The following is a 72,089-nucleotide window of genomic DNA, read 5'->3' as shown; positions in this document are numbered from 1 at the left end:
GCACTGTTCTCACATATTATAGCGTCCGACCTCTTGAGTGTGGGGTTCCATTATATCACACCATTTCTTTAAACTTTATGCACACTAATGTGTTGTTTGTAACTACATAGTTAAATACTATCACATGTTTATTTTACTGGTTTAGTTATATATTCGTTGAGTACAGTTACTCAAAAAGTAATCGTTACTTTATTAAAATACTTTCTCACGTTGTGGTGTCAATTTATTATTATATCTTAAGATAAATAAAGAGAAAAGGTGGTTGAGGAAAAATAAATAAATTCTTGTTTACAATCTTGTTATTACAAACTTTTAAATGAACTATAATTATTAATTTCTTTTTACAATTCTTTTATTAACAATTCTCAGGGTTCTTTTGAAAAATATAATGAATGCTCTATTAAAAAACAATTGTTCTGCTCTTATCTAGGGGTAGGTTCTTTCACCTGACAAAAGACAATTTTAAAAGCAAAGACAGCCATATATTAAATTATTTATCATGACAGTTATTGTTTGGAAGATTAAAATATTGAAATAAAGAAATTGATATTAATTGTAAGTAAAAAAAAAATATTATGACAGAAAATTGATATTAAAGTATTTTATGAGCTTTAAAGGAAATTTAGTACAATTTTAAGTTCATTTAATTGGGTTTGGACAATGATCTTTGAAAGAAAGGTTTATATTGGAATATAAATTAAATCTCTGACCAGTTTTTTCTCCTTTATTGAGCGATTGGATAGCTGGGTTGTGATGAAGGGTATCCTTGACGAATGTCTAGAAAACGGGCTCCATCCTGGTGGGGTTAGTTTGGTGAAATGATGAGAGTGAAGATCTGGATGTTCTATGTGCAGAAGTTCTTGAAGTTCTATTTTGAAATACTTCTCTTGATGCTGGATGTCAGTTCTGGCAAATGAAAGCGACGAATATGAGAGTGAAAAAATACCAAGTGGTGTCAATTATGATAAGTTTCAATGTTCTCACTCAACTAATTCCCTTTGTCAAAATATAAGAAGGTATATTCTCGAAGATCAGGTAAGTGTACTGTGTAATTTGATATTTTTACTGGTTAAATTGAAGGTTTTTATGATTAAATTTAAAAAAAAAATGTAAGCAGTCAGTAAACGGAGGTCTGTCTTGTCTCAAGACCTCGAGGAGACTGGTTAAAGATGCTAAACAAGATGGCTTGGGTCAGTGTGAAGCTGTTTAGATCACTGCTGGCCAATCAGAGTGGTCAGTTAAACAATGGCGAACTGAGGAATTTTTCTTATTGATCAGAGTGAGGAAGAAGGGTTTTGGGTTTGAGAATTTGATTTAAATGTTCCTTTATTGCTCTTATAATTAAAAATAATGATTTAGAAATATATCGGATTATATTAAAAGAAACGATCTTTAGGTATTCGGACAAGTTTTTTTTTTTAATATATAAGCATTGTTTGGTAATAGTTAATGGCTTCTCCTGTCGTACAAGTGCTTAAATATACTTATGCTAAGGTTCTAAATTATTATATTGTGTGTGTGGGCATTATGAAATTCGTATTTCTTACAAAAATCTACTATAGAAAAGTATAATTTGTTTTGTTCTTAAATCTAGAGATTATTAAATATATTATATAAGAAGTCTTATTTTAATGCATGGGCAAGTGTTTGATTTGAAAGAACTTATCGATTTTGTCGGTAGGATGTTACTTGAGATAGGTCAGTGGTCACTGTCCAAGATGGCTGCTATTATTACACCAAACCTCCACTGTCGATTGCTCCCTTTTAGGTTATCCCGAGCATTGAAAGAAATTATATTCAACAATCCTTTTGTAGATGATTTTTATGATCCTGGGTGGTAATTATCTATATACTGGGTCCTTTTCGCTATTAAATGTACTATTATTCTGGTATTGACAAATATTGTTAAACTAGGCTCTAAATTATGTTTGTTTATAATTAACTACAGGATAATGGTATTTAATATCTAATAAGTGATTTTTTAACATATTTTGGTGATGTTCAGAGCTATATTACATAATATTATAAGAAACTAAATAGAATCGAATCCTATTTGTCATTTTGTCATGTCCTACCAGGGTTAAAATTAAATTATGGTTAGGCCAATGTTGAAATTGGTAATATGACTAGTTTAATATATATAATTATTTTTTGTAAATCTTCTTTATTTAGGTACATGTTTTTCTTATAAATTAATTATTGATTTTGGAATGTGTTTTGCATGAAATGATGATATTTATGTTGTGTCTTAACTAAAATAGTGGTCTCTTAGGCCTAATATTATGTAACATTGAAAATTCTGAAGTTAAACTTAAAATTAACCTATGAAATATAGAAATAACTGCCGAGAAAAAAATCTTAAAACTAAACAATAATCTTACATTTAACGACTTATGAAATATTAAACTTGGTTAGTCTCTTTCATTTTAAAAAAATCGTAATAACTTTACTTAACATTCTGGAGGCCATGTTATTACACCCCTGAATTCCCAGCACATAAAAACTTAAGTGAGGAACTTTCCCCACAGAATCCAAAAAAAAATTTTTGGATAAAAATGTATGAATAATTGATTGATATGTCACAGCAACATGTTGGTTCTAGACACGTAGGCTAATGTAGGTAGTCAATACAAATCCATGTCAAATGCGCGAACAGGAATATTTCTCATTGCAAATCACGCCTACATCAATTAACATAATTAATTAGATTTAGTAATAATTATTTCCCTTACTGCAGCGTTTGAAATCTGTCGCTTTTTACAGACTCTCGCCACTATTATTATACTATTCTACCATCTGAACTATTTACTTCCATGTAATAACTGAACATTTTCAGTGTGAGCTGGTGTAATGTCGTATAATAATAAAACTTTAAGGTGACTTTTACATGCAAGGGATGGCAAACAAACTATGTGAGAGAATAAAACGACCGTAATGGGAAAATACATATTTATTAAACTAAACGGTGTCTGAAACTTTGTTTAGCCAATCACATTTATATAATATTAATCCAATTTTAATCTTTAAATCCCATCTTAACATCCCTATCTTGTTCAATGTAGATCTATACTCTGAGGTAAATTAACCAACTATAGGTTGCCAACCCTGGACAGTTAATTTAAAAACTACACATTTTGCTAACATAAATATTTCTACCACTCACTTAGCTATCAGTATCCGGACCAGTGCTGACAACCGTAGTTGTGTGTATATATTTATATGGTAACTCAATGAAATATATAGGCTATATATTAATTCTCAATTTATCACTTCTAATGGCCAAAAATATGTCAAACGTGCCGAAGCTTACCGGCAAGAAAACCAAGAGTTGCCTCGCAAATGACTCGAACACCATTTTTTAGCTCTTGATGTGTTCACCATTCACACAAAACTGCAGTACGTAAAACTCATATTTATGACTATCGTTTCAGTTTTCGAGAGATGGAATATTGCGAAAAGCAAAATTTAATATAGACACTCAGTATTATATGATAATTAAATACTATACTGTACAAAAGTACAAAATCAAATTAATAATGTTTTTATAGGACGTAATCACGGCCTATAATACAATTATATTATTACAAATATTGTTAGGCTAGATAGATACATAGATTATACCTATAAATTTGTATACAATATCGTTGACAATGTATATTAGTTCAAACGAGCTGCCAATCAGCATTCAGGTACGAATGACTGATTGCAACTTCCAAATAATTGAAATAATTGACCAGAAAAACGGATATGGATAAATCATAAGGAATTTTAAGGAAATCTAATAATATACTACAGTAAAATCTGCAAACGGGAGTAGTTTAAAATGTGTTCCAATGTAATTGATTTTTTTGTTGTCTATTGTAGTTAACACAAGATATATTTATATGTTGCTAAATATTATTAAATAATTATGTTTAAAACAATACAATATTTACTTACAATTTTAATTTAAGTATCAATAATTATTCAGTTTTAGAGAAAAAACAGAACAACAAGGGCGCCATCCTAGTAAAGTTAGAACTAACCTCGGCCATGAACCTGGTGGAGAAAAACTAAACTAGCATTAGCGTCAGTAGGCCTATCCCGATATAAAACTATGACAAAATCTTTACATCACAAAGAATTATTCGACTATTTTTGTTCAATTATTTAAATACATAAACGCAATAAGTTATTATAAAACAAAAACAGGTTTATTATTATAGTAATCTAACATTTATTAATGAAATTCTGTTGCATTATAGCCATTAATTAGGTAAATAGATTATTATATTGTACAAGTAATAGCACAAATCGCGTATACTTACAATAGGAAGAATATTAATTCACACTATATAACTTATTTCTCAAATCGAAAATCATTACTGAGAACATCAATTTGCCTAAACTACCAAATAATTTTGTATTTTTACATGGACGTGTGCGAGTGTACAATATTTGTTGATGAAGAATCGACTTACGTGTTAAGGATTCCTGATAAATAGTTGAACGTTATCTGTTACAATGATAAGTTTCATTCATTTTATAGGATAATAACACATGCCTGAGACGAATGCAGATGTGATGATAGAACTAATAAGGAGACAACCCTCCAAACATAAAATACTCCTTCCGGCCTCAATCGGAAAAGGTAGATGGACATTGTGACAATTGATTTAATTATTACTCTGTATCTCAAAAACCGTTGGATGTAAAAAAAATATTTCTTTGTTATTTTCGTATATTTTAACGGGTGCCGTAATTGATATCTCAAAGACCACTCGAGATACAAAAGCATGCATTTCTAAATGTTATAAGCATCCCAAAGTACTTTTCGTTTTCCTCTAGCATCACACATAAGGGAGCTATGAATTTTTAAAAGTAAACAGCCACCATGTTAAACGAGCATGTACGAAGTTGGCCTACGAATTTGCAATTGCAATAGAGTGACTTTTATGTTTTTTTAAGCCTTTTTAACGACCCTACAATCAAGTTTTGTTTGTAAATGATTGCATGATTGCACACATAACCCTTAGGATCCAGAAAAATGTTAAATATCTAATATAAAGTTAAATAAAGGTGTTTTAAGACGTCAATTTGTCAGTAAAAAAAAATATACTTCAATGGTAATTCTTTATTGTTTTTAAAAACACAACATTAATCTTACTAGAAAGAGAGCTAACATTTATAAACACATACCAGCCAAATATAATTTTAGAGTTGTTAAATATCTACACATTTTGAACAACATAGTGGACAAAATAAATCCAATATTTTGTTATGCGCATAGTATTTCAAGCATTACAAGTATATACGCAACTCTATTATACACTAAAATAAACTGTAATAAAATAGATCTAATGAAAGATATAGACGTGAAATTTTGTTTCGCTTTAAGGCCAACTACTGAAGTACTTATTTTGTTACATGAAAATTGCATGTTTTTGTTGAAAATGTATGTTTAGACAATTGCTATTAAAACATTTTTATTTTATCCACAAATAAAAACGTACTAAATATACGTCAATGTTACAAATTCATGCCAATTGTAACATTTTGTTACAAGTATTTTTACTCTTTATCTTAATAAGCTGCAATTCGACATTCATGTAAGAACGAATGAATTCAGCCAATTCAGCTTCCAAACATTGTCTAATAACACCACTTGAAAAACGTAAAGCAATTTCATGATGAGGTACCTAAACTTATTTCTTACAATTTAAATTAATTTGGGAAACTAAAGAAAATATAACGTTTTAATTTATCCTGTTTGACCTTGAATTTTTTATACCTCCGATTATTGAAACATATTTTCGATATTAATTACTACATTGTGGGGGGGGGGTGGGGGGGGGGGGGGGTGGGGGGGGGGGGGGGTGGGGGGGGGGGGGGGTGGGGGGGGGGGGGGGTGGGGGGGGGGGGGGGTGGGGGGGGAAATAAATAAATTTAATAAATCATTTTTTATTTTATTTTATAAATTTCATTTTTTTTAAATATTAATGAAACATATTTTGTCATGATTTCCAAATACTTCAACAACAATACATTTTTTTTATACTGTGTCTTTCATTCTAGGTATTTTATTGTGCTTAATTTCTAAAATAGATTGCTAGAGATTATCACAAATCTATTTTCTTCTTATCGACCAATATCTTTCGTTGTTAGTTTTCCAAATACTTGGAAACAAGCACAAATTGTATGTTTTTATTATTTCGTTTATCAATAAAGTTGTTATTTTGAAAGGAGTCTCTACTGAATACAATTGTTGCAGTCTATCCGTTACTCTTTATAACTATTATTCTAATAATTACGAGTAAAAATATTAATTTAAATATAATATAGTTCCTTATGTCATTTTTAAATATACTCTTAGAAAAAAATTTTGACGTGACAACGTTTTAAATTAGGTTGCGGCTCGGAGTCACTCATGAAAAAGTGTAACGCCCGGTAACGTTACGATGCCCGTCCAGTGGGTCCGCCGCACGGGATCCGCACGGGATAAAGCAGATAACTGTGGGTCCGCCGCACGGGATAAAGCAGATAACTATGTTTATTTGTGAAAATTTGGAGTGCTCAGATTCGTCATTTACAACAACTACAACAATAAAGGTAAATAATTGTACACTGATATTTCATTATCGTAAACTATGATTGATTGATTAATTGTTAGATTGACACAAAAGTTGAGAAACTGAGTTTATAGGTTATGTCATACTATTGACAAATGTTGATAGTGTTAAGTAAATTATTAGTTTAAATCACTCTGCAATCAATCGTAATTCAGTCGATTGAGAAGAAACAGCGCGTATTGCTAGTCAAACATTTAAAATAACAAATTATAACCTCTAACCTGTCATAACAGTGCGACCAAACAAACGGACTAAACCGACCAATCACCACGCGCGAAGTTAGAATTTAACTGTGTTTAGCAAGAATTTCAAATTCCAATTTTAGAGTAAATGTTTTTATTTCACTTTACCATTTACAATAACAAATTTTTAATTAATTTCAAATTATGTACACCTGTTTTAGTAAACAAAATATATATCTATAGTTAAAATTTTGTGCAATTCTTATTTTCATTCAATTCCCTTGTTTCTAAATGTGCAATTTTAATAATATTTCATATCAATAAATATTCTAACCGAGAAAAAGACGTTGTCACGTAAAATCTTCGCCCGTAAATCCGACTTTACAGGCAACCATAATTTTTTTTTATTGTTTTATTTTTGTTAATGTATTAGTTAATTACTATTTTAAAGCTGTTTTCTGTAGGGGATGTTCATTAGGAATCAAACGAGTTATTTTTGTATTCTTCAGGATCTTTTTATCGGGAATGTCTGGGCAAGAACATGTTCCTACTCACTCCCAAATATGAGCAAGCAAGTTAGTAAATGTGTCGTCAAAAATCAAGCTTCACCAGATATCCATTATATTATTAATTAGCTGAGCGTTTAAAAAAAGAACCATTCGAGGGCCTGGAAAAAATTGTATTTTTGTCTGTAATGTCTGTCTTTTAGAAAAATTATCTCGAAAAACGGACTGTCTTGTAGATTTGAAATGGTGCACAAAGCTTCATCTCTGTATAGGCAACTCCGAATTCAATTATGGTGAATGTCACTCCATTGGATTTGTAAGCCTTCATGAACCTTTTTACATGTTTCTTGATTGCAACGATGAAATCGCCGCATAAATAAATTTGTAAAACACTGATTCAATCATGATATTTTAACAAGTTAAGTTAGTACCAAATATAGCTTAAACTATTCCTTTGAATCTCCATAAGGAATTTCCTCTGTAAGCCTTAAATTTTGCAAGAAAATTCATTTCTTCATAGGGAAGAATAAATGTCCATTCATGAGATTTGGCTGAACGTAATTGATGCCAAAGTCTATCGCTACGTTACCTTACTCGACATCTCTGTCTGTTAGAGGGATGTAATTTTTCTGTATGATTATCCATCCGTCCGCAATACTCAAGAATTAAATGAACTAATGGAATTACAATTTTGAGTGCATCCGTTAGCGTAGCTAGTAGTGTGGCATACTTTTACCTTGTTTAATGAAATGAGCACAAAAATTACAATTCATAATGTACTATATTAGTTGGAAACCAATGAAAAAATTGTTGAAAACTATTCTGTGACTTACCACTCAACCAACCTGGTCGACATCATAGGGGTAATGTCTCCAAACCCTCCCCCGGACCCGTCCATGGCGTTGCATCGGTATCATGCGTCAGTACGCAATGTTACCCTCTCGCTCCCGTTTCAACCCCAAACCGAACACCGATTTTTCCGATAGATTTGTCGTGCGGCGCGTGGTGTTGCCTGGACGTGGTGGTGATGGATGATCGATCTGTCACCCACATCGCGCTGGATGATGTGCTTCGTCATCCCATCCTGCGCGCAAGTGTTACTTGGCCGATCGATATCCAGAGTACCCCTCTAGGATTTAATCATTGATACTGCCCTAAACAACAAATACTTAAATTAATACTGGCTCATAAAAATATACTTATTTGTGTAAGTCCTATACAGCATTACTTCAAATACCGGGAAAAACAGTTTTATGCACTTTTTTAAACACGTTGTATGAAGAAAGTATAGTCTACTACCCCATCTGATGATATTTTACAAAGAAAGTAAAATGAAAACTCAGGTGATAATTCATTAAACCACTTTAACTTTTTTGGCCTTTCATATTTTTTGCAAGCTTTTGTGTATTGTATTGCCTCTTGCCTACCATTGTCTAGTGTTGGAAAGATGGGAAGTTAAAAACAACGATCTCTGTAGCTGTGATAAACATTCATTACACGTTGTAATATCGATCCCCTATGGTATTTATTTTTATTTTCATTTCCTTGATATAACAGTTAAAGACATAAAAAGCGGTGTAGTTGTTTAATTTTGTCTTTATAACTTAACTTAGTTTTTTATCACCAATAGCTTTTATGAATGCTTTGTAAATCAAATTCTTTACCAAATAGCGTTGTTTTGTCTTAGTACTTTTTGTTATTATATTTTAGTAGTGTATCATTTAACAGCTTACTCAATTGATAGGAGCTGCTAAATAAAATCAGTCAAAATAATAATAATAATAATAATATGTCTGTATCGAAGAAATTTAATCAACGCTTCAATGAGATATAAGAAATGAGGATTCATGAAATTTAGTATTAATTAAAATTATCTACAAGCCGGCCATGAACTCATAAGGTCTCGAACAATACTATATTGTACATAATAGGTGTTAAGGAGCTAGCTTTGAAATTCGAAAATCTATTAATTTTTTATAATCCTTGAGTTACTGGACGTTTATAACAAGGCGGACTCCTATTACTTTTTCTTTGCAAATTTTTATTGCTCTCATCCACAAATTGATTGATTTACAGAAAACGACGTGCTTCAAAAATCGCATAAGCAAGTCAATATCAGATATCCTTCCTTCTTTGACGAAGCTTTTATAAGGCTTTCTTAGTATCAGTTTTGGAATTATTCAGACATACTGTCTTGGATCTAAATACTTATTACAGGAGACATTTGTCAAGTAAGGACGCTTGTAGAAGGCATCATCAATCATAACAGCAGTAAGACTTTCGATTTTCTTTTAGTCTAAGAAAGAGATGACTTCTCATTGAACTTGTTTTTTTAATTGATTTTCAGAGATGCTTATTTTGTTTTAAAAAATAAAATAAATAATTATTTGAATTTATCTTTCGTGAAATTACGTAATACGAGTTGTGAACTATTGTAGAGTGTTGAAGAAACTTTTTCATTTTGTATAGCTAAAGTTTAACTATTTACGTTCAAAAGGAACATAATCGCCCGAAGAATAGATCCCTGCGGAACTCCAAACGACACTTTTACTTTGTTAAAAGTAAAATCCATATAAATCTATACACGTTTTAAAGTTAAATTGGCTGTAAAAATTGAACTGAGAAGTTATGGATTTGCTCTGCAAAATATTTTATGTAAGTTTCCTAAATATATTTCACAAACTTGTGTGAATTTTTTTGTAAACACAATCAGAACTGTAGTCAAAACAAGAGACTATGGGTGAAGTAGTGTGCGTGGTGTCCCTCGTATTAATGACTATTTACACTATGATCGGTATGTAATATGTTGAAATCCAATTTAGGAAATGTTCAATTCGGGTTCACTTTTTGGACAAACCTTTGAAACTCTGAACAGTATATGAACAAGGGGAAGGAGTACGTGCGTTTGTTTAACCTGCCGAATAATTTATAGTACTGCAGATTACTATTACGTATTACAGATGCGATAACACAAGACAAAATCATCCAATGTGGGATTATTTTTTGTCTTTCTTCAAGCTGCGATGAGGATCGCTCTATACTGGGACCGTAATTAAAAGTGGGTAACGATTGCTTATCAAGTGTAATCAAAGAGTATTAAGTTGTAACTGGTTTTGCGTAAACTAAACGTTATTCGGAATTTTTTTGCGAAGGGAGTTGTCAATTCCTCCCAGAATTCTGGTGTTACTTAAGCAGCGCCAAGGACGTAGCCAGCGAGGGGATCCAAAGGATCTGGACCCTCCCCCCCAAATTTTAGATATCTTTTTTAGTAAACGATTATTACTATTTAAACAATTCAGTATTACTGACATGTACTGCTGAAAGATCGTTCTCAACAAAGAAATGGGTCAAGAACTTTTTCACGAACAAAATGGAGCCTTACTCTCTGTTCACTACGGGAAAAATATCAGTTGTCTGGACCCCCCCCCCAAACTGTTTCCTGGCTACGTCACTGCGCACCGTACAGGAAGTTGTTACTTCTATAATTTCCCTGGTGCAATACTTAGAAGTAAAATTAGGTGTGCAAAACTGCACCGGTTGTAATTAGTAGCAATTTAGAAAAAAACCTGTTCAAGTTTACCGTGCCCGATTATTGCATGTGGTAATAAAGTGTTTGCGCGCTCGATTACCTAAATCGGTTTCTAATCTAGATCTGCCATATTTGTAAATATTTTCTACCGTACCAACGAAGAATTAGAAATAGTTTTTAGTACATGAACTGGAGCACTCAGTTTTTATATTTGCCAATTTCTTTACGTAACTGAAAAAAAGCATTAAACCCTTTTAAAAAGCAACACTGCTAATCGAACCGCTGCTAAGCTAAATTACTCTAGAGTAATTGTTAAGCCAACCGCAGTTCTGTAAGAATACACAAATTGTAAATCAATTGCACATTCAAAAAATAAGGATTCTTGATGTTTCAAGAAGAAAATGTAAAAATTTTACTCGCCAATAAAGTACTTTAAAACTGTAAAAACAATATGAGTTGATTTTTTTTCTATTCGTACCAATGTAAACTTAAGTAAGTGTATATTTTATGATCATGAAAGAGGATAGGCTACTTTAAATTTGTCACCTAATAAACCCACATGTTTAAATATTTTAATCGTTTCCAAAATATTAATATTTTATAATTTGACCTTCTGGTGGCTATAAATTTTTGACCCTGTATAAATCTAATAACTCTTTTAGATTCAGGAATACACGCCTCGGTATTGTATGTTAGGGGACTCTTTAGGGTGTGAAATGAAAGGTTCTGAGTTTTTTACTATTTAAATGTAAATGATTTGTAGTGCTTTACTACCTTTTCTTAGCAATAGTGTCTTTAGTTTAGGGCCTAATGTCAATAGTACCCGAGGCATCCTTCTATTGTGTTAGTTGGAGTCCGAACCAGGTACTTTTCGTTCTAGGCTGTTTAAATCTTATTGGATTATGCTCATTACTTCCAAGGAACTCGACAGAGGCCGCCTTTGTCAAAAACTCCAACGCCGCTGAAGGGATGTCCATGTGATGTTTCAGGAATCCCTATTCAAAACATCCAGTCTCAAACCATATCCAAAATCCAACCATCGGGTATCTGGGCTTAGGATAGCGTCCTCTACTACCAATCTTAGTCAACGAGTTAACTTTTTCTGACAATGTTCTCATGTCTTAGAATGGTTTACCTTACCTTTAAAGTTCTGGAGAGTTAGTTGTGTAGTCACTGTGGCCATGTTCCACTCCAGTTGCAGCTGTTCTTTGTCACTTACACGAATCACTTTTTACGCCGAACGTCACTAGGACAGTGTCATTTAATTTTTCATTTTATATTTCATATATTTTTATATTTTATATTTCGTCAACAAAACTAATTACAATTATAAAAACACTCGAAGAAAATAACAACAAAAGAAATAGCAAACAACGCAATAAATTACAGCCTAAGAAAGAAAAGATACCAGTTACAAAAATACAATACAACCAACAGACAAAAAACAAACGCCCGTTCTATAGTCAGTTTAGCCGGCAAAAAACTCTTCCACATAGCAGAAACACGTCATAAATCAGGTTGGCAATTTAGTTTTCGTTTGAAACTTCTACCTTTTCTTAAACCATTTTAAAGTCCTTTAGTAGTTTCCAAAAGCACCTAGCACCCAGATTGTGTGGATGAACGACAGCCAGTTTTGCCCTATGTGACGTCTGCCGCGGGTCACGTTTAAAACACTTGTTGTGCTCTTGAAGACCCTTTTCTGCATAGTTCCACAATTCAATTTATCAAAAACTGACTTCGAATATGTACAATGATCTTAGTGTAAGAGTATTTAGTTCCTTGAAAGCAGCTCTACAGGACTGTCCTCCCACTAAGTGCCGCAAAAAACAGGAACTCCGCGGTTTTGAAGGACAAAACCTCTTTTCAAAAATGTACGAGCACACCGAACTATACCAACAGTTTTTAGTATGTACATATTGTGGAATTTTTCAAACTGGTACAACAAGAAAGTTGTTGATGATGACGAATTAGCAAACCATGTTCGATCGCCAGCTAATCGTCTTCAATGCTTACCCCCAAGGTATTTTATGGTTTGTTTTTTTCTATGTAGTCATCACCGATCGTTATAAAGAATCCAGTTCCGGACATAGAGATCGTGCGGCGAATAGTGAAGTTTATACAACAGTGAAGATCTGCACCTACAGTGAAGCATTTTAAAGGCGACTACCCAACAAACCCTTCCAGAACTTCAAAGGCAAGGTTTAACAAGTCTTAACATGTCTGTCAATAATAGTAACGTTTATCAAGTCTGGACACTGCAAAACCTAGTAAAGTAGGAGCTAAGAGTATTGTATAAGCGTCAACCAAAATTTTTTGGCAGCGGTCGAAATCGGCTAGTATCCAAAGGGTTAAAAAATATGAAAACAATAACAACTTTTCCTTTGATTCATTTTATATATATATATATATATATATATATATATATATATATATATTATTATATATAAATCAAACGGTCTGACATATAAATAAAAGTTTAGATCAGCATCCGCTAACTACTGTATATACCAATTCTTAAATTGTCAACTTTCGGTGTTTTATGTCGTTGTTCTACAATGATACAACTATTTATCATTTTATGTATCTGATGATCAATTTTAAGTGTTTTTCAAAGCTAGAAAAATGTAATTTGAGGAAAACATTTTGAAAATATTTTTAACCCTTTCAATACCCTCCAAAATAGGAAAAATTTTACAAAATTTATTTTTGAAACATTTTTTTGAGGTGCAATTTGAACATATAAAGTTACCCTCTCTTAGCCCCCTTTGCCATTTTTCCAAAAAATTTTTTATAATAATTTTGAATTTGAAATATTACTTTTTAAAATGTTCCGCCTTCATTATTTTCCAACGCGTTATCATAGCTGTTCAGTTGTAAGGTAGCGGTTTTTAATATGCAGGCGTTACTGATCAAATTGTAACGTTAGACAAAGATAGGCCTCAGATTTTTATTTTAAACATTACACTTTAAACCACTGTGTTCAGCAAATAGATCACCAATTTAGTATGTTTAAATATAGAATTCACTTTTAAGTTTTAATTAAATTATGTAAGAACTGTGTCTTTAATGTACAAAAGTATATAAATAGCTCTTTGATCATTTTGCTTCTTACACGTGTTTTTACACTAATTACAGCGGTACATTTTTACACTACACCGTAAGTCCGAGAGCAGTATTTTACAGTTAAAAATTCATTTAGGAAATTCTGCTTCGTTAATCGAATATACTAAAGGTACCCGATCGCACCCGGGGTGGGAATCTAGACGCAAATTCAGTTAGCCGCCCCTGGTTTCGTATTTCTTTATTAATCCAGGAGGCGCTGGTAACCAAGGTACAGAGGCAGTGGCTGTGGCGGTGGAATCTAAGTGGCATTGATATACTGAAGTAGTAGGGCTACCCCACTTACACCCCGTCCCTTTGTACCACCACGGCTGCTTTAGCCCTTTTTGTGTACAGTACTACATGATCTCTCATAGCCCTTACATATGCCTTTTCCTGAATATAAATAAAATTTAGTCCTTCGCCTCAGTTAATTATTATTATAAATAAATTGGAGATCATAATATTATTTTGTTATTACAATCATAAGAACTAATTAGGTTTAATTTATTTATATTCATTTTCAATATTATTTCAATTATTTTTTGGCTCTGAGCGTTAGCGAAGCCTATTTCTCGAGGGACTAGAAAAAACTTCATTCCTATAGGCTAATATCTGTCTTATTCACACGATATCTCGAAAACGAACTGATCTGTAGAATTAAAATTTTTCACAAAGCTTCATTTCCATACAGGGTGTCCAGTAAAAGTGGGTATTTGTTATGCACATAAATATTAGCAAAAAAGTTCATATGAATGTATGCCCTAAGATTTATATTTTCCATCCATCCTATCTGTATGTGTCTGTTATCGAAAAAATCTTTTCAACCAGTTGAGATAAAGTTACGTAACATGAGAATTGTTTTGACCTATGGTAGAACCTTTTTGAAAATAGGTTTTTCAAAATGGCGTACTTTAGTCGAGTTTGAGTTATTTTGATGGAACAATTTAAACGTTTCGCCATTTTGAAACGGTTAAAAGGATTTTATTGATATCTTATTTTCAAAAAAACTCTTACCAAAAGGTTAATATAGTTCTCAAGTTCCACAACTTTATCTCAACTAGTTATATAGATATAAGTTTTTGATAAAAACACATACAGACATATATACGAAAAACTAAAGGTTATTATAGGACATAACTTCATATGAACTTTTGTGTTAATTTTTATGTGCATAACAAAATCCTACAGTATTGGAACACTTTTACTGAAACTCCCTGTATAGGTAATACTGATTCGATGGTACATATCACCCTATAGGATTTGGCTGAGCGTTAGCAAATACTTTTACATTGGTGTTATGGGTAACCGTGATGGAAACGAAAAAATAGCGGAATAAATACATTTGTAAACTAAAATACGCCTATAAGAGATTCAAACATTGTCATATCAACAACATGTAACTTAACTACCCCAATACATACAACATTATGTTGCAGTTTCTTAGTGTGTAGACTTTTATTATTTAGAGACTGATATGAAATCAAATTTAATAAACAAAAATCTGAATGTATTATATGGCAAGGTATGTATACTAAAATTTCATATGTAAACTTTTGCAAAAAATTTTCATTTCTACAAGAATGTGTTTAATTTTTTTATTAGGAGAAGCCGATCCCCTTTTAACCCTTATTCTGCCCATCCCCACGGGCGACTAGCCTGTGCGAGGATCTTATCAAACAGAATAAGGGGGAGAGTCGATACAGTACAAGGTCGACGGTACTGATAAAAGTGCAATGGTCACAGACAGGATTCGAACCTGCGCTATCTCTAACTCCAAAGTCCGTCTTAGACCGCTCGGCATCCGGCACTCCCGATAATACAGGAAATGATTGCGTATCAACTTCTTATTCCGTATGATATCCTTGTCTGTGTACAGGACATGTCGAGAATAAAATGAGCTTAACCCTACAACCCCCCCCTCTCTCCCTGTAATACTGAGGAGGAAATTGCTAGTCTGTTATGAAACCCATAAAAGGCATGTTATCGTATTCAGCCATCAAAAAATTAGGGTAGAAAGCATGTAATAAATGTTATTTTCATTCATGTTTTAAATTGCCTTTGATAATAAATAAAAACATGATTTTTTTCAAATTGGTTTTTTTACTTTTTACTTTGCCGATTGATAGAATTTTTCAAAACCTTTTTCAATTTTTTATTTAGAATAATATTTGTTTCCAAATGCAGTTAATTTTATCACGAATCTCCACTATTTCGTTATTTGGAAATACATTTCGTATCATTAAAATTCACCCTACTTGGATTGTTTTAAATTAATCCCGCTGCCTGGAATCGATATGGAATTTCACCGCAACATCCAAGGATTGTAATTAACTCATTAATTAATTTATCGATCATTTGCTTAATTGGTTTTAAAATAATTGTGTTCGTTCTCACTCCCATTGTAAATTACCTCCCCCTCCTGCCAACTACACGAGATATGGTAACGACTTTACACCATCGGGGCGCCATAGGCGTTTCTCTACAATCATTAGTCCACTGTATATGTATGAAGCCGCAAAGGCTTGCTAGCTCTATGGATTTCCACTTTGAACGTCTGTGGTCCCATGGGCCATTGGGGATGCAGCACCTTTGAAGCGAGATTCGACGCCCGTTTGACACCGAGTCTCAAATTGCCACCGAATTCAATCACCCCCCCCCACCCCAACCGAACAATACCCACCCTGCCACCTACCACCGCCTGCCCCTTTAGCATCACTTTAAAACGTCATCTTTGAAGCTGAAACTCCAACGTCATTGTTGCCAGGCCGTTTCTCCAGGGGGAGTTGGGGAAATTACGCTTCTGCCGATGCCACTGCAGTTCTGCTGGTAGCCACTTGCAATCTCTTGGACGTTCCATTTAAACGCTAGTTGCAAGAAACCGTTACTTTGGGTATTATCCGAACTTTGGTATACTATTGCTATTTTTGGAAACAGTTTTTCCTCCCGGGGACCTAAAGTAAAACTAACTAGGATTAATATAAAGAAAACAGACCTGTATTTGACTTAGTAGTGAACAGGAAACAGAGGTGTGATGGTCTACTTCTTCGCCGAAAATCGCTTCCTTTTGGGAGGCAGCAAACAAAGAATATAGTTGGTCATAATAACATGTAATTTTGACACTAAGTCAAATAACAGTCTGTTCTTTCAATTTAATCGTTGCTTTTTTTCATGTCTCCGGTAAAAAATAACCTATTCCAAATAAATTAAGTGGTGATTGCTTGCTTCAAGGAATTACTTACAGTTAATCACATACTCTGTGTGACTACTGAGTAACAAAGGTACAATATTTAGAAAACGTATAATCCCCCTGCATGGAAAGAACGAACTAAAAAATTTCTAAAATTTAATTGGCCAAGCGTTAGCGAGTTTTACAGTGGTCTTATTGGCGTACCCCACGATGGCAACCAGAAGAATAGCAGATATATAATAGATTACAAGGATGGATAAAACACTCTTAACACGGAGAAGAGATTTTAAACATGTGACTACAATTAACACATATATCTGTTGCGTTATTCGTAAAAGGTAGAAAAGAGAAAAATTTAGTAGAGTGGAAAGTTCAATGTTCACAGTGGAGTCGGTGGCGGGATTTTACTTCAGCGCACTCTTGTGTTATAGTACCATTCTTAACTCGCCAGAACTATTATTTATCTATTTACTAGCAGTTACCGCGGCTTCGCACCCCAAATTTTCTGTTGAAAATAACTGGACAATATGTCTATGTATGTCTTTTTCTCATGGACATATAAAAACAGATCTAGAGATAATTCGATAGTCACTCAAAGCTATTCCAATCTCCTGATTCCAATTTAGATTTAAGTATAAAGGAACTAGAGGTTTGGCGACTCCTGAAGTCGTAAAGTGAATACAGTTTTTTATTAAGGATTATTATTTCCCTCCCTACATTCCATGATAACTTATTGAAGTTCCTTCTGGATGGCTTCAGTAACAATAAGAGTTAGCCTTTTTATACTTTCCCAATGACAAAAGTGTATAGTGACAACTAAAAAGTTGCTTGCGGTCAATATGGGTTCTGTTCTGGTCGGTTTAAATTCAACCCCCCGCGTGTTTTGGCATAATAAGTGGCCCCCCGCTCCATTATTCTTTTTATTTTCATTAGCAATATAAAAACTAGACGTTTCAGAAAGTTTGTCGATAATTATTAGCTGTCAACAGCTGTTTAGTGCCAGTTTAATTTGGAATTATGAAACGTTATTATCGTTTCGTTCTTGTATAACATTCGAATGTATAAACAAACTAATTTTTCAATTTGAAATTCGGACTTTATTTGGTGAAATTAATGTGTTATGGGACGGTAAAAAATTATGGTTGCCTGTAATAGTCGGTTTTAGGCGCGGAAGATTTTACGTGGACATAACGTTCTCCTTTTCTCGGGTAGAATATTTATTGCTATGAATATTATTAAATTGCACAATAGGAAACAAGGCATTGGAAATGAAAATTAAGAAATTGCACAAATTTTAACTATAGAGAAATATTTTTTTTTATTTTGTTTACTAAAACATTGTACATAATTTGGAAATTAATTAAATTTGTTATTTGTAAATGTTAAGTTGAATAAAACATTTACCAAATTGGATTTTGAAATTCTTGCTTAAACAAGTTAATTCTAATCGGCCGCCGTGGTGATTGGGTCGGTTTAGTTCGTTTGTTTGGGTCGCACTGTTATGACAGGTTAGAGGGTTATTAATTTTTGTTGATTTTAAATGTTGACTAGCAATCGCGCTGTTTCTTCTCAATCGAAATGAATTTACGATTTGATTGAGAGTGATTCTAAATAATAATTTACTTAAACAACTATCAACATTTGTCAATAGTATGACATAAACCTAATAAACTCAGTTTCTCTACTTTTGTGTCAAGATAACAATTAAATCAATCAAATCATAGTTTACGATAATGAAATATCTGGTACAATTATTTACTTTTTGGTTGTAGTTGTTGTAAATGACGGAATCTAAGCACTCCACATTTTCACGAATAAAAATAGTTATCGTGCTTTTTCCCGTGCGGCGGACCACAGTTATCTGCTTTATTCCGTTCGGTTCCCGTGCGAGCGGACCCACTGGACGGGCATCGTAACGTTACCGGGCGGTACACTTTTTCATGAGTGACTCCGACAGCTGCAAACCTAATTTAAAGACGTTGTGCACGTCAAAAGCACTCTAAAAATGTTTATTCAGACCAAAAGCTATACTGGTCCAAATTTCAGCTCCATCCGGTGTATAGCAGTTTCAGCGTGATTCGAGAAACCTCCAAACATCCAAATATCCAAAACATTCAACCTTGCATTTATAAATATTTGTGGGAAGCACTGCTATGAAATCTAAACTGAGCATGAACAAAAATGTGAATGTATCTTGTGGTAAGATATCGAGAGAAATATTTTAAACAAAAAAAACAAAAAAAAAAAACAAAAAAAAAAAAAAAAAAAAAAAAAAAAAAAAATTTGATTTCTCATTTTTATATGGAAACTTTCATATCTACATAGGCGAACACTGAGTTCGGGTGATGGTGTATGTCACTCCATGGAATTTTGCTGAACGTTACAAATACTTTGACATTGGTTTTTATGCGTTTCACTATGGCCAAACTAAAAATTAAAAGCAAGAATGAATTACATTGTTGTAAACAAGAAGAGGACAATTTTATGTTTATTTTAACTTAACACGTGTAAACGTTGCTTACTGATGAAGTAAAAAGAAATAATCGTGGACTGATAATTTAAGCTCAATGTTGATGAAAAAAATTTTTTATGTCAGCGTATCTTTTGCGTATACTAAAATTTCCCTAGCTCCTAACGAAACCGATGAAAAAATGTGAGTGTATCATGTGGCAACGATATCACGAGAAAAGATTCACTGTTGACTTAAGTTTTGGGGCATGGAACTTCAATCCTACTTAGACAAGAATGGAGATGAGTTCTATGGGATCGGTGGACCCAAAACTGAGTAAATTCAGATGACCAAACATAGAATTTAGTTGAGAGCTCCATCGAAGCCTAGCATTCACCTAAATATAAAAAAGTTGACAAAATTTCTCGTTTCTTTGATTGAAGCTGTTTTGACAATGGAAAGGGATTGTGAAAAGAAACGAGATTTTCCGGACATTGCCATCCTTCAGTGACCACTATTACAATCAGTAAACACCTACGTTTTCCAGTTTCTACAATCTGATCCCTTCTTCAGGCAAATGACTAGACTAATGCAATCGACTACAATCTAGGCTAAAGTAAATCAAAAACATACCAGAGCTTTGTTACACGGATAAGTAAGAACAACCAAAGCCATGTTGTGTGTCTATTCCATGCATTTACTTAACTATAAAACATGTTTCTCAATAAAATTTTTTTAAAATACATAAAAGCGGACAAGGGCCCAACAAATAGGCCCGGGCCCAAAATAAAAGGGATTACGGCCCCAAGATGGGAAAAAAAAAAAATTTCAAAAAGCCAAATTTTAAATAAACAAAAGGGTTTTTTTTTTGGGCAAAATTAAAAAAACCGGGAAAAAAAATTTATTTTTTTTTTAAAATTTTTTTACCTTTGGTTTAAAATTTTTTTGAGAAAAAGAAAATTAAACGTGACATTTGTATATGGAAGTATACCGCTTTCCTTTTTAAAAATTAAATTTTTGGAAGGGAAAAGGGGGCCCCCAATATTTTTTTCCCCTTTTGAACCCAAAACAATAAAAGGGGTAATATTTTTGGGGGCCCGTGGGGGTCCCCGTAAAAATTAAATATTTAAAGGACCCCCGGATTTTAAATTTTTTATTTTAAAAAAAAAAAAATATTTGATTTTTTTTTTTCCCCAAACCCCCGTTGCGGCCCATCATCCCCTTAGTTGGGGGGGTTTTTTGATTCCTAAAATCTAAAAAAATATTTTTTCCAAAAAATTTTTTTAGTTTAAAGGAGTATTAAAAATATAATTAAAAAAAAAAATTTTTTTAAAATTTGTTTTTTTCCCAAAAAAACAAATTTTTAAAAATTTAAAGGTCACAAATAGAAAAAGCTAAAAAATTTAAAAAAAATTAATTTAAACTCAAAAAATTTTCAAAAAATTTTAAAAAATCCACAATTTCAAAAGGGTATGTTAAAATTTTTAAAAAACCCCCAAAAAAAAATTAAACATTTTTTCCCAAAATCTTTTGCCTAAAAAAATTTAAAAATGTTCCCGTTTGAATTATTCAAAAAATTTGGTTAAAAAAATTTTTTTCTGGGTTTTTTTTTATTATAAACAACGGAAAATTTTTCCCGGGAAAGAAGTTGGAAATAATTTTTTTAAATTTTTTAGTTTTCGGTTTTTTCATTTTTTCCCCCCCCCTTTTTAAAATTTAAATTTTTAAAAAAATTTCCCCGATTGTTAAACCGACGCCCGTCCTTCACCCGGCGCGGCCCCATTTTGGGAAAAACACCCGGGTTTGTCTTTTTTTTAAACATGCGGTTTTAAAAAATTAAGTCTACTCAACGAAAAGGAACCATATTTTTAAAAAAAGGTTTTAACCCAAAATTTATTAAATTTTTTTTTGGGTTTAAAAACCCGAAAATGGGAAAAGAAATTTTTACGGAAATTTGGATACGAAGGCCCCTTTTCCCTAAAATTTTTTTCAAAAAAAATTTTAAATTGGGATTAGGGGGAAAGACAAACTTTTTTAAAAAAAAACCCCCCCCCTTGGGGAAAAAAAAAAACCATTCCCTGTTAAAATTTTTTATCAAAAACCCCAAAATAATTAATTTATTAACCCTTTCAAATGGGGTTTGTTTTTTAGGCCAAATTGAAGTTTACCTTTGGCCCCAGTTTGATTTTTGGTCAGGGGTTTTTTTTTTCCCCAAAAGGGGGGGGGTTTTGATTCCCAAAAATTTCGGAAATCCCCCCGGCCTAGGGGGGTTCCTTTTAAAATCCCCCCCAAAAGCACCCCCTGTTCTTTTATTTTTAAAAAATTTTATTGCTTTTAAAATTTAGATACTTTAAAATTCTCTTGGGTTTCGACCGTTTTCAAGCAATTCCTATGTTTTTCTAATTTAAGTTACTTTCGTGGAAAATTTTTAAAAAACAATTTTGAAACTCGGTTTATTAATAAAATTTGTATTTTTTTTTTATTTAAATTTACAAAGTTTTATATTTTAATGGGTGTAATTATATAATTTGGAAAAAAAAATAATAAAAATTTTTTGCCAATTTTTTTAAAAAATTTTTTTTTTTTTAAAAAAATTGTTCCCTAAAATATTTTCTTAAATAAAAAAATTTTAAAAACCAAAAGTTTTTTTAAAAATTTTTTTTTTAATTGTTTTTAAACCCTCTTAAAATTTTTTTTTTTGTTTAAAAGTTTTTTTTCTGATTAAAAATTTTTCTTTATTTTGGTTTAAATTTAAAACCGGGTTTTGGTTTAAAAAATTTTTTTTGAAAAGAAAAGGGGGTTTGCTTCTAAGTTTATATTGGAAAAAACCCCGTTTTTTTAATTTTTATCTATTTTTTCGCTTAAAAAAAACAAGGAAAAGGTAAAAAAAAAAGATAAAAAAACCATTTTCGCAAAGTAATTGGGGGGGCCCAGCGGTTTTAAGACTTTTCTTTAAGTTTTAATTTTCTGATTTTTAAGTACCACCAAGAGTTTCTTTTTTTTTAAATTCCCCCAGGATTTGCCCCTTGGGAGGGAAAATAAAAGGGGTTTAAAAAGGGGCGGTTTTCCCCTTTTTTAAAAAAAAAAAAAAGTAATTTTTTGTCCGGAAAAGGAATTGGGGCCCAGGATTCGCATAAATCTTTAGGAATTTGTTTTCTTTCTCCTTTTTAAAAGGGGAATTTTTAAAAATGATAAAATTTTTTTAAATACCCCAAAAGTTAATCGGGGTAAAAACAAAATTTTTTCTACAAATGGTCTATTGTTAGTTTTTGTTATGAAAAAAATTTAAAAAAAAGCGAAATTTGAAATTATGGGTAATTTTATTTGGGTAGAAAATTAAAAAAAAAAAGCCCAAAAAGGGTTTGGTCAAATTAAAAATTTTTAGAAATTAAACCGGGTTTTTCAAAAAATTCAAAGGCTACTTTGGTAAAAAGCAAAAAAAATTTAAAAAAATGTTTTGGTTTTTTTTTGTTTTTGAACATTTTTTTGTAAAATTTTTGGGGGGTGTTAAATTTCAAGGGGGGTTTAAACTTTGTTTTTGTGAAAAATGAAAATTCCTTTTGGTTATAAAAAGGTTTTTTTAAAAATTTGAAGAAAGTGGGAGGGGGGAAAAATGTTGGTAAATTATTATCTTTGTATTGAAAAAAAGCCATTTGGGGGGGAAAGAAAAAAAGGATTTGAAAAGGGGTAATTAAAGTGATTCCTTTTAAAAATTAAAATTTTTGGAAAAACCGCATTGAAAAATGTTAAAATTTTAAAAATTTTTTTGTTTTTTTAAACTTTTCGGGTTAATTATTTTAAAAAAAGGGTTTTTTCTTTTTTGGAAAAATTTTATTTACTTTTATAGTTTTTTTTAAAATTTTTTGTTTTTAATTTGAAAAAAAAAATTAGTTTTCGAAATTTTTAAAAAAGAAAAAAAAAACGTTTTTATTAACAAAAAAAAAGTGAAATGGTTGTATATTGAACCATATAATAAGGGGGGTTTTGGATAAATTTTTTAAAAGGTTTTTAAAATTTTAAATTTTTAAATTGGGGTTTTAAAAATTTTTTTTAAAAAAAAAAAGGGTAAATATGCAAATTTTGGCATATTTCCCCCTTTTTTTTTTTAAAGTGATAAAAGAAAAAAAAAGGTCGCCCTTTTTTAAAAATTTTAGAATTTAAATTGCTAAAAAAATTATTTTTAAGGTAAAAAAAAGTATTTTGAAAGAAAAAAGAAAAATTTTTTTAAAATTGGTTTTAAAAAATTTTTTGGGGAAAAATTTTTGTTAGGTTATTTTAAATTTCTTTTGGGGGGTTTTATTTTTATTTGGGTTCAAAGTTTTTGGGGGGGAAAAAAAAGGGGCCCATGGGGGGAAGTGGGAAATGTTGGAAAAAATTTTGGGGTTTAATAGTTTTTTTATAATGGGGTGGGGGAGTAGGGGGGTGGGGTTGGTGGGTTTTTTTTTGTTGAGAGGTTTTGGGGGTTTTTGGGGGGTTTTTTTTTGAAAAAAAATTTTTTTTTTGCGTTTTGGTTTATGGGAAAAAGGGGGGTTTCCCTTTTAAAAAAAAAAGAAAAGTGGGGGGGGGAAATTATAAAGAAGAATTAAAAAAAATTGTTTTGGGAAAATTAAAAATTTTTTTTGGGGGGGGGTGTTTTGGTTTTTTTTTGGGGGCCCTAAAATTTGGGAAATTTTTAAGAAAAGGGGGGAAGAAGCCTGGGGTTGGGGGGTGGAGGTTTCCTGGGGGATTTTTTAATAAATGGGGGGAAAAATTTTTTGGTGATTTTAAAAGATGAAGTTGATTATATTTAAAAAAAAAAAAGGTGGTGGAAAAAATTTTTGGGGGGAAAAAGGTTTTAAATTAAAAAAAATTGGGAAAATTTTAAAATTTGGGGGGGAAAAATTGGGGAATTTAAAAATTTTTTTTGGGGAAAAAGGGGTTTTTTGGGAAAAATTTTTTTTTTGAGGTTTTTTTGTTTAAATGAGAAATATGGGGGGGGGGTTTTTTTAAAAAATTTGGGGAATTATTTTTTATTTTGATTTTTTTGAGAATTTTTTGTTTGAAAAACATTATTAAAAAAAACTTGGAAGGGTTTTGGAACATTATAACAAAATTTAAATTTTTTTAAGATTCTAAAACGAGTAAAAAATGGTTTCAAAATTTTTTCTCTATTATTTCAAACTTTTGAGTTTTTTCTTGGGTTTTGAAGAATTTGTTTAATTAAAAAATTTTTTTAAAAAAGTTTTGGTAATTGGTTTGTTTTTGAAAAATATTGGGTTGGGAGAAGGGGGGATTAGATTTTTAATAAAAACAGGGGAAAATTTTCAATTTTTAAAAAGTTTTTGGTTTAAATTTTTGTTTTGAAAATTTAAATTTAAAACCCTTTAAAAAAAAAAAATTTTATTAATTTATTTTATTTTGGATTTTTGAAAAAACTTTTAAAAGAGAAAAGGAAGGGGTTTAAGTTGGGTAATTTTTTTAAAAAATAATATTTAAATTTAAACAATAAATTTTAAAATGTTTAAAGCATGGGGGAATGGGTTGTTCAATTGGGGTTTTTGAAAATTTAAAAAAATTTTGTTTTTTTTTATTTTTTAGTAGTAAAATATTGTTGTTTTTTTTTGTGTTTTTTTTTTTTTGTAATTTTTGTTAATTTGTAAAAAAAATTGGTTGTAAAATTTGGGTTTTTTTATTTTTGGGGGTTTATAAGGAAAAAGTTTTTTTTTTTAAAAAAAAGTTTTAAAATTTTAAAATTAAATAGTTAAAGGAAAAATTTTTTAAAAAAAAAGGGCTTTTAATTTTGGTTTTAGAACACCTTAAAAATTTTTTTGGAATTTAAAAGGTTATAAGGGGAAAAATTTTTTTGGTAAAAGTAAATTTGAAAAAGATGGTCGTTTATTTTTCGCATTTTTAGTTTTAAATTTTTTTTTTTTTTATTCTTTTTTGGATAAAAATTTTTTATTTTTTTTAATTTTTTTGATTTTAGTTTTTTTTTTGGCCTTTAAAAGTTTGTTGGGGTGTTTGGAAAAATATTTGGTGTAAATTTTTTTTGGTTTTTTGAAAGAACTCTAAAAGGGTTTTTTTTTAAAATTTAAGAAGTCATACTTAAGTTTTTAAATATCTTTTTTTGATTAGATTTGGTTTAAATTTTTAATAAAATTTTTTTGTAAGTTATTTAAAAAAAAGGTTTTGGTTTATAAATATTTTTTTTAAAAAGGGGCCCGGGAAAGGGCTTTTTTTTAGGGGTTGGGGGAAAAAAATTTTTATTTTAAATATTAAAATGGGGGGAAAAAATTTATTGAAAAATTTTTTTGGTTTGGGTTTTGGTTTTTTGGGAAAAAAAAAAAAATTTTTAAAAAAATTTTGGGGGGGAAGGGGGGGGTGATTGGGATTTGAAATTTAATGGGAGTTAAATTTTTTTTGAGGATTAAGATGGGGGGAGGGATGTTAAGGATTGGTGTTTTTGAAATTGGGGGGGGGGGAAAAAAGAGTTTTAGGGTTTAAAAAATTAAAATTTTTTTTGAAATTTTTTTTAAATTTTTTTTTGGAAAAAAGTGTTTTTTTAAAAAAAAAAGAAAAATTTATGGTGTTATTTTTGATAGATTTGAAAAATTTGGAAAAAAAATTTGGGGGGAAAAAATTTTGGGGAAATTTTTTTTTAATTTACAGGTTTATTTGTTTTAAAATTTTGGTATTTTTTGGGGGTTTGAAACCCGATGTCGATTTTTTTTTTGTTTTTAATAATAAGAAAAAATTTTGTAAATAAAAAGGTTGTTTATGAAAAAAATTTTAAATTTTTTTAAAAAAGGGGGGGTCCTTTTGGTTAAAAAACTTTTTTTGCATTTTTTTCCCCCGGGGGGGGGGGCTTGTTTTATTGGTTTTTTAATTTAAACAAAAATCCAAAAAAAATTTAAAATTTTTTTTTTAAAAAAATAAATTTTTTTATTTTGCCCCTTTTTCCCCCCTGGGTGGGTTTGGACAGGGGGTTGGGGGTTCGGTTTTCCCGGTATTGAAAAAGGAAAAAATTTGGTATATTGTAAAAAAAAATTTTTGGGGGCTAAAAAGTTAAAAAATTTTTAATGGGGGAAATTCCCCCAAAAACGTATCGGGGGCCGCCGTTTTTAAATTTTCCAAAAGATTAAAAGGGGCCCAAAAAAAAAAGATTTTTTTTTTTTAAAAAAAAAATTTTTTTTTAAAAAAGGGTTTTTTTCTATAAATTTTTTTTTGTTTCTATCTTTCTTTAAAAAAATTTTAATTTATGAATAAAAAAATTTATTGTTATTACAACCGGAAAAATTTTTGGGAAATTTGATGCCCCCTTTTAAATTTGGGGAAACCAAAAATTTTGGGAATCAAAAACCAAAAAAAAAAAAAAAAAAAAATTAAAAAAAATTGGTTTATTTTTTTTCCAAAAAGGGAAAAGTTAAAAATAAAAAAAATTTTAAAAAAATTAATTAATTTTTTTAAAATAAAAAAATTTAAAAAAAGGGTTTTCCCCTTTTTTTTCCACTTTTTTGGGGGGTTGAGTGGAAAAAAAAACATAAATTTATCGTTTATTTTGCATTTGCCATAAAAAAAAAATTTTTCTTGTTTAATTAATTTTCCTAATTTTAAACAAATTAAAAACTGAAATTTTTAAAAAAAGTTTAAGATGGTTTTGTTTTTCCAGTTTTCCCTTTTAAAAAAATTTGGGTTGTTAAAGTTTTGTAACTATTTATAGAAAATCACTATTCAAATTTTTTTTAAAAAATTTTATTTTTCTGAAGAAATATTTCACCTTTTTTTTGAACTTTCTTATTTGGGAACAAAATTTAAAAATTAAATGCAAATTTTTTTTTAAATTTTTTTATTATTAATTTAAATATTTAAATTTTTAAACCCCTTTTCCTTTGGATCTTAATTTATTAATATATTTATTTTATTTCCCAAAAAAATTCATTAAAAAAAAAATTTAAAAAATTTGTCCAAAAAATTAAAAAAAAAAACCAGTGTAAAAAATTTTTATCTTCCTTAATTTTCATTACAAAATAAATTTTGGGTCAACGTTAATTTTTTAAAATTTTTTACCCTTTTGGGGAAGGTTTTGAAGTTTTTCAAAGTCATAAATGGGGAAAACCCCCAAAAAACCCCCAAAAAGCCCCCTTTTTAAAATCAACATTTTCCCCTTTTTTTTCCGTAGCCCCTACAGTTAAGGTTTAATTTCGGGTTTTTCAAAAACGACTTAAATCTTTTACCCTTTTTTTTTGGGGAAAATTAATTAAAATTGCATTTCCCTTTTCCCTTTAAACAAAAATAAAAAAAAATTTTTCTTTCCCCAACAACCCTTTGGGGTGACCCCGGAACGGACCTTTCCCAAAACGAAATCCTAAACTAAAAAAAAAAACCCCTCAAAAAAACTTTTGCCCTAAAAAAGTCTTTTGGGTTTTCCATCGAAAATTTCTTTATTTTTTTTCAAAAAGATTAAGGGTTTAAAAAATTTTCAGTTAAAACAGATTGAAAAGGGGAAAAACTTTTTTAACTTGTTTCTGTAAAAAAGGGGAAATCCCAAAAAATTTTTTAAAAAATGGAAATTTTTAAAAAATTTTTTTTTTTGGGAGAATTTCCCCTTTTTTAATTTTTTGGTTTTAAAAAATGAAAAATAAAACCTTAAAAAAAAGGGTCAAAGGTTTTAAAAATTTAAAATTTTTTTAAACCACTACTTATTTAACAGAATTTCCAAACTGTTTCAAAAAGGTGGAAAAAGCAAAAAAAACTACAAAAAACAAAAAATTTTTTTTTCTTTTAATTTTTGTTTTTTTTAAATTATTTGATTTGTTTTTTTTCAAAAAGTATAATTAAAGGTGAAAATTTAAAAAATTTGGGAATTTAAAAATGCAAAAATTTTAAAAGGAATTTTGAAGAATAAATTTTTTTTTTTAAAATTTTTTAAAATTTTGTTTTTTGGAAATTTGGAATTTTTTAAAAAAATTTTTTTTTTAAGGGTTTTTTTTAGGTGAATTTAAATCACCTAAAAAATTTTTTTTTCCCGGGTTCAAACCCAAAACCCCTTTTACTGGGATTTCTAAAGTACTTTTTACTCAATTTACGTTTTTTGGAATTTCTAAATTCTAATAGTAAATTTTAAAAATTTAATTTTTTTTTAAAATTGGTCTTTATTTTAAAATTTTGGGGAAGTTTTTTTTAGATTTTTAAAAAGTCATTTTTTAAATTTCAAAATTTAAAATTTAAATGTGTTAAGGGTTGTTTTTTTAATTTGTTGAAAAACCTTAAATATTCTATAAATTTTTTAATATTTTTGTGATTTAATAAATCAAAGGAAGATGGAATCCCCAAAACCCAAGAAACAACCCCAAATTTTTGCCCCAAAAAGAAAAAGAAAAAGAAATAAAAAGATGGGGTAAAAAATTTTCAAAAAAATTTTTTAAAAAGGCAACGAGGTTCAAAAAATTTTTAAGGGGGGGGAAAAGGAATTGTTAAATAATGGGCCCCTTTTGGGAAATTTATGGTTTTAAAAAAAAAAAATTTTTTGAGTTTCTTTTTTTTTTTAAAAAATTATTAAAGTTTAAATTTTTTTTTAAAATTTTAAAATAATTTTTTTTTTATTACTAAAAAAAAAAATCCAATTAATTTTAAAAAAAACTAAAATTTCTAAAATTTCTAATTATTTAGCCCCTTTAAAAGGTTTTCAAATTAAAAAATAAAGAAAATCAATAAATAAATAAAAAAAATAAATAAACCTTTTGGTTTTTTAAAAAAAACCAAAAAAAAAAATTTTAAAAAATTTAAAATTTTTTTTTAATACAATTTTATTTTTTTTTTAAATTTTTTTATTTTTTTAAAGGGTTTTCTAATTTAAAAAAATTTAGGTTGGTAAAAATTTAAATAAATTTTGAAAAAAGGGTTTTTTATTTTTGGGGGGTTTTTTTAAATTTTAAAGAAAGGTTTAAATTTAAACCCTGAAGCAACAAATTCAAATTTTAAATCAATCCCCCTTTATTAAGCATTTAAAAGGTTTAATAAAAAAGGTTTTTTTTATTACTTTAGCGGAATGAAAAGGTTTTCCCAAAAAATTTTTTTTTGCCCCAAAAAAAACACACTTTTAAAGGAAAAAATAAAGGGGGAATTGGGTTTTTCCGGGGGGGGGGGGAAAAAAATTTGTGGACAACTGGGTTTTTTTTTGGGGGGAAAAATTGGAAATTGGGGAATCAAGTTATTTTTTTTTTAAGATTTTGTGAAAACTTAAAATTTAAAATAAAATTTTCATAAAAATTTTTAGAAGGTTTCTTTTAAAAAAAATTTTAAAAATTTAAAAAAATTTTTTTAATTTTCTTTTAAAAATTTTTTTTTTAATGTTTCCAAAAAAAAATTGAAATTTTCAGAAAAATTTTTCTGTAGGTTTTAATTTTTTATTAAATTTTAAAAAAAAATTTTTTTTTAAAAGGGGGGAAAAAACTAGCTTTTCAAAATTAAACCGGATTTTATTTCTTTTAATTTCAGGATTTTTTAAAACAAACTTATCTTAAATTTTAAAAATTTTTGGTTTGATTATAGAAAAAGTCTTTTTTCAATAAAAATTTTTTTTTTCAAAAACCCCTTTTTTCCACCGAAAAAAATTTTTTTGGAAGGGGCCCCCTTTTTTTTTTTAAAAAATTTTAATCCCCCGTTTTTTTTTATTTTTTAAAAAAAATTTCCCCAAAAAAAAAAAAGAAATTTATTAAAAAAAAAGTTTTTTTCTTCTGGAACCAATTTCGTTTTTTTTGCAAATTCCCTTTAAAAATTTTTGTTTTTGCTTTTTTAATTTTTTGGGAATATTTCCCCTTTATTTTAAAAAAAAAATTTAAGCATAAATTTTTTAATTAAAAACCCAAAATTAAAAACCAACCGTTGGAAAAAATTTTTTTTCCCAAAAGGTATTTAAAAAAAAAAAATAAATACCAAAAATTTTTTTTTTAATAAAGGAGTGGTGGGGGAAGGGAAAAAAAAAAAAAATTTTTTTCAAAACTGTGTTTGGAAAAACAAAAAAAATTTTGCAAATAAAAAAAAAAAATTTATTACAACTATTTAACTTTTTAAGGGGAAAAAAATTTCCCCCAAAAAAAAAATAATTAATTTATAACAAAAAAAAAAAAAAATTTTTAAACGTTAGAATAAAAAAAATTTAAAAAAAAAAAAATAAAATTAAAGAAAAAAAATATTGAAAATTAGTAATTTATAGAAAAATTTTTTTTATATTAAAGATTAAAATTTTTTTTCTTTCCCCCGAGAAATTTTGATGTTCAAAGACTTTCCCTGGGGGTTTTCAAATTTAGGTTTTTAATCCCAAAAGGGGCCCGGGTTTTTTTTAAAAAAATTAAAAAAAAATTTTTTTTTTTTATTTCGGGGGAAAAAATTTGGTTTGGGGCAAGTATCAAGCTTATCAAAAAGGGGTGTTTTTTGTTGGAAATTTTTTCGACAATGCTCACTTCAGATAAAATTTCCCAAAAATTATTCAAGTTTTAAAAATTAAAAATTTTTTGCCAAATTTTTTTTTAAGTTTAAAACCCAAAATAAAAAAAAGAAAAAATTTTTTAAATTTAATAAATTTAAAAATTTAATAAAGGGAAAAAAACACTTAAAAATTAATTTAACTGAAAATCATTTATTTTTAAATTAATTTTCAAAATTGCCCAAAAAATTTTTTTTTTCTAAAATTAGTACTTGGTTGAAGGCAAAGCATTTTATTCAATTGACGAGTATTTGATCTGTGAAACTAGTGATAATAAATTTTAATCTACTGTTTCGTTTTTATTTGTTGTTTCTGTTAATATTGATTTATTATTTCTCATTGGACAAAGGCTTTTCGATGATTTGTCCTGTCGTCAATTTTGTGGCCACCGTTTACAAATTTATTGAGTTGTATTTGTTTTATTCTCTGTTATTACTTGTTTTATATGTTGATTTATTTTTACGTTATGAACTTGTTTATTGTAGCTGTTACATTACAATAAACAATTGTGTATTAAACGAAATTGAGGAATTTGGTTTTGGCTAGATATATACTAATATTATGTATTTTTGACTAATGTAAAATTGCATTTATATGATGTTTAAAGACAACTAAAGGAATCTTAAAATCTTGATCCTTGATGTCACTTTGATGGAGAGACCAAAATCATGGAGGGAATAATTCAAAATAGGTCGGATGCAGTGTAAATGATTCATCAAAGCAGCAGGCTAGCCAGAAGACGTGATTGCTCGCGAAGGATAGATACTCCCCGATGCTTGTTTGCCTTTTTCTCTTGCATGCGTAATATGGGGTTACCAGCTGTGATTCAAGGATGGTATTACATCCAGGTCCTTGACTTCGTCAACTCTCCTAAGGGTCAACCCATAAAGCTGGTATGGAAACACAAAGGACGACTTGATTTTGTGGAAAGAAATACACACATCTCCAAGTTCAGCTTCATACCATTTGCTTCCCCACCACTGTTCCACTAACTTGGAACACAGTTTTCCAAAGAGGACACCAAGGAATACAACTTCATGTTGTCAGCAAAGAGGAGGTGTTCAAAAAGTAGAAATACTATAATAATTCTTCCTCTTTTTATTCATAATAAAAAGTAAATGAATATAGTACAGCATTTGTTTGGAATTTTAGTGCTCAAAGCAAAATAGGCCATGATACACACTTCAGCCTAGTGCATTCACTATTCTGTACATAGTTATATATACACCATCATAAGCACCACCCACACAATCATATACATATCCAATTAAATAATAATATATGCATGCCTTGTATTGTACGAAAACATTAATTGCAGTAACTTTCCTTAGTTTTATCTTTTTTATGAACCTTAATAAAAATCTTACATTTGAATGATGATAAATAGTTGAATTTGATAATTGATTAGAAATATCAGAGACATGAATTCAGTGCAATTTTATTGTTTGGATTTTTACAATAAATCATCACAATAATCGCAGGAACCATAATAATGAACCTCCAGAATGCGTAGAAGTAGTGAAAATTTTGATATATTATACAATATTTAAATTAATTATGCTATCAAGATACAGTACATAACTGCTAATCCAGTACTATCTGGGGTAGCAAAAATTCCAAATCATCACTAGACGCCAAAATGCCCAAATAAAAATAGAAGTTGAAGAGATGAAAAATGTATCGAATAAGACATGCGACTGGCTCATGGCACGTAATGTCCTGTTTCATTCAGATATGCACATAGACGTACTTTAATGGATATAATATGTTGATAGGACAAAGCAAAAACTACACGTATGTAAGGGTTTGGTTTACCCAGCAGGGAGGGATCACTTCTGACTGGTTTATACCTTCCAGTTGAACCTACCACTGGGTACAGCAAAACCGATGTGTCACTTAAATCTGGGCAATTTTGTGGATATCAAGGAGCGGCACATCACTAACCACAAATGTCGAGATTCTGGGGTGTAAGGGCAATTAGATAGGTCTAGTCTACTGCGGGAGATGACTGTTCGAGTTCATGACAGCCTAGACATAAGGGTGTGCCACCCTTCTTTCAGGAGGATGTGAGATTAGTGCCCTAAATTCTTCCTCACGGATCTCGATAGAAGGCGGCCCCTACCCCTAACCTTATCATCCAGAATATCCTGTCACTCCGGTAAGCAAAGCAAAGGTCCTTATAGAGCTAAGCGCAATTTATAAGCTTCTTGTCCTAGGAGAAGATAAAAAGAAAAAAAACTTTTGTTAAAAATACGTTCCACTCTTGCTGAAAATTATACGTTATTCTTAAAAGGACAAAATACCTTTGCTACACTGTTACTTTTTATCTATGCAATTAATATAGTAAACAAACTGTAAATAATTTTATAGTACTAACTTTTTTCAGGTGTAATTGTAAAATTATTGTAATGCAAGTATAAATACTTAAGGCTAAATACGATCAGCTGATGGGTCCATCAATTTGCTCATCCGCATTGGCATCTAATATCGTATCTTGTCTTCTCTGCTGGCGTTACAATTATATAAAGTGTATAAACAAAATTACTGTGTTACATTTGTTTATTTAAACATACAAATGCAACAAAAGATGTCTGTGAACAGAAAGAAAGCAGAAATAAAATGGTAGGCAGTAGTCTGTTCTCAGCTGCCATCTTACTTGATTACTTTCGAGCATACCAAAATTCTGACAAGCAGTCTGAGCTCTGCCGGAGTGGTCTCAGTGCTCCCGATTATATCCAAGCTCTGCAGAGTTTGAACTCGATTGTGGATAACAAAAACAATAACTCATGGGATAGTTTTCCTTTTTTTACCTCAAAGCCCAAGAGATATTGGATTATTGAATGTGCCTAACTGATAGCAGATGCATATCAGACATTGCTATCAGTGTAATCTATGTATATATACATGGTGTCCAAAAAGTCCTGAGATGGTTAATTAATTTTAAAAGGATCCGAATAGAGCTTCAAAACTTGGTACAGAGTTACTGGACAACAAAATCTAATTTAACACATATCCTGTGTGTGATCTGCTATTTTCTGCAGGGATATTACCTAAAAGGAGTTCGAAAGAAATTTTTAATGTAAGCATAGGACATTATGTACATCTAATTAATGTTCTTTATTAGTAGAGTACAATGCTGCAAACCTGACGTCAAATGAATAACGGAGCTGGAAATGGCAGTCGTTTAAAGATTGCTTGAATTTTCAATTATTAGGTAAAACCTAACCAAGGTTATGATAGTTTGATTAATTTATTCACAGGAAAATTTTAGAGCAATTGATGATTACTGAATCCCATTATGATGTCATAATCTATGGGATGAAATGACAATGATTAAAACACTAGTAGTTTATTTACATTGCTTAAGTGAAATTAGCCCCGTGTTCATGGTCTAAGATTATAAGCGTTTGGTAGGATCAACAAGATAAATCAGTTTGAGTTTTGAAAAAATAACTGTTGTTGATTAAACCCAAACAAGAAAAGTGTATTATATTTGTTATAGTTAAAACGTTAAATATGTAAAAACACGACAATTTATAATAGTTTGAACCAAAGGAACAGTTTGAAACAAGATAAATTAAGTAGTTAGTTTTGATATTTTTAGCTTTGAAAACCCCATAATTTTTTCAGAAAGTCAACCATTTTCCTGGCATGTCAGAAATATGCCGCAAAGACCTACTGGCACGAAACCTTAACCGCATGCTCAAATTCTTTCCAAAAGACTATAACTTCTTTCCAAAAACCTGGTGTCTTCCAGCTGAGTAAGTGAACGAGATTAATTTTGAAATATTGTAAACGGATTTCATCCCCACTGTATATAAATTTGTGTTAGCACTGTTGGAGTAGACGCACTTTGCCTATTTTATTGCTTAATCACTGATGTAGACTTGTCGGTTTGTTGCATTTCATTACTAGATTCAAATACCAATTATTTTGGTTGTTGCTTAGTATTTGTTTTTCATCATCTAAATATACTATTTTATAAATGTAAAATTATTACATTATTTTACATTACAACTCAAAAGTGTTAAATAAATTAAAGAGAACGCTTTCCCGAGTAATATTTTTACAAAATTGTGATAAGTTCTCAATTATCAAAGAGGTAATCTTCTAAACAGGCAAATGTTTTACAGTTGGCTACACTGATCTCCAGTCAACACTTGTTTGGATATTTGTCAGTGTACAAAAGCTTGAAGGAGCATCAATATTCGTATACCTCTGAAATCTGAAACTGTTGCGATTTCAATGATTTATCTTATTTTTCTACATTGGCAAAGGTTACTTGTCTTACAAATAATAATAATACAAATATTTTTTGTACTTGCCATGAAATTCAACTAACATAGCAAAGTTACAGTAGAAGTAGCACAGTTTACTTTTGGATACACAGAGTTATATATAAAATGTAATAAAGAAGAAATTGTGGAATTCGAGAATATCTATGCACATATGCATTAATACTTGAATGAAATGATTATAATGGTTTTATTTTATAGTGCATGTTATGCTCTAAATTTTGATTCAACTTTTAGGTACTTCCAGCTATCAAAATAATTGTTTATTAATAAAAACCTTACTTCAGGTAATAAATTTTCCCTCTTTATTGGCAATAAAGATCTCTATTTTAAAATGTTTCTTAGGTGTATAATAAAAAACATCTTTTGTATTGGAGAATAGATAAAGTTTTGACTACTTAGAGTTTAATTTTGATATAATCATTTTTTATCTTGCATGTCCCCACTACTTAAAACATTTCTTTCCAAAGTTTTGGCTGAGGTAAAAATTATTTCTAAAATAAAAGATTTCATAACACATAATCAAAAAATCAGTTGTGAAGAATTGATACGTAATACAGTAGGTTCATAGTGCACTATATAAATATCTTTAACATGTTCAGGACAACGGCTAACTTCCGGACTTTTTTACATGCCGTAGAATTTTTATTAAATAAAGGCAAAAATCTGTAATTTTTTAATGTTAAATGTCTAAGTATAACAATAAAAGTATGTAGGCTTCGCACTTTTGCAAAAAAATGTCAATATGTTTTTTCAATGTATTTCTATAAAATATTTATCAATTTTGTAACCAGGCTCAAGAAAACATGACTAAAGTTAAGGTGAAGTTCATATGAACTATCACAGTGTTTATATAAATTATACCTTAAACAACTTTATATTTTTTTCAATAAAATATGATGGTAAATGAATAAGTATTTTACAGTATTTTAAGTAATTTTACAGTATCAGACAATGTCTGAGAAAAATTGGAAAGAGAACTTTCATGTGAGATATTTAATTAAAAGATTCTGCGTTAATTTAATTGTTTTAGACGATTCTGAATCTATTATCATTGTTGAGAGGAATATTATTTTAATAGCTGAAAATCATGCTCTACAACATTATTATCATAAATTTTATTCAAATGGAACACAAGTTACTTCAGAGAGTTATTTATATCTTGATTAACATTCATATAAAAAACCGACACGTAAAAATGTAAAGATTTGATTAAAACCCCAATTAATTGACTTTCAGCAGGAATACAGAAGAGTGTAAGTGTTACTTTAGAGTTAACATACAAATAGTGTTATTGCACGATTATAAACTAAGCACATTGTACAGTACATTTTTCACGCTTTGTAATGCAAAATTTTCCACCATTTCACTTTATTCATTAAGTACCTGAACTATGCAAATCTATAAAAGGCACAGTTATTACAGACAATGAACAACATTTGAAATAGTAATAGAAATGTTACATATGTATTTCCAGTCTCGGTGAAGTTTTGGCGTATTCACGGTGTCATCGGAACCGGACTTTTATCCTGAAACCTGACATCGGCTGTCGGGGTCGGGGGATCTTCCTTACCAAGAACCTCAAGGATGTCAAACCTTTTGAGAGGATGATCTGCCAAGTTTATATATCTAAGGTAAGATTTGGACAAGAAATAGCATTTTAAATGGTTTCAAGGTTCTATTGTCGAAAAACAGAAGGAATAATCGCAGGATCAGTGTCAAAATAGGTTATCAAAATTTATAGCTCGGGTCTTTCTCTTCCATTAGGCAATGAATTTTTTCCAAGGGAATCTATCCACATTTAACCGTTGGGTATATTCCATAGCTTACAAAGGCTTTCAAAACCTAAAAATACCCATTAACCACTGGGATTGTTCTTGAAAATCAATTTTTTTAAACTGGAAAGATTTTTGATTGGTGTACTGCCAACAAACTTGTAAAATTGTTAATCTTAGATATATTATTTATAATAACGTAGACAATTTTAAATGTACCAAGTTAAGTATGTACCAATTAATTAAGTAATTATTTAATTACTTAATTTCATGTTACTACTCGAGTGGCCAAGGGTTTGTTTTTGTGAAGAGTGTTGAAAAATAATGTACCTGTTTTTCTACGTTTGTACTATCCTCATACTTTTAACCATAAGTTATGGAATTTCTTTATGGGTAAATTCTCCGTCTACCAAAAGACTCTTTATTTTACAAAAACAGGCTATCAGAATAATTTGTAATATCCCTTCCCATGAACATTATAAACCACATTTTATCAAACTTGGAGTTCTTACACTGCCGTATATGTATATTTAATCTGTTTTGTTGTTTGTGAAAAGTAATATAGGTAGTTTTCATCATCATACTGCTGTACATAATCATGAGACTAGGAACAAACATAGGCTAATCAATGTGTACATACAGCTTGACCCAGAAAACCTTTCAGTATCTGGGTATTAATTTTTATAATGTTTTACTATGTAATATTCAGGTTCTACCTTTGAACTTATTCAAATAAACTATAAAAAAAATGTCATTAAAGAACTGTATCTACAATGTAGAATCATATTTAGGCTTAAATGACTATGTCTAAAAATAACAAATGTAACCTAATGTAAAATATTTTGATCTTTGTGATGTATTCTTAAAATAATGTGACTGACAGATAAAGCTTGATTGATTGATTGTTTGAAAGGATCCACAATATTCTGTCTCTTTACTTCCAGTATCAATATACGGGTTTACAAGGTTTAGACAGGTATAAATACAAGTTTTACCAAATAATTCATACTAAATTTGTAATTACTTTTAGTTTGATTTAGTATTTGAATTTATTACTATTTGATATGAATTTATATTAAAGAATAGTGTATCAACAATTTTAATTGTTAGTTATAAATTAACATAGATAATTAATAAGAAAGGGCCTTTGGTATAAATTTAAATTTTGCATAAAGGCAGGAATGTTTTTAACAGATGTTTCTGCATATATATATATATATATATATATATATATATATATATATATATATATGTATATATATGTACTAACGTTTAACTTCCATTTCAAACGTTTGTTTTTTTTCAGCCATTTTTGGTGGATGGATTCAAGTTTGACATGAGGGTGTACACTCTGATCTCTTCCGTTGACCCTCTGCGTATATATGTTTACAACGATGGTCTGGCCAGGTACGTAAACTTGACATCTACTATTTTTTACCATATCAACACTACGAACCTATTTATTAGTTTAATTATTTTCTGTAACGTTTTACGTTTATTTCGTTGACAGGTTCGCAACTAGCCGCTACTGCGAGCCTGCGCCCCACAATATTACCAACATGTACATGCACCTTACCAACTATTCAGTGAACAAACACAGCCGAACGTACATTGTGGATGAAGAGGCTGGTAGTAAAAGGTAAGGGCTAACTGTGAAATTTGAGTTGTTTTATATTCAACCTTGTAGGCTACAGTTGATCTGTTTCAAAACAGCTCATACTAACTAGTAATTGCTGTATAGAAATAAAGAACCATCTAGATTTGTGATCTTGCATTTCACAAATATGTCAATTCGTTTTGGAAACTTGAACAGAGCGGTTGCAGGAACATTTAATGGATTTAAGACAAAATTTTTGGTTAATACTTCTGATGAATTATTTAAAACGTCTATTAAAGAATTGTGCTGTGTATCTTCTTAGAAACTAAATAAAAACCATTCAAATCTCAGTTTGTTTTGGATCTTAAAATATTTTTTAAAACGTTCTCAGATATTAATAAACACTTTTTTGTGATTAGTGTTCACGTCAATAAATATTTATTAAATATTAGCTTAATTTTTATCTATTTTTTTTAATCTCTCATCTTGGACTTCATAGTTTATTGTTTTCAGTGCACACATTTATGTATATGGCATGGCATTAAAAAGTTACATTATCACTAATTTAAATTGAGTATCATATTTAAAATTAAACGTTATATTCTGCAGTAGTTAAATTTTATGAGCAACTACGTTATTTCAGATAGATGTTATTGCCACGTGATTTTTTTGTATGTACAATTTAAAAAAAATATATGTTGCTTAATTAAAACCCTAAAGAAATGTTTATTTAAAACGTGTCTTCATATTTTTTTTTTTTTTTATTGGACCTGAAAATTTATTTGGATTAGTGATAGTAGATTTGGAAGAAAATGTTGAGTTGGATCTTGAATATTCTGTATTCTAACCAAAAACCAACCAAAAAGGTAAAAGACTTTTTTTAAAGTTTTAATGTAGACCATTTTAGTCCTTTATCTATTACTAATCTTTTCAGAAAAAAAATTCTTTAGATAAAATTCTAACTGTATATGTTCATAAATAACGATTATATGAATCTTTGTGTTAAAACTTTGCAAAATGTCTAAAACTGGATTAGCAGTTTGAAGACTAATCTAAGGTGAAAGGCTTGGTAGTATGAAAACATATGGTAGTAAGGGAATTGCTTGGCAGCAAAATGTTGTCTCTCTTTCTTAGCTATATATTGTAGTTTTTAACTAATCAGTAGTGGCTGTAAAAATCCTACGTATTCAGGCGCATCTCCACTCTGAACAACTGGTTGGAGAAGAAGCACTACAATGTAGAGCAGATCTGGGCGAGCATCGATGACATCATCATCAAGACTGTGATAGCTGGACACCCGACCTTGAAACACTCATACCATGCATGCTTCCCCTGCCACGACTTCACCTTCGCCTGCTTCGAGATTCTTGGGTTCGACATCATACTTGATTACAAGCTCAAGCCACACCTGTTGGAGGTAGGTTTATTTTAATATTTTTTACGTTGCCACCAACAAGAAAGGTTGAATATAATAGAAAAATAAGGAGGAATGGAAGTTAGGAAGAGTGCTGGTGAAGATATCTGGTAGTCTTCAAGGTTGTGCATTGGTACATTAATCTTTCCATTGTTTTGTCTGGATGGTTCACACAGCTTCTCTACATTCCAATACTGTTCTATTGTGGATTTTTTAAATTAATGAATTAATTTTATACTTTATTGCTAGATACATAAAACATTTATAAACAATAATCAAAATACATAGCATTTAAAAATGGGCTCATATCGTTGTTCTCTGCTTAACATAATGCTGCGTTAAAATAATTTTAAATGTTCAATGGATAAAACCGGTACAACTGCATCTATTAAAGGCAGTGAGTAAGAAGTAGATTGCAGAGTTATTGACATAGACAGACTGGATTCTACTGTATTTGAAAGAAGATTCAAATATCCAAAGCGAGTTTGAGAAGATTAAGTAAAAGATTTTGATTGGAATATTTAGGCCAAATGAAACTGTCGGCTAGAAGAAACTCAATAAGTCCGAAGATAGTAGAAGTAGTTCTCATCAGCTCAGACAACATGTAAAGATAAAATTGGTTACTCAGAGTAATCAAAAATATCTTTTCTGGCAAAGACGGAATCTGAAGAAAATTTGGAAGCGGAAACTCGTTTGACTGATTTAACGTATCTAGCCACTTGAGCTTTTTGGTGATACAGCTGAACTGAAGAAGATGGCAAACGGGAGACAAAAGACTACGAAATCTGAATTTACTACAAAAAAAAGAATAGTGAATAGGCTACTTTGATTCATACAAGAACAGGAAGAATTGTGAAGCTACCAATGTGGCTTCTCGATTAATTGAGTTTGACATGACATTTGAAGAGTTGGTATGGTGAAGCCTCTCCAAGGCTTCAGGTGTTAGGATGTTGTAAATATTGTATTTTGAAAATTTACCTTTATTGATTCATGTTAGCAATAAACTCTTAATGATTTGATTTAGCTTAAATCAACATTAACCCTTTGAGTGCCACAGCGTCGCTAATTTTGACGGTACGAAAAGTGCATAAAGTGCCAGCGTCGCCAATTTTGACGTTTCGTATTTCGATAATATTTTATATAGTACACGATTATTTTGGCCAAATAATCAGACGGCTGTATTCAATAGGTTCCAAACTATCAATAAATACGAGTTTTATGTTCTTTCTCTACTATTTTATCTGCGAAACTTACGTTGTTTGGGTACTTATCAAGAAGCCACTATTTTTGGACGAGTTTTCCTTATCGGGGACAAAATATATTACAGTATTAAAAACAACTGACTTTATTTAACCTATTTTGGAATTTACAAGTTATTACGACAATCAATTAAATTAAAATTATAAGAACAACGTTTCATTATTCGAAAATGTCAGGTCATTCGTGTGTCTATTTGGAGACGATTTGGAGATAGGAAGTATGACTCATCGAGTATTTGTCGATTCATTATAGAAGAAGGAAAGTATAATGAAGTTTATTTTTATCTCTGATAGGGAAAACTCGTCCAAAAATAGTGGGCTGTGATAAGTACCTGTAAGATGATTCTGTCTTCCAGTCACGCGACGTAGCGGACGAGTACCGTGTTGCGTAACGGCCTTTCTTGTTGTTTATGTGCCGATAACCAAGCATTTGAGTAAATACAAAATAAATAGTAACTTATACAGTATTTTACTGTATTTCTTTACAAAAGTAATGTATGATTTGATTTGTATTCAAGCGAAAAGCGTGAATTTTCAGTGTAAATATTATTAGGGTTATTATTTTAGTAAATGTAAACTTTTATGTAAATATGCTAGCAAGTATTTGTTTCTAAATCTACTAATCATATTTATTTGTGTTGTATTAATGTTTTATTAGATTTATTGGGAAAACTACATCATTACTAAGTAATTTCTAAACTCTGACAAATGAAGTACAGTTTATAAAATGTCGGTACCGGGTAGCATTTTGTTAATACATATAATGCTATGTTTTTAGAATTCTAGAATAAGATATTACACATGGGTTTTATTTATAATCATATGGCCTTTACCATGGTATAAAGATAAAAAATCTTAAAAATACCGTATAAACACAAATTAGGTCAAAACTTAACTTTTTATACACAAGTAAAAAACTTTTTATAAATACTAAAATTTTTATATTTTTATAAACCAAATTTTATTTGTAACGATATGTATCATATTTTGCATTTAATAAGAAAAAAAACAACAACAAAATGATGGAAATCTGTTTGGTAGTTATTTTACAACAGCCTTTTTCCCAAAAGCTTACAAAAGCCCAAAATGCGAAAAACAGCGTGGCACTTTATGCATATGCCTTTGGAAAATACCCGTGGCACTCAAAGGGTTAATAAAATACACATGTTCCATTCGCTTAGAAATTGTTAGTTAAAATGTAAACACATGGTTGATCTTTTTTTGCTTTTGTTTTGTAAAATAGTTCATGTAATAGTATTTTATTATTTCAAAAATACCATTAAAAACAAGTAAGTACTTAATGGTAATGATGTTTTATTGAATTGTCTTTTCTTTTTAAGTAGAAAGATCCAATGTCGATTGAAATTCTAATAACAGAACATTTAGTCTTCTTTACATTTGAATTAAAATGGTTCTGTTTCCCAGCCACAGAAGCAAAGAACTAGTCTGGATTAAGATAGTAGTTTTTAAAATTTCCCTTTTTTTTTTATTGGAAATGGTTAGACAGTGTGGAAGAGAATGATTGAGACAATTTAATCAAGTCATCACATGTTAGATATCTTGACTTACCTTGTATGGATTGTCACAGGTGAACCACTCTCCCAGCTACCACACGGATGCGGAGCTGGACAGAGATGTAAAGGAGAGCCTACTCAAGGATACGTTCACCATCCTGAACCTGACACGCTGTGATAGGAAGCGAGTGATGGAGGAGGATCGGCAGAGAGTTCGAGAGAGACTCATGCAGGCAATTGTGACAAAGCCTCAAATGCCTGATATGTGAGTTTCTGTTGCTTTTTTAACAGGGCTTTCCTCATTAATTACTCATAAGTTACAGTTTTTTTTTGTTCTCTTAGGACAAGAAGCTTTTAAATTGCACTTAGTCCTATAAGAACCTTAGCATTGCTCCTGGAGTGACAGGATATTTAGGATAGGTAAGGTTGGGGGAAGGGGCCGCCTCCTATCAAGATCCACGAAGAAGAATTAGAGCACTAATCTTAAAGTCATGTTCCCCTGGAAGAAGTGGAGGCCAGCTCTGAACCAACCTCTCCCTAGTTCATTGGTGACAATCTTAATTAAAATAAAATCATGACATACAACATGGACTTAACATGACCTTATACGCATACCCGCATTAAGAAGAAAAAAAAGACAACGGATGAAATATGACCAAGAAACAAAATATAAGCGTGAACAATTTCATATAGCTCAAGAAGAATACCTGCTAACTGGTACAGAAGAACACAAAGCTACTGTAACAGAAAGAAAGAGGACCTATGACCTTCACCTCAAGGCCCAAAGAAAACATCTGACATCCATGTTCATTAATGATGCTGACAACAAAAGCAGAGCTATATGGAATGTTATAAATCAAGAGAGGTGTAAAAATGAACCAATAAAACTTAAAAAAAACGATGGTACACTGACATCAGACCCCATGATAGTAGCAGAACAACTCAACGAATTTTTTCAAGTATCGCCAACAACACACTTGCTCAAGCTGTCTCCTACATGCTCTGTACATCCTAGAAGCAGTTATTTATGCCAGTCAACAAAACCTGACAAGAGGAGCTGATGTACATTCCTACAACACAAGAGCGGCACAAAATTATACACTTCCAACCCATTGACTGACCCTGTTTGAAAAACAACCCACATATACCGGAACAAAATTTCTAAACATCCTACCACAAGAGGTCAAAAACACCACAAGACAACAGCAGCTCAGAAGAAAACTGACTACCTGGCTTCTTCACCACCCTTACTACTCAATTGAGGAATTCCTGGACTGGAAGAGAAATGATGAATCAACACCTTTTCAACCAACCTGAAGTAATACAAATTTACATTATTTGTATACCTATGTAAGGACACCATTCTAGTCTCAAAGATTATGCATAAAGCATATTGTCTATTGTCTATTGTCTATTGAAGTAAATGAGAGCATTAGCAACAAAAGATAAGATATGTTTTTTAACCCTTAAAAACTATTATTATTGTATGATTTAACAGCAAATAATCCCTTGCAACACATAAAATAACACGAATTGGTTGGGTATATTTTAGTAGTAAAGACAAAAGTGCAAAACCGGTGTTTTTGGGCCTAGTACACTTATACAAAATACACTGATCCCCTCAACGTCCACCCAAGCCAACCACCGTTAATTTAAGGTCAGCCCTCCCACTGGCTTTTCCACAGACTAGTGACTTGTTAAGTGTACACCAGACCGCAAAAATCCCTAAAGTTAGATGCGGGAATTAAACCAGCAACTCCAAGGCCAACTCTTGCATCCGAGAGTAGCACCTGACTTGATATCTTGGGTTTGCAGATATCGCTCGAGCGAAAACTTGAGCAGCGCTTACTCACATCACTTAGCAGCGTTGTAATGTGTTATGATTGTGACTTGTAGCACTTGGGTTACAAAAGTCTGATAGGTCACAACATATGTTCTTACTGGTCAGTAATAATTTAGTCTGCTACCTAGAAATGTGGATTATGTATCTAAAAGTAGAATTTCATCTGAAATTGGCATGAAAACAAGGTCAAAACCAAGGTGTAGATGATCAAATGATCAAATGTAAGATCCATCATTAACACGTTAGCTGCCAAAGGTATTTTTTGAAACTTCTCTCAAATGCCATGTAGGTCAGATCTGGCCGGCACCGTATATAATAGGTAAGACTTTCTGTCGGCCATTTATCTGACCGGCAACATCAAAAAGCAGGGTTATGTTAGGTTATGTTTTTTTTTACTATGTGCTGCGGTCTACAGTCAATTTGTTGAACTTCTAGCGATCTTGAATATCGCTATTTACCTACAAAAACGACTCCCGTTGTTGTCTACTTACTTTAGCGCGGGAAATTAATACTCAAATATTGACTTGTTGTCATGGTATTGTGTCGGCCAGAAATGGCCGGCAGTATTTATTATGTAATATCGATCATTTTGAAACTTACAAAATGAATATTAAATTCTTGTTAGAAAAACACATTTTACGTGATGGAGTGATTGTTCAAGGATTGAATAAAGGTACAGCCAATGATTTACAAATGTTTGGTTTAATTTTTACATAAATCAGACATATTAAACCTAACTATCATTTTTTTCAATAAAGTACATTTCCTTGTAAAATATTTAGTTGTGAAATAAAATAAAATTGTAAAAATTTGCAATATTGATAATAATTACAATGACACTTTGTTATAAAAACATGTTATTTGTGAACTTCACGAAAACAGTCTTTACATAAGTATGGCTTCTCAGGACACTGCTCACAAAATGTGTTCACTTTGCCCAGTTTCTTGGCCACATCACGTCCACTTACTTGTACAGCTTTTTTTGTAACACATTTTGCAGTACCTTTCTGCTTCTGGACCCTGTGTGTGTTGATACCCTTTCCCTCTCCAGTAAAGTTTTGAGATATAGTTCAAGATAATGGTGCCCTGTACCTTTTACAGGAGTAATAGTGTTATTATCTAGACCAGGGCTGCCCAACCTACGGCCCACGGGCCGGATCCGGCCCGCGAGTCAGTTTTATGTGGCCTGCCTTGTTGCCAAAACAACCAAATTTGTTTACAATCATTTGAAATATTAAATAAATACAAATTTTGAGAACCAAGTAGTCCAGCCGATTTCACGTATAGAACGAGTGCCTTATTCATTTGGGTGGAGTATGAGTGTTGAAAGAAGTAGTTGCAGACAGATTTCACTGACCTACGGTGGTGGCTGCCGGATGGCGAATAGAGCGCGCGTAAAGCCACGGCACAGCGCGCGGTGCGGCGACGTAACCCCTACCCAATTCAAGGTCACCACTCGCTTACGTAATTTGTATGTCCTAGTATCCTAGTAGGATTAATTAAAATCAATGTATTCAATTTATTGGTGACTTTTTTATTGTTCCCTCAGAATTAGAGCAAACATCCAAAAGTCTGGGGTTTATATTTATTTCTACTAAAAGAACCTAAAAACATAATATATTATAAACCTTTACCTAACAACTAATAAATAATAAGAAATTACAATAATCAGAAAACAAGGGCCAAATAACCTTAAAACGCATATTTTGCACAGATTTCTGGAACAAACCCCGGGCAATACGTTTTGTTTGGGGTTCCAAATCCCCTGGGATGTTGGCCCACCTGGCCATAAAGGCTTTACAATTTGGCCTTGGGTAAAAAAAGGTTGGGCACCCCTGATGTCTAGACCCATAAGTGAAACAGCCAGATTTTCTTTAAAAGTTGTAATTGACATGCAGTGCTTTTTCTGATGTCCGCCTGCTTGTAGGTCTTGCTTTCACAGCATTAGTGTAGGCCAGCCAAGAGTTTACAACAGCGGTTCCAAGAACTATTTTCTTCTGCTGCTTTATGGTACCATTCTTCTTGACTTTCGAACACAGTGCTATAAGATGAGAGTTGGTCAGACACATCGATGCCCATCTTTCCCTTGTTGTACTCAAATACTATCTCTAATGGCTTAAAAAATTGTCATTGCCTTTTTTGTCTATTTTTCCTGTGAGAACGTACTCTACTTCATGTTTGGTGGACAACATTCGCACTTCTCTCTTGTCCTTCCATTTGGTAACTACCAATACCATCTTCATTTTCAAGGGCTTTCATTTCTCCTTTTTTTATTTGTGCCTTCATAACATCGGCAGGGAGACCTTTCCTGTTTGCTCTCACAGTACCAACAAGGTGGGTTCTTCTAGCTAAAAGATTTTTGGCAAGTTGCACTGATGTGTAGTAATTATCTACATATAAGATGTGTCCCTTATCCAAGTTATGTTCCATGAGTTCCATGACCACTGAGGTTGAAACTAATTTCATTATTTTCATTCTGGATGGTCCCTTTACCATGTAAACTTTTATACAATAGGTATACCCTTGCTGGTCACAAAGTTTGAAAATCTTTAGGCCATATTTGTGGGCCTTGTTTGGGTATGTACTGTCGAAATGACAGTCTGCCCCTAAAGGGAATCATGCTCTCGTCTATTACGAGATCTTGGCCAGCAGATTTCTTGTTCAAAAAAATGTCGTTCATCTTAGAAATTAGGGGCAAAATCTTTGCGATACGCCCATCACGTTCCTCAGCAGCATGATCGTTTTAAAATGCCAAAAGCGTAGCATTAGCTGGAAACGGTTTTCGGCTCATAACTTGAGAAGCAACAGTATTCTTATACAAAAATGTTGCCAGACCAGTAGTCTGTTATGCGGGGATGATTAGACAAGCCCATCCATATGAGGATACCAATAAACTTCCACATTTCTACATCATCTGTGGGAGCCCATTTATAAGTCTAATACTTCGGTTCAACCTCGTTTCTCGCAATACTTTACTGGCATTTCTATTAGTCTCTACGACCATCATTTGTATAATGTCGTCAGTAAATGAAAGCTAAAGTAATAGTCTACAGGTTTAGCATCATGGCCATATTTAAAATGGTACTCAGAAGTAGAAGTGAAAAGAAATTCTTGTTGCCTACCTTTAAATTCAGTCCATTCATCCATCATCACTTCTCCGTCATTTTCACCAGAATCGCCACCGTTCATATCATTTGTCTCTATTTCCATTGTAGCCTCGCCTTCATCATCACTACTGTCATGATCCGATTCACTTGGCAAAAAGTCCGGATCTTCATTCCGTGTCGTCAACACTTGAACCTATGTTTTTCCTCAATTTCAATGTTGAGGTCTGGTTCACTGGACATTGGACAGTCCAAAAGTCTTTGAATTTGTTCTTCATTTACGTCTCTACTAACTCATAATGAAATCGTTTACACAAGTTTAGTTTCGTTTCAAACTAGGTTAAAAGAAAAGATTACGCACGCACAATGGTTATTAGAAGATACAATACACTATGGCGGGAACGCAGTGGAATGCACGGACGAGCAATGGTTACTGCGCAGAACAGTGGCTGACAGCGCTGACAGTGGCAGACGGCAGCCCTAACTGATACCAACATCGGCGCACAAAAATAGTCGCAACAGTGAGCAATATAGTGCCGGCCAGATCTGGGCGGCAGTGTTTATTTTTAATGAAAAATCACAACGAAAAATGTTGTGCCGGCCAGATATGGTCCGACGCTCAAATTGCATTATATTCAAGAGATTTCAATGCAGTTTTTGACAGAAATGAATTTTAACTAACAAAACAATTCGAGTTAATGAATAAAATAATTTTAGAAACTTGGCAATTTCGGGCGGTTGGGCAGTAATATGAGCGTGGCATTTAGGGCTAGTTTACTGCCGGTCAGATCTGACCTCCATGGCAGCTAACGTGTTAATGTAATGGAATCTGCCAGTAGTCGTGGATTAGTGATATCCACTGGATATGCAATCTGATGGATTTTGGAGGAAAGAGTATTTGGTGATGAAACTGTTTCAAGAGTTTTGAGAGCGTGCTATTACAAGTTTAGTTTGTATGTTCAAGAAGTGCTTCAGATGTTAGTTTTATGTATTGGGCAGAGGATTATTTGCACTGCAATAGACAGCTAATTGGTTATATCACAAATAAAAGATCATGATCTCTAAGAATTTAGGGAACTAATGAAATTATAATCAGGTTGATGGATTACACAAGTTTTGTAGGAACTTTGGGGTGAGTGGGGGTTGGTTGTGGCAAATTCGTTCAGGTCAGGTTGGGATGGACAGAACAATGATATGGTTGAGGTTTCTGTCTTCTCAAAAATATAGTGATAAGATTTTGAGTATGGAAGAGGTTTTGGGAATGTTGAAACCCTCTTTTAGTGTCTTATTGGAGCTACATAAGCCAGGGGGGAGGGTGGTGTGGAGAATCATGTTTTTGTACAATTTTAGATAAGTCTAAAGAGTTTACTATATTTGGCCAGTTTAATTTTTTTTTACAAAATTGTTGGGGTGTCCCCTCTTGTGTTTTTTGTGAACAAGTAGTATGGAGTTGATATCTTCAGTCAAGTGACTAGACTGTAGAGGAAAGAGCTTTTAGTGTTGTTGGGTAGAGAAATATAAAACAATTGCCTTTTAGGGCGGTGGGGTGGGGAGGTGGGAAGGATTTGAATGTAACCTTCCTCAAACTGAATCTCATTACCCAAAAATGTGATATTTCTGACTGTCACCATATTAGTTCAGGTAAATATTAGTCTCCTTGTGGATTCTATTTTTGGAAACAAATTGCCTTCAGCCATTAAACTACGAATTGTCTGATAAGAGCTGTCACAAATTGTTTTGTTTCTATGGACAGGAATGATACGGCCAGCACTTTAGATGCCCTCACAAGCCAAATCAAGTGGGAGGAGAGTCACCTGGGCAACTACCGCCAGATCTACCCCTCAGATAGGGATTCCAAGTATCAGCTGTTCTTCACACAAACCCAGAGCTCTCTGTTCCAGGAGACATTTGCGTCCCGTGCACGCGAAGAAGCTGGCCGCCTTCACCGTGAGGAGTTTGAGGTATGACTTTCATGGTTTTATTCAATGTTGTCATTTCAAGCTCTTAGCAAATCCTTTTTGTATAATAAATAACAGTGGTATAAAGATTGATCCTAGGGGAATACCGTATACAAAATAAGATTAGTGAGAGTAAATCCTCTTATAAACACACTTTATATTTTCTGCTCTTGGATAAATGAATTAAATATAATTAATTTGTATTAATTACCAGATGAAGCTTCGAGGTGAAGCCAATTTGCGGATCGGCAACAGATACAAACAGCCACATCCTGAATCTCCGCTCACTAAACCTAGGATCAAGAAACTGCCTTCGGTATGTATTCTCATTCACAGTAATGTTCTGTTTGTTAGTAATTTCAATTGTACCAACAAAGATCATTAAAATATAAACAAGAATTTGTACTGAATGGAGAGTAATTAATTGTAATTAGGAGATGGTTTTATATTATCGTCGGCATTGCAGACACATTCGTAACAGGTTACTGGCATTTGCACAATGTGTTGTGTTTTTAAACAAATTCCTTGGAATTTTACGGATAATTTGTAGTTGTTAGTTGTAAGAATCAAGAAAGAGATGTGTTTCACCTTATGTGGTACAGATATCATGTAAAAATTTTAAATTATATTTAATATTAAATTATAACTTATTACTAGAATAAATAATAGCAACAAATAACAATAAAAACAATAACTAAAAAATTGTTAAAATCATGGAATCATTAAAATTTAAGATCACTTAAATCATGTAAAAACAGCTATGATGGATACCTTAATAATGTTCAAGGAACAGAGCGCCATTTTCTACACACACCCTCACAGCCAAGTTCCTGTGCGTCACATTTATATTTTGATGAATCTCGGTTTTTTTTGTAAAAAGGCGCTACTACCAACTCAGCTGAGTGTTTTTTTTCAGGACCCAACAAGGCCTTCTTAAAATCATGCAGTTTGTCCATCAGTGTGATAACTCTTAATAGAGATAACTGTGGATATTTCTTCATAAATTCCTTTTGGTCCAGAGAAAACCTTATTGATATTGGGATCTAAAGATCAAAATGCAGTTTGTCCATTAGTCGTGATAACTCGTAATAGAAAGGTCCTAAAGACTTCATCTTAATATATCTTGGTCCAAGGAAGACGATATTGATATTGGGATCAAAAGATCAAAGTGCACTTTGTCCGTCAGTGTGATAACTCGTAATAGAAAGGTCCTAGAAACTTCTTCATAAATTCCTTTTGGTCCAGAGAAGACCTTATTGATATTGGGATCTAAAGATCAAAATGCAGTTTGTCCATTAGTCGTGATAACTCGTAATAGAAAGGTCCTAAAGACTTCTTCATTAATGTATCTTGGTCCAAGGAAGACGATATTGATATTGGGGTCAAAAGATCAAAGTGCACTTTGTCCGTCAGTGTGATAACTCTTAATAGAAAGGTCCTAGAGACTTCTTCATAAATTCCTTTTGGTCCAGAAAAGACCCTGTTGATGTTGGGATCAAAAGATCAAAGTGCACTTTGTCCGTCAGTGTGATAACTCGTAATAGAAAGGTCCTAGAGACTTCTTCATAAATTCCTTTTGGTCCAGAGAAGACCCTATTGATGTTGGGATCAAAAGATCAAAGTGCACTTTGTCCGTCAGTGTGATAACTCTTAATAGAAAGGACCTAGAGACTTCTTCATAAATTCCTTTTGGTCCAGAGAAGACCCTGTTGATGTTGGGATCAAAAGATCAAAGTGCACTTTGTCCGTCAGTGTGATAACTCTTAATAGAAAGGTCCTAGAGACTTCTTCATAAATTCCTTTTGGTCCAGAGAAGACCCTATTGATGTTGGGATCAAAAGATCAAAGTGCACTTTGTCCGTCAGTGTGATAACTCTTAATAGAAAGGACCTAGAGACTTCTTCATAAATTCCTTTTGGTCCAGAGAAGACCCTGTTGATGTTGGGATCAAAAGATCAAAGTGCACTTTGTCCGTCAGTGTGATAACTCTTAATAGAAAGGTCCTAGAGACTTCTTCATAAATTCCTTTTGGTCCAGAGAAGACCCTATTGATGTTGGGATCAAAAGATCAAAGTGCACTTTGTCCGTCAGTGTGATAACTCTTAATAGAAAGGACCTAGAGACTTCTTCATAAATTCCTTTTGGTCCAGAGAAGACCCTATTGATGTTGGGATCAAAAGATCAAAGTGCACTTTGTCCGTCAGTGTGATAACTCTTAATAGAAAGGTCCTAGAGACTTCTTCATAAATTCCTTGTGGTCCAGAGAAGACCCTGTTGATGTTGGGATCAAAAGATCAAAGTGCACTTTGTCCGTCAGTGTGATAACTCTTAATAGAAAGGTCCTAGAGACTTCTTCATAAATTCATTTTGGTCCAGAGAAGACCCTATTGATGTTGGGGTCAAAAGATCAAAGTGCACTTTGTCCGTCAGTGTGATAACTCTTAATAAAAAGGTCCTAGAGACTTCTTCATAAATTCCTTTCGGTCCAGAGAAGACCCTATTGATCTTGGGGTCAAAAGTCAAAGTGTAGTTTGTCCGTCAGTGTGATAACTCGTAATAGAAAGGTCCTAGAGACTTCTTTATAAATTCATTGTGGTCCAGAGAAGACCCTATTGATCTTGGGGTCAAAAGTCAAAGTGTAGTTTGTCCGTCAGTGTGATAACTCGTAATAGAAAGGTCCTAGAGACTTCTTTATAAATAAGTTCCTTTTAGTCCAAGGAAAATCTTCAAGAAACCTTCTTCATTGAAAAGATTTTGGGTTTAAAGAGTCAAATAGGTCTCTGTCCATCTGTTTGTTTACTCTTTCATTACATTTACTATGATCCTTCTAATCTGTTGTCGCGGTTTATTCTAAATTGCAAACAACTTTTTCTGAGTTATAAAATAAGTTACTTAGTCACTATTATAAGTTGTAGCATATTTGGAACTTTCTCATGTAAAATAAGATTGGTTGTCAACAGAGGAAGAAAGATTCATCCAACTCGTTTGAACCTGTGCCAATTGTTGAAGCCGAGGAGAAGGAGAGGGTAGCCCTCATGGCCCAGAGAGATTTTCTCATTCGTAGTTTCCGAGTTGTAGACCAGGTTAGACAAACAATTCATGTAATTACAACTATTCAAATAACTATATTTATTCATAAGCATTCACAGTACATCATAATTTTATGACAAGTGATTTGTCATGAGACTTGAAAGACTAACCTACATTAAAATCCTTAAAATATGGGTTAAAATCAAATAACGATAAGTATAATAAATGTAACAACAATTTTAAAATATGATATTATAACGACTTGGATTATAGATGTCCAAGACGATATAAAATATTTTTTGATTAGTAAGCTCCGAGTGAATATTCAGTAAAATTGATTACCAAATTTTTAACTATTAAATATTATCTGGTTTGTCTAAAATAAAAAATTCAGTTCTAAATAAAAATAATGTATTTATTTTAAACTGGCAAATTAAAAGTTCAATGTTTCAGAATTTTCATCACTCTATTTTCCACAAAGAATTGACAAACCGGTTATTAGTATTAAAAAGGTCCTTTGGCAAGAAATATAAATTTCAGTCAAATATATGAAACTAAAAATCAGAGCTCTCTTGTGAAATAAAATAATAAAGTTTTCAAATAAAAATCAAATACCACTTGAAAATAACTAAAATAAAAATGTTCACTTCTAAGTTCACTCAAAATTCAAAAATCAAACTTCTCTTTCCACTGGCTGTACCTTAACTTTCAAGTCTTTGCAATTCAGATACAACTCTCTCAAACAATTATTAAAATTCAATTCTTTTCCAATTAATAATTCACAATAAAACAGTTCAAATTAAATATTAATAAATTACTAAATTTCCAAAATTCAATTAAAGTTATTAACAAAGTTCAAATTTAATTCACTTTTCTTGCAAGTTTGAACCAAATGTAACTTGTTTGATTCTATTGTGCTTTATTGTTCATCCAGAATCAGTTATGCAGATTGCTCTGTAGTTTCTATAAATTTAATTTTTCCTATAAAAAAAGACAACAAAATTAATTTAATATCAGATCTGGAAGACTATTTCAATATAACGTACAATAAATTAAGTGCTTACCTCAAAATCCCTCGTGGAAAAAAATTTAGAAACACGCGCACTGTCATCAACTTAATTCACGAAAATTACCAAAAGAAGGGCAAAAATTATGAGCTGGCGGTTTTTATAGTTCCCCTTCTCCCCCTTCTGATGGACATCCGCGGCGTTCTCTCATTGGCCCAGCCGTATCCAACTTGAGAACAATAGCCCTCTCAGATCTGACGTATCTGCCGTACACAAGACATGTTCTGATCAATTCAAGGCAGTGAACCGCCTTCCTAACTTCTCACAATCTAATTAAAATTAAATCCCAATATTTCTTTCCCAAAAAGTTTTATTTAATTTAAGTTTTAATTAAAAAATTAACCAATGTAGCTTTAAAAACGCTACAGATATATTAAAAACTATAAAGGGCTATACATTAATAATTTTTGTTGTTGAGTTAAACAGTACAATAGAACAATAAATTGAAATTTGTCAAATACAAACGATAAATAAATATGATTAAAAATCAATTGAAACATATCGGTCTATTAATTATATTTATTATAGGACATTTTCTTGTTGATATTCTAACATTTCTGTTAAAGAATAGAATGCCCTTTGCTCAAGCCACTGATGTACATTTTTCTCTGAATTTACTTGGGTAAGTAATATCTCGAAGATGCATATGTTAAGTGTTGTAAACTTTCGGCTCCACATACTGAGGCAAACGTTCAAACAAAGTTATACTGTACTGATTTTATAACACTTTATGTGTTATGGCTATGGACTGTTTGAGTCTCGTTGAATGTGTTAAGTTATGACTTTCTGAACATGCTATCTCCAAGATATAGTGGCTGTAAAGCGTTACAATTTTAGATTGGTGAAAGTGATTTTGTGATGGGCACATGCCTGGTAGAATTCTCGCAGCCTTCTTTTGCAGGATGAAGACATTATCAGCGTGTCTAGAGATACCACTTACTGATAAGCCATAATTCAGGCGAGGAGAAATAAGCATGGTAGACAGCAAGTTGAGTTTTAATGTCGTATTTTCAAGCACTCTTAAAAAAATATGGAAGAAAGCTTTTTTTGTTAAATTTGAAATACTTGAATACCAATTTAATTTATAATCAATTTCAAAACAAAGAAATTTTACTGATTCTTGGACTGATATTTCAATTTCATTAGAGTTATAGATTTTATGGTTAAGATGAGAGTTCGCTGTTTTAAATTCAATTACTTGGGTCTTAGACACATTCATAGAGAGGTCATTGACAGAGAACTAATCCTTCAAACAATTGTGTTGTCTTTACAATGTTTTGCATAGAGGCAGTCCTCTCAGCCTTGCAAATCTTCAGCATACTGGTTAACCTCCATTTGTGTTCCATCAACCAAATCATTTGCATATACGAGGGGGTACCCAAAAGTAACCGGAATTGTATTGCTGGCAGCCGGCAGCGTGTAGTACACATTCCTGCCGCTAGGCGTGTGTCGCGCAACCCATTGCGAGCTCAGTGACCCCAGTTCCAGCAAGTTTAAGTGAACAACGTGCAGCTGTGAAATTTTGTTTTTTACTTGATAAAAATGCTGCAGAAACTATTTTAATGTTGAATACAGCTTACAAAGATGATGCTATGGGGAAAACTCAGGTCTACGAGTGGTTCGCTCGATTTAAAAATGGCGACATGTCGATTGAAGACAAACCTCGTTCTGGACGTCCATCAACCTCTCGAACGGACGAAAATGTTGAGAAAATTCGTGAACTTGTGCTCACCGACCGTCGACAGACAATTGAGGAACTATCAGAGAGTAGTGGGTTAACTTGGAGCTCGGTTCAGCGAATTTTAACAGGAGATTTAGGACTGAAAAGGGTTGCTGCCAAATTTGTTCCTCGACTTCTGACTGACCATCAAAAGGCACATCGAGTTGAAACTTGCCGCCTTCTGAAAGAACATCTCGAAAATGATCCCGATTTTCTGGAAAAGGTAATTACTGGTGATGAGTCATGGTTCTATGGTTATGACCCAGAAACGAAGCAACAGTCAAGCCAATGGAAGTCGCCATCTTCACCTCGTCCAAAAAAATGTCGGCAAGTCAAATCAAACATCAAAACCATGTTGATTTGCTTTTTTGATGCTAAAGGCATTGTTCATTCTGAGTTTGTTCCTCCAGGTCAGACTGTCAACCAAACATTTTATTTGGAGATTTTAAGAAGATTGCGCAACAGTGTTCGCCAGAAAAGACCCGATTTGTGGCAGACTGGAGACTGGTTCTTCCACCACGACAACGCACTGGCACACACAGCCATCTCAGTTAGGCAGTTTTTAGCCAAAAACGGCATGTTTTCCGCTGCCTCACGCACCTTACTCGCCTGACCTCGCTCCATGCGACTTTTTTTATTTCCACACATGAAAAGAGGCTTGAAAGGTCAACAATTTGACAACGTTGAAGAGGTTAAGAAAAAAACGAAGCTCGAGCTTGCAGCCATTTCTAAAGATGACTACAAAAAATGTTTTGATCAATGGAAATACCGTTGGGACAAGTGTATTAGTTGTAATGGAGATTATTTTGAAGGAGATAAGGTCGTATTGTAAAAAATTGTATAATATATAATTTTTATAAAATAATTCCGGTTTTTTTTTGGGTACCCCCTCGTATTATGAAAAGAGAGGGTACAAGAATGGAACCCTGTGGTACGATATTTTTTAACCCAGTGCTTGATGACTTGCATTGTAGGATTTCATGAATGACAGTCCAAGGCCTTAGACAGGTCACAGAGATCACTTACAGCCCTATTTAGCAATATAATAAATTAACAATTTATTTCAGGTATCCATTAATCAATAGCTTTTAATAACGAAATATATCTTGTATTTTCTCTTAGGTTGCCTCGGTGTTGAAGAAAATGTCTAACGAGAAGATCAAAGTTGGCGAAACGAAGAGCGAAACCAAACCACAACCACCTCCTCCACCTATGCCACCGAAGAAGCTGTGTTCTCTCCCGAATACCACCTGTACAGAGCCTTTGAATAAAACTGTTCAGGTATTACACAACATAGAGTAATAAAACGGTTTTTAAGAATTTGTAAGTAAAATAATGTACTGTGTGTTTTTATCACTACATACCACTGCAAAGTTGAACCATCTGGCTGCGTCATTGACTGATTTGCTTTATTTGGCACTTCCCACTAAGTCATAAATGTAAAATTAGAACATTCTGTACATTAAAAAAATTTATTCATTCATCACTTATTTAAGGGCATCAGAGCTGAAGGGTTCCTACGTTTTGTTATTGGAAAACAATTAAAAAATTTGTTTTTAAACCCATCTTCAAAAGTTCTGTAGTGAACCATACCTGTAAAGTTAGACTGTGTAAATAGGCCTTATATTAATTTAGGGATTTACGACTCAAAAATCCGGACTACAGAGTAACCACACCACAAGTCACGTAACAGACTTTGCTGAAGTTTCAAGTCAAATGTTCAGTTTGTTTTTAAATGCTTTAGCAAGATAACTTGCAAAAGACAGACAGACAAAAAGATGAAATGAATTTGGCCAGCCTCTCGAGTTATAAATTTGCAAAAATTCAAGTTTAATGCTCAATATGTTCTCGAAATATCATATGGACAGTTAGGTTTTTACCAACAATCAGTCAGTACATCTAAAATGTCAAAAATTAATTTTTGTTTAGATATTCTAAAAAATCATTACATGGAGACTCTTGCTACATTAGGATTAAATATAGCCAATATTTGCTACTAAAGAATTCTTGAAGTTGAACGAGTATCTCTGCATAAGAATGTTTAGTTCAGCTCCAGTTCATCTTCCATTTAGTGCGGCCTCTGAAGTCTAACCCTGTGACAGATTTGACTCCTGGTATGTGGAATCTACATCCATCTGAAGAGATCCAAAACAGTCGGCAATGAAGAAGCAACGAACTCTACATCGTTTCGACATCAGAGACTTCTTGACTATAAACAAATGTAATGAAGATGAAGTGGTGTTCTCATTGTATCATCAGGTACACAAAAAATTGTCAGATAGATGTTGATTCTGGATTCCAGGAGTCATATCCCTGACAGCGTCAGATTTCAGGTGCCTTATTAAGTGGAAGGTGAACTGGAACTGAACTTAACATTCTTATCGAATCAACCCTTCCCACCATTGCTCTACGTTATTTGTATTTCTGCATAATGAACATCTCAGAGCTTAATCTCTAGTTAACCTTTGTAAGTTTTTGAAGAGAAGTTCAACCTCACCCTTTACTTCTCTTTGTACTTAATTATTGTAGCTAAATAGGAGGAAGTAATATCAAATCCCTTAGCAACATCTAATATCTCTTTCTTTGGTTGTCTTCACTAACACCTTATGTTTAAATCCCGCTGTAAAAGAAGGGGTAAATGGAGAGGGTAATTTGAAGGGAAGTTTTAAAACTTGTTATTTTTGGGAATCCTTTATATTAGGACTCGACTATATTTTAAAATTAGTTCTGAAACACGTGAAAAGGACACATTTCAGAATGATTCTACGGTGAATAGACCAAATGGTTGGAACCCATACTAGTTTGCTATTGCTAGTGTTAGTGTATGTTTTAAAACCTCTCAAGTTGTATATGTTGTTATGTTTTCCCAGTTGTTAGAATTTATAATCTTGTTTCAGAAACTGCCACCGAAAGAAAACCAAACAAATTGTCAATCTGTTAAAGGAACCGTAATTGAACCTCCGACTACATTGCGTAAGTATATTTATAGAACTAAAGCCCTAAAATTGTAGTCAACTCCTGATTTATCAGTTAAGTTACCTTGGATGGCCTAAAACAGCAAGGAATTTAATCCATTTTCGTCTTCATTACGTTCATTAATCATGTACGATTTGTAGGTTAAGTACTTATTAAGCTGACAGTGTATTTTCAAATTACGTACAGATTTTCCTTGAACTTTTTGATCAGGTATGGGAAAAATTCTTCCAAAATGTCTCTATAATGATTAAACTCTCAGGCTAGAACTAACATGGATTCTGTATTATCTTTTTCTCTAGCACAGAGTTATTTATGTCGGAAACAACCTCATAAAAATCTGAGTAAAGCATTGGAACAGAAAATGGACTCCCAAGAATTATCCAAAGGTAAACCATTTTATGTTCTGTACCAGGTGTGGATAGTTATGAGTAATTGATTTGTTGTTCCAGAAGCAGCCAGTAAGGCGGAAGCGTACTTCAATGATCGATGGCACACACCGAAAACTCTTAGTGCCAAAACCTCTTCCTCTGTCTTCCCGAACAAAATGGCTCTGGATCCTCCTGTACCCGGTGAGAAGTAGCAGGGTTTGGTTTGGTTGTATTGTTTTTGTTTTGTACTTGTTCCTTTTTTTGTTTTCTTTGTTTTCAAATCATAATAAATTTAAAGATAGTAAATTTTCATGGCCATTTGTTATTTTTCAGTTCATCTATTACAAATTTTCATTTACTAATAGTTAAATAAATAATGTTAAACCATGGTATACTTGAAAAAAAAGGATGTTTATATCAATCTTCGCAACTTTTAATCATGAAGTGAACAAATAATGTACTTTTTGGATATTGAAAGTTTTCATTGGATCCAAATCATTTGTTCACTCCCTTAAACGAAGCCAAAGTCAATCAAGATTCAGAGAATCATATTACAGTCACATATGAGAGAAATTAAATTGTCAATTCCATTTTTTAACATAACTCCTGGGTAATTTACACACAGCATGTGAAACACTGATGACAACATTTAAGTATCTTAACCTACGTCACAGTTGGAAGGTCCTGAAATGGCTGGTTTTGTTTGAGTGTTGTACATGTGTACTTTAAAAATATCTCTAAAAGTATACATTTATTACAATCCTATATATGTAATACATCTTTTTCCAAAAGATTTGTAGTCTAGATAATTATAATGTATAAAACTCAATGTTATCAAAACATTTGGTTTTCATATTGGTGCGAATACACTCGACAGGGCATTATGATATGACAAAAATCAAAATATGAAACAATCAAAATGTTCAATAGTTAATTTTAAGGTGGCATTTTAATTTGTTCTGTTGTGTTTATTTTAGTACTACTTGTGGTGTGAGCATATATTATTTTTGTTTATATAACTGTGGATTAGAGAACATCATAATCGTGTGTAATGTGTCAGAAGAATTTAGCGTTTTCAAATCGCTTAAAGGTGTAACTGCAAAAATACAAAGCAATATCAGCAGAACCAGACCCAGACTGAAATTAACATTGTAAATATAGGAAAACAAAATACACCATTGAAATCAGTAACTCTTTGTTTTGCCTGAGCACCTTCTATGTTTGACAGGATTAGATTTGACCATTGCCTTCAATATTTTTTCCTAAGACAAACATCATGTTGATGCTTGCGAATCAAGAATGAATCGGGAAAGTTTTCAACGTAATTAAAAACATTATTTTGGTGTGCTCCTGATGAGACAGTGGTACCACCTTTTCATCTATATTACATGGATAGTTGCTGGGTAAACTAGACAGACTTCTTTGGTAGTCTAGGTGTCTCTGGAGTCGAAACAATGTAAAGAGTTCGTTTTGAACGTCTTTGTGACTGATTTTTTTTTATCTCTTCAGACAGCTGACGTGGACTCCAGATTCCAGGAGTCAAGTCTGTGATAGTGGCAGATTTCAACGCTACATTAAGCGGAATGTGAAATTGAGCAAAAACTGGACATTATTTTAGTCTCATTCTGTTCTTTCCCATGAGTCAAAAGCTTGTGTGAGGAGAAAGAATCATAACAGTAAGAGTTAGACAATACTTACAAAAAGTGCTCTGGTAGAAATCAAAATGGTTAAAAGATTAGAGTAAAAAATGTCCATGTATCTCCTCCATGTTTGTAAGTAATCATTGTTCTTAGATGAAGTTCAAACCATTTTTAAAATTTTTTACTTAAATAAATAAAAAATAAGAATTTCTAAAAAATGTTAATTAGAAGAAACAACTGTTACATATGATGTGATTCCTGAAATGAATTAAGGCATGATAATTTCAGTAGTGCATAAAATATATACCTAAAAGGAAAAATTATTATAATTAAAATTGGGGGTAACATGTATTGTGATTGATGAACCTAAATTAATCATATTATTTTAAACACGGCTTATAAAAATGTTGAATGTAAAAGACATCAGTACAGATCTTATAAAAACTGTGTGTTTCATTAAGAATTCGTCTTCAAAATAATACAATAATAATTTTTATTTTTTATTTTTATATTTACAAATCATTGACAATGTCAGAAATTACAGCACTCAGCTAGGTCACACAGCATGTTAATTACTTCTTACTACTGAGAGAACTGAAGGAAAGAAATTTTTATTTTCAAACCATAAAAGGTATGTTTTGTGTATAGCATACTAAACATACTGTAATGATATGTTTGAAAGCCTAAGGTTGTTCATAGAGAAGGAAAGTTGTAGCCACCAGTAACGTTCTCTTTTTATAAAGTTAAACGCAACAAGTATCTGATCCACCTGTCTCCTAACAAGAATGTGCATAACAAGAGAAAAGTGTTGTTTACACTTTTGTCAAATGCCATAATGTTATAACTCAGTGGCTCCAGGTTTATCCGAAGTTCTTGAAACCATTGCACATAAGTAACATTGGTAAATGACAACTGTATGCCCACTTTGACCTGTAAAAGATTAAACTTCTCGTGAGTCCTTGTTTAAAGCCTGTTATTGACGATAGATGATTTAAAAGGATAATAGAATTTCGGATATTTGCCAATGTTATTTGTTACTAAAAAGCACTATGTTTTGAGGATTGAGATGTATCGTCGTCCTCTGGTGTCAAAAACCTTAATACGAACGGTTGAACACGTGCAAAATAAAAAACTCAAAATTAAAAATTGAGAAAATAATTTTGCTACACACTAAAATGAATTTGACAAATTTTTTTATACCAAAAACTTTGGCTGTACCTAACTGGTACACAAACGGCATAAAGTCCAGACTGGTTACAGAGAACTCAAGTGATGTGACTACATATAAACAAGAGCAGTACACAACACACGTCACATGCACCAGAGAAGGTGAAATACTGACTTGTGACTCTTTGACACTCTGCTAGGTGTAGTGACTTTGGTGAGTGATTTGAATGCAAAGGTAGGTAGTCAGGTGTTGAGACAGCTAGTCATTAAAGATGGTTATGAACCTAAAGAACAATGTTCAGACCAGTAACATTGTAATGTACATGATCGCTTGGTTGTATCTCGTAATTTTAGAGTGCAGAACTCTCAGTGAGCTTAGGCCTGACATCTCAGCTGCTTAGAGGGTATATATGACCTTAAGTAGATGAAATGATTACAGAAAAGCTGTGAGGATATGCGAGGTCATTCACCTATTCAATGTTTTGAAGTTGGATAATTTCCACTAATGATGAGCTTACCTTTCCTTTTGAGTGAGCTGTGGTAACCGTTCCTACTGTAAACATGTCATTCCGTTGACAGTGAAAAGAACCTTTGATCACAATAAGGGGCTGGTGTTACTACAAAAGTCATAATGTATACATTATTTGTATGTATTTATAGTAATGACCTTCAAAGATGACATCTTTTAATGCACACTATAAAATTTTCATAGCACAAATTCAATACAGTGGTTTTCAGATAAAAGGAAATTACAGGAATTAGGTTCAGTAACGCTACAACGTTGCTCGACCGTGCAGTGAGGAACGATAACGTTCAGTTCAGTTGATTTGTGTAGTGATGAGTGGTTTCAGGCAAATCACTGTAAAGAGCTTTTCCCAACAACCCTGACCACAGGTCAACCTGTGATTTAAGAAGAGTAGTGATAAAATCACATGTAGTGATTTAAGTTTTATCAGTAATTTATAATCAGGTAACTGCACCTATCCCTCTAGGAATATCCTATCCCATAAGAACACGTTTTCTATTTACATCCTCTTTTCTTGATTTCTGATTGTTACTGCACATAATGTATTTGTATGGTACGAAGGGTTGATTCATTGTGAATTTTGAGTTTAGCTGCGAATCCCCTTTCTCTTAGTGAAGCGCCTGGAATTTTACGCTAACAGACTTGACTCCTGAAATCTGGAGCCATGTTCGTGTCTGAAGAGATTCAAATAAAAACTTGTGAAGATGAAGCACAAAATGAACCCTTTACACCATTTCTATGCCAGAGACACCTAGACTACAAAATATAGTGTAAGGTGAAGAGGTATTTTTATTTAGCTTCATTAAGAGAAAGGTAAACTGGAGCTTAACTCAAAATTCTCTTCTGATTGTTGTCAGCAAAGCAAAGAATTAAAGGTACTTTCTTAAACATCAACATTCAAAATCACAAAGTCTTAATAATGTTTAAGGTATTACATACCTTGTACTTATTTGGTGTACTGGTAGTTTGAACCTAGATTTACAATATCAGTGTTTTATTCTTTACTTCATCTACTAGGTTGTGGTTCAGTTACATTTCCCATAGGTTATTTTCGGTAATAGTACTTTAATAGTTGTGATTAGAAGTGTTTGATTTTTTTTTAATGATTGACACTTAAAAACTCAGCTTGAACTAGCCTACCATGAGTATTGTTGTGAATTTATCAACTTATATATATTCTAGTAACGAATTGGATTTGTAAATCCATTTTGTTTTGATAAGCTAACCTGGAATATCTAACAATTGGATTATTCTTTTAGTGATGTAATCTGTGTTATAAAAAATTTTGTACTGTAATCTGCATTTTTTTTAACGTTGAAGGACAGCAATGAATTGACTATCAATATAATGATGATGCCATAAATAGTCCTTATATTTTTATGGGACACAAATTCCACCAATAAAAGTGGTGTCTGTGTCTGTTTGGAATTATAAAAATATACAATCTTTTGTGTATAATTAAGAAAAAATGGTTTGAAAATAAATCAATAAAAAAGAAATACCTTTTATTGCTAGGATTTTCTTAGATACATCTGTTTCTTAGAACAACTTTTATAATTTAAATCTAATAGTATCATTACTTACTATGCTAAAAAATATTATTATAAGAAGACTCTGAGTGTCTTTATCTTGTCGCAAAGAGACAAACTCTCGTCACTAAGCTTTACCAATTAGAAGGATATTATAATGAAACAACTGTTTTGTTACATTAAACAATGATAAATAGACACAGAATTAATGTTATCATTTCCCATCATCTAACAATAGTAAAAATAGTATTTTGCAATGATACAAGAACACTGAAAAATATTTTTATTTAAACATGTACAAGTAAGAAAGGTGTGTAAATGAAGTTTTTCTTAGTAATAATAGTTTTATTTAAAACAGTAAGTACAAATTTTTAAAGTTGTATAACAAACAAACATAACATGAAAAGTAGTTGTTATACTCATTTGTTTAATACAAATTTTACATCAGTGTTTTGGAATATAATCATCAAATAAATCACGGAAGTACAATTTCCATTTTACTTTTGTAAAATAATTTAGAAAACGTTTACATATCCAGCCTTATTCATTTTTAGTAGAAGACCAAGTGCAGCTAAAAAAGAAACTCGCATGTTTGGTCAATATTAAGAACATCAGAGATATTGAAAATTACCTTGTTTAAAACTGTTAAGTTAAACCATGTAAGTGAATTAAACTGTATTGACATTGTCTGGCGCTAAATTTATTTTGCCACATTGAAAAATCCAGACTCAGCAAGTATGTGCCTCTAATATTCCTGTACCAAATTTATTCTGTTGTCCAAAGAATATCTTAAGTATAGTAAAAATAGCGCAAATTAAATATTCCCCCTTGATAACAAGACCAATCTGTCGCGCAGGGTTACAAGTGATGTGTAATGAAGCAACAATACGGGTGCGACCAGATCTGCCTGCGTCTGCGCAGTGGCCCACGCTCGGTGCCAAGAGTACCAAGGCGCACATCGCTCGGCACTTCTCCAACACCGTCAAGATTCACGGGCTCGAGCGGCGACTCAGCAGTGAAAAGTTCATCTCCTTTCATTGAATATTTGCTCAATGTTCAGCCTTGCTCATCAAAGACTCTGTACGGTTTTTTGTTTCTATGTGAATTTTAGTATTGTATTGTTGAAATTAAAGAATATACAGTTTTGCAGTTGTTGCATTATTCGATTTTTGTTCTTTGTCATTACATATTGTAATCCAGCAGTGTTGGATGTTTAACTTTTTTCCAAGTATTCATGACACCCAATCACTTCTGGTTGGTTTATACCTTCCAGTTGAACCTACCACTGGGCACAGCAAAAACCAATGTGTCACTTAAATCAGGGGAACCTTATGGATGTCCAGGAGTGGCACATCACTAACCTCAAATTTTAAGAATCTGGGGCACAAGGGTAGTTCGATTGGTCTAGTCTACTTTGATAGATGACTGTTGGAGTTCGTTCCTTAAGAGTCAAAGGCTCTTGATAGCCTACATATAAGGGTGTGCCACCTCCTGCCTGCTTTGACTGGAGAGGCTGGTTCAGAGCTGGCTTCCCCTTCTTCCGAGGGGCCATGACTTGAGATTAGTGCCCTAAGTTCTTCCTCATAGATATCAACAGGAGGCGGCCCTACCTCCTGGTGGGGGGGGGGGGGGGTGGGGGGGGGGGGGGGTGGGGGGGGGGGGGGGTGGGGGGGGGGGGGGGTGGGGGGGGGGGGGGGTGGGGGGGGGGGGGGGTGGGTGCTCCCCCACACTTCAGTGCATTGGTTACGAACGCTTGGTTACGAACAAAAATTTGGAGATCGGTGGATATGCCGGCAAGGACCTTTGCTGTGGCCTCTAAGGAGTCCAAACCTGACACCCTGTAATTTTTTTCTTGTACATCAAAAGTGTTGTTTATTCACAAAAATTCACGGCCTGAAACACATAAAACACAGGATTATGAAGCAATGACAATCATAAACGAAGAATTAATAACGAATGTTTGGAGAGAAGTTGAGTAGGCTATTGTTTGGACATTTGTCGAGCGACTAAGGGTGCACATATTGAAATAGATTAATTATGTAAAAAAACTGTTTGAGACGACAAATTAGATGAATAAACTACATTAACTGTAAGTAAGTTGGCTTTTCTTTAAACCATGTTCGAAACCGCACAATTCTTTTATGATAACCCGTTTGAGATATATATATATATCTCAAACATAAAGATATATATATATATATCTAAGGGATATATATATATATAGTCTCTTAGAGCAGTTTCAAAAGAAAACTACAATTTTTTTCGTACAATATTTCGTTGTAATTAACAAACTTTTTCAAGTACACTTTTAAAATATACATAGAATCTATATATATATATAATATATATATATATATATAATATATATATATATATATATATATATATATTATATATAAATCAAACGGTCAGACATATAAATAAATGTGTTAGATCAGCATCCGCTAACTACTGTATATACCAATTCTTAAATTGTCAACTTTCGGTGTTTTATGTCGTTGTTCTACAATGATACAACTATTTATCATTTATGTATCTGATGATCAATTTTAAGTGTTTCAAGCTCGTAATTTGAGGAAAACATTTTGAAAATATTTTTAACCCTTTCAATACAAAAAAATTTTACAAAATTTATTTTTGAAAAATTTTTTTGAGGTGCAATTTGAACATATAAAGTTACCCTCTCTTAGCCCCCTTTGCCATTTTTCCAAAAAATTTTTTATAATAATTTGAATTTGAAATATTACTTTTTAAAATGTTCCGCCTTCATTATTTTCCAACGCGTTTATCATAGCTGTTCAGTTGTAAGGTAGCGGTTTTTTAATATGCAGGCGTTACTGATCAAATTGTAACGTTAGACAAAGATAGGCCTCAGATTTTATTTTAAACATTACACTTTAAACCACTGTGTTCAGCAAAAGATCACCAATTTAGTATGTTTAAATATAGAATTCACTTTTAAGTTTTAATTAAATTATGTAAGAACTGTGTCTTTAATGTACAAAAGTATATAAATAGCTCTTTGATCATTTTGCTTCTTACACGTGTTTTACACTAATTACAGCGTACATTTTTACACTACACCGTAAGTCCGAGAGCAGTATTTTACAGTTAAAAATTCATTTAGGAAATTCTGCTTCGTTAATCGAATATACTAAAGGTACCCGATCGCACCCGGGGTGGAATCTAGACGCAAATTCAGTTAGCCGCCCCTGGTTTCGTATTTCTTTATTAATCCAGGAGGCGCTGGTAACCAAGGTACAGAGGCAGTGGCTGTGGCGGTGGAATCTAAGTGGCATTGATATACTGAAGTAGTAGGGCTACCCCACTTACACCCCGTCCCTTTGTACCACCACGGCTGCTTTAGCCCTTTTTGTGTACAGTACTACATGATCTCTCATAGCCCTTACATATGCCTTTTCCTGAATATAAATAAATTTAGTCCTTCGCCTCAGTTAATTATTATTATAAATAAATTGGAGATCAAAATATTATTTTGTTATTACAATCATAAGAACTAATTAGGTTTAATTTATTTATATTCATTTTCAATATCATTTCAATTATTTTTTGGCTGAGCGTTAGCGAAGCCTATTTCTCGAGGGACTAGAAAAACTTCATTCCTATAGGCTATATCTGTCTTATTCACACGATATCTCGAAAACGAACTGATCTGTAGAATTAAAATTTTTCACAAAGCTTCATTTCCATACAGGGTGTCCAGTAAAAGTGGGATTTGTTATGCACATAAATATTAGCAAAAAAGTTCATATGAATGTATGCCCTAAGATTTATATTTTCCATCCATCTATCTGTATGTGTCTGTTATCGAAAAAATCTTTTCAACCAGTTGAGATAAAGTTACGTAACATGAGAATTGTTTTGACCTATGGTAGACCTTTTTGAAAATAGGTTTCAAAATGGCGTACTTTAGTCGAGTTTGAGTTATTTTGATGGAAACAATTTAAACGTTCGCCATTTTGAAACGGTTAAAAGGATTTTATTGATATCTTATTTTCAAAAAACTCTACCAAAGGTTAATATAGTTCTCAAGTTCCACAACTTTATCTCAACTAGTTATATAGATATAAGTTTTTGATAAAAAACACATACAGACATATATACGAAAAACTAAAGGTTATATAGGACATAACTTCATATGAACTTTTGTGTTAATTTTTATGTGCATAACAAAATCCTACAGTATTGGAACACTTTTACTGAACTCCCTGTATAGGTAATACTGTACTCGATGGTACATATCACCCTATAGGATTTGGCTGAGCGTTAGCAAATACTTTTACATTGGTGTTATGGGTAACCGTGATGGAAACGAAAAAATAGCGGAATAAATACATTTGTAAACTAAATACGCCTATAAGAGATTCAAACATTGTCATATCAACACATGTAACTTAACTACCCCAATACATACAACATTATGTTGCAGTTTCTTAGTGTGTAGACTTTTATTATTTAGAGACTGATATGAAACCAAATTTAATAAACAAAAATCTGAATCTATTATATGGCAAGGTATGTATACTAAAATTTCATATGTAAACTGTTCCAAAAAATTTCATTTCTACAAGAATGTGTTTAATTTTTATATATTTTTTAAGGAGAAGCCGATCCCCTTTTAACCCTTATTCTGCCCATCCCCACGGGTCACTAGCCTGTGCGAGGATCTTATCAAACAGAATAAGAGGGAGAGTCGATACAGTACAAGGTCAACGGTACTGATAAAAGTGCAATGGTCACAGACAGGATTCGAACCTGCGCTATCTCTAACTCCAAAGTCCGTCTTAGACCGCTCGGCATCCGGCACTCCCGATAATACAGGAAATGATGCGTATCAACTTCTTATTCCGTATGATATCCTTGTCTGTGTACAGGACATGTCGAGAATAAAATGAGCTTAACCCTACAACCCCCCCCCTCTCCTCCCTGTAATGCTGAGGAGGAAATTGCTAGTCTGTTATGAAACCCATAAAAGGCATGTTATCGTATTCAGCCATCAAAAAATAAGGGTAGAAAGAAAGCATGTAATAAATGTTATTTTCATTCATGTTTTAAATTGCCTTTGATAAGAAATAAAACATGATTTTTTTCAAATTGGTTTTTTTTACTTTTACTTTGCGATTGGTAGAATTTTTCAAAACCTTTTTCAATTTTTTATTTAGAATAATATTGTTTCCAAATGCAGTTAATTTTATCACGAATCTCCACTATTTCGTTATTTGGAAATACATTTCGTATCATTAAAATTCACCCTACTTGGATTGTTTTAAATTAATCCCGCTGCCTGGAATCGATATGGAATTTCACCGCAACATCCAAGGATTGTAATTAACTCATTAATTAATTTATCGATCATTTGCTTAATTGGTTTTAAAATAATTGTGTTCGTTCTCACTCCCATTGTAAATACCTCCCCCTCCTGCCAACTACACGAGATATGGTAACGACTTTACACCATCGGGGCGCCATAGGCGTTTCTCTACAATCATTAGTCCACTGTATATGTATGAAGCCGCAAAGGCTTGCTAGCTCTATGGATTTCCACTTTGAACGTCTGTGGTCCCATGGGCCATTGGGGATGCAGCACCTTTGAAGCGAGATTCGACGCCCGTTTGACACCGAGTCTCAAATTGCCACCGAATTCAATCACCCCCCCCCCCCCCACCGACATACCCACCCTGCCACCTACCACCCTGCCCTTTAGCATCACTTTAAAACGTCACTTTGAGCTGAACTCACGTCATTGTGCCAGGCCGTCTGGGGAGTTGGGAAATTCGCTTCTGCGATGCACTGCAGTTCTGCTGGTAGCACTGCAATCTCTTGACGTTCATTTAACGCAGTTGCAGAAACCGTACTTTGGTATTATCCGAACTTTGGTATACTTTGCTATTTTTGGAACAGTTTTTTCCTCCCGGGGACCTAAAAAACTAGATTAATATAAAGAACAGACTGTATTTGACTTAGTGTGAACAGAAACAGAGTGGTCTACTTCTCGCCGAAATCGCTTCCTTTTGGGAGGCAGCAAACAAGAATATATTGTCATAATAACATGTAATTTTGACACTAAGTCAAATAAAGTTTTCAATTAATGTTGCTTTTTTATGTCTCCGGTAAAAAAAACTATTCCAAAAATAGTGGTGATTGCTTGCTTCAAGAATACTACAGTTATCACACTCTGTGTGCACTACTGAGAAACAAAGTACAATATTTAGAAACGTAATCCTGCATGGAAAGACGACAAAATTTCTAAAATTTAATTGGCCAAGCGTTAGCGAGTTTTACATTGGTCTTATGCGTACCCACGATGGCAACCAGAAAATAGCAGAATAAATAGATTACAAGTGGATAACACTCTTACGAGATTTTAACATGTGACACAATTAACACATATACTGTTGCTTATTCGTAAAGTAAAAAGAAAATTTAGTAGAGTGGAAAGTCAATGTTCACAGTGGAGTCGGTGGCGGGATTTTACTTCAGCGCACTCTTGTGTTATAGTACCATTCTTAACTCGCCAGAACTATTATTTATTATTTACTAGCAGTTACCCGCGGCTTCGCACCCAATTTTCTGTTGAAAAACTGGACAATATGTCTATGTATTCTTTTTCTATGACATAATAAACAGTCTAGAGATAATCGATAGTCACTCAAAGCTATTCCAATCTCCTGATCCAATTTAGATTTAAGTATAAAGAACAGAGGTTTGGGATCCTGAAGTCGTAAAGTGAAACAGTTTTTATAAGATTATTATTTCCCTCCCACATTCCATGATAACTTATTGAAGTTCTTCGATGGCTTCAGTAACAATAAGAGTTAGCCTTTTTATCCCAATGACAAAAGTGTATAGTACAACTAAAAAGTTGCTGCGGTCAATATGGGTCTGTTCTGGTCGTTTAAATTCACCCCCGGTGTTTTGGCATAATAAGTGGCCCGCCATTATCTTTTTATTTTCATTAGCAATATAAACAGACGTTTCAGAAAGTTTGTCGAATTATAGCTGTCAACAGCTGTTTAGTGCCAGTTTAATTTGAATTATGAAACGTTATTACGTTTCGTTCTTATAACATTCGAATGTAAACAAACTAATTTTTCAATTTGAATTCGACTTTATTTGGTGAAATTAATGTGTTATGGGAGGTAAAAAATTATGGTTGCCTGTAAAGTCGGTTTTACGGGCGAAGATTTTACGTGACAACGTCTTTTTCTCGGTAGAATATTTATTGATATGAATATTATTAAATTGCACAATAGGAACAAGGAATTGAATGAAAATAAGAATTGCACAAATTTTAACTATAGAAATATATTTTGTTTACTAAAACATTGTACATAATTTGAAATTAATTAAAATTTGTTATTGTAAATGGTAAAGTTGAATAAAACATTTACTCAAATTGGAATTTGAAATTCTTGCTAAACACAGTTAAATTCTAACTCCGCGCGTGGTGATTGGTCGGTTTAGTTCGTTTGTTTGGTCGCACTGTTATGACAGGTTAGAGGTTATAATTTGTTATTTTAAATGTTTGACTAGCAATACGCGCTGTTTCTTCTCAATCGACTGAATTACGATTGATTGCAGAGTGATTTAAACTAATAATTTACTTAACACTATCAACATTTGTCAATAGTATGACATAACCTATAAACTCAGTTTCTCAACTTTTGTGTCAATCTAACAATTAATCAATCAATCATAGTTTACGATAATGAAATATCAGTGTACAATTATTTACCTTTATTGTTGTAGTTGTTGTAAATGACGAATCTAAGCACTCCACATTTTCACGAATAAACATAGTTATCTGCTTTATCCCGTGCGGCGGACCCACAGTTATCTGCTTTATCCCGTGCGGATCCCGTGCGGCGGACCCACTGGACGGGCATCGTAACGTTACCGGGCGTTACACTTTTTCATGAGTGACTCCGAGCTGCAACCTAATTTAAGACGTTGTCACGTCAAAAGCACTCTAAATGTTAATTCAGACCAAAAGCTATACCTGTTCCAAATTTCAGCACAATCCGTATAGCAGTTTCAGCGTGATTCGAAGACAAACCTCCAAACATCCAAATATCCAAACATTCAAACTTTCGCATTTATAATATTAGTGGGAAGCACTGCTATGAAATCTAACTGAATGAACAAAAATGTGAATGTATCATGTGGTAAGATATCTAGAGAAATATTTAAATTTAGATTCTCATTTTTATATGGAACTTCATATCTACATAGGCAACACTGAGTTCGGTGATGGTGTAT

The 72,089-nt window shown here is 32.2% G+C and overlaps 1 protein-coding gene across 2 annotated transcripts; it reads left to right on the top strand.

Annotated features, from left to right (window-relative positions):
- The first annotated feature begins 34,657 nt into the window (after nucleotides 1-34,657).
- On the top strand, nucleotides 34,658-64,958 carry LOC124365785 (tubulin polyglutamylase ttll6-like). 2 transcript variants are annotated; one of them, XM_046821797.1, is made up of 13 exons: nucleotides 34,658-34,788; nucleotides 36,800-36,956; nucleotides 38,404-38,504; nucleotides 38,608-38,736; nucleotides 39,886-40,111; nucleotides 42,956-43,146; nucleotides 49,582-49,789; nucleotides 50,001-50,102; nucleotides 52,747-52,869; nucleotides 56,726-56,884; nucleotides 58,501-58,576; nucleotides 59,032-59,148; nucleotides 64,666-64,958. In XM_046821797.1, the coding sequence occupies exons 1-13, from the start codon at nucleotides 34,679-34,681 to the stop codon at nucleotides 64,848-64,850; spliced, it is 1,884 nt and encodes a 627-aa protein (XP_046677753.1). In that variant the 5' UTR covers nucleotides 34,658-34,678; the 3' UTR covers nucleotides 64,851-64,958. The 2 variants fall into 2 exon arrangements, with proteins under 2 accessions (XP_046677753.1, XP_046677752.1); XM_046821796.1 differs by having other exon boundaries at nucleotides 59,029-59,148.
- Nucleotides 64,959-72,089: the final 7,131 nt, after the last annotated feature.

The sequence above is a fragment of the Homalodisca vitripennis genome, chromosome 7, assembly GCF_021130785.1.
Source record: "Homalodisca vitripennis isolate AUS2020 chromosome 7, UT_GWSS_2.1, whole genome shotgun sequence".
In the NCBI taxonomy this organism is placed as follows: Eukaryota; Metazoa; Arthropoda; class Insecta; order Hemiptera; family Cicadellidae; genus Homalodisca; species Homalodisca vitripennis.
The sequence above is the reverse complement of the archived record's forward strand: the minus strand, read 5'-3'. Positions and strand labels throughout refer to the sequence as shown.

Bases quoted from the DNA above. Each gene is read 5' to 3' on its own strand.
- LOC124365785 (XM_046821796.1), top strand. From the start codon at position 34,679: ATGTCAGAAATATGCCGCAAAGACCTACTGGCACGAAACCTTAACCGC. The intron at 34,789-36,799 runs GTAAGTGAACGA...ATGTATTTCCAG, and splicing joins ACCTGGTGTCTTCCAGCTGA to TCTCGGTGAAGTTTTGGCGT. The intron at 43,147-49,581 runs GTGAGTTTCTGT...TTCTATGGACAG, and splicing joins AAGCCTCAAATGCCTGATAT to GAATGATACGGCCAGCACTT.